We start from the raw sequence: 72089 nt of genomic DNA on the forward strand, positions 1-72089 counted from the left end.
TTTGTGGTATTTTCCGCGAGTCAGCGCATGGGTCTTACTGGTACTTAATTAGCATACGATAAGTTGCACAGTATACATTATGCCCTAGGGGCCTCACAAACCATATACTAAAATAGTGGTAAAAGAACCACGTGAAAGTTAGAAAGCAGACCTAGGTCCTGTAGAACCACTGGGGCTACCTAGAATCGCTAAAGGTTAGGATGCAGGACGCCCAAGGGGGACGCGTGCAGTGTGTAAACACAGCCGTGGATCACGATTGACTTTCTATGGAGAACAAACAAGTTACAATTTTAAAGATTAAGGGCACTTCTAGGTGAACTTCGATGGACCCCATTTAGACTAGGACACTTCAAGAGTCAAGACCGACGGGAGCACCAGAGTATTCATGTTTCCTCACCCAGGGAAGCCGAGTGCATAGGTGTCTTTTGGTGTCAGGTTTCGTCGTCGATTCCTATGGAGAGCTGCGAAGAAATGCTACAGGCGACCAGAGAAAAAGTGTCCGGGTGGATCCCAGGGTGGATCGGAGATGTTAAGAACTTGAAAGCAGAGGAGACAGAGTCTGGGTCACTAGCCAGTGACCAGGATGGGGATGGGAAGATGCCAGCCGATGTCGGGTGATTTCAGGTGAACGAGGTGAAGCTTATCTCTTCAGTCACGAGGACCAGGAGGTATCGACGACAACCAGGAGCTGGATTCGATCTGTTCCATAAAGTATCTAGTTGACTGCAGTGTTGGAATCCGGATTGGACCCAACAAGCCTTGGCAACAGCAATCCATGCAATATGTCAAGATTGGCTTTGGTGCAGACCAACAAGATCTGAGGGACTCCTCCTTCAGAGAGAAGTGGGAGCAAGTCTGAAGCAACCAGGAAAGCTCAGGAAATCAAAGATGGCCCTTCGTGGGGGCACGCTAGCCAATGGACTAAGAACTGCAAAGGGGCCTCAAGCGGACATGCACAAAGCAGGCCCACGGAACACTCGTGGAGTGTAGGCCTCTGAGCTTTGGTGCAAAAGGTGCATCGGGAAGGAGCTTTAAATACCCCAATGCACAATTTCAGGATACCTTGGGAAGTAGGTGCAGTTGCAAAAATGCAGGATGTCCAGGAGTTCCAGTCCCACGTCTCTCGTGTCCGCTACGGGTCTCAGCTTTCCTGGGAGCACAGGTCAGTGTCAGAGATGTCTAGAAGTCCATATCTTGTGTCGCAGATTCCTCGATATCTGGCGGGAGCTGCAAAAATACAGACTGGCAAAGATGCTGTTGGTGCCTGTTTGGACAGGGTGGTCACTCCTTGACCACAAGGGGGATTTCTTCTGTCTTCCAGTCACAATGTAATGTTGAAGGTCCAAAGTTTATGTATCAGAGTTTCGTCCAGGATAATCTAAAGTCCTAGGGACTGGGGTTCTATACTTATAGTAAGTTTAGGGGTTGTAACTTTAAGGTGCCTCCTATTGGTGGACCTGGGGAGGGGGTGGTTACACCCCTTCCCCTTTGTCCAGTTTTGTGCCAGAGTAACCGGTTTGAACTGGGAAATGCATGGAGCACCTTGTGTGCCTCAGGCAGTGTCTGAAAAGCATTAATAATGCTCATGAATTCATACATGTTTAGACATAAAAATACAATTGAGCCCATTATTAAACCAAAATTATAAACCATCAGTTTCCTTACTGGCATACCACTTATTGGGTTTCGATCCCAAGTGTAAATACAGTACGGGTGTCTGTTACATGGCCTATGTATTGCTGTAATACGGAGTGCATCAGTATAGTATTGTGTGTACTGGCATGGATATTTAGTGTCTAAGCGTGTATGGAACATACTGTCCTGCGGGGCCGATAATCCCTGTGTCACTAAAAAGTTTACTGGTCCCACAGTGGGTTTTGACAAACAACGGTTTAGCCTGAAAAACATGTGTTAACCGTGCATGGAAATCCAATTCAAAGGCTGTATTTGCACCAAAGTGGTGACAGCATGAGGCATAGGAGTGTAAATTATACATCATAATGTACGCACTACAGTGATTATAATGCGTGTATGTGCAATCTACTGACAACGTACCGGCAGCCGGCCTACCGCGGATGAACCATAGTGGTTTATATTATATATTCAATGCAAGAGAACCCACACCCAAAGGTTAGTTCAGCAAACATTAAGACATGAGCATTATAGAGCAAAAGACAGGAACTGAAGTGGTTCTTACTGTCAGCCTTGAGAATGTCAAGACAAACAGACCTCCTAAAAAAGAAGAAAGTGCCAAAAGTGAAAAAAATCATGACGATAGGATAAAAAAATTGATGTAAGTCTTATCTGAGATGGACCCACAGGACGGGAAAGAAAAGGGTAGGGAGGCCGGAACGGATGAGACAGTCCACAGATGGAACACCTTAATTTCCTCCTGTGCAAAAAGAAAAGAGAAAAGTTAAAATTTCAATTAGACATACTATTTGCTGAATAGTAGGTACTAATAATTAAAGTTATACTTTGACAGCATAGTACAGATATGCAAAAGAGTTTTAAATCAATATGAAACAGGTAAGGACAAATGTCAATCATTTTGTAAGTGTGAGCTCAATTCCTCGTCCAGGTTATGGCCCTTGGGGGGCTTGTTCTTGAGTTTGATTATCCACTTGGATTCACGTTTCCGATGTAGCAGAATTCTGTTGCCTCATCTTGGGCCAATGTAAACTTGCTCTAACACAAAATAACTCAGAAGTGAACTGTTGGACAAATAGAATAAATCAAAATGTCTGGCAATGAGGTAGTGATTGTCTTTTTTAATCATGGCACGCATGTGTTCTAGCACTCTCTTCTTTGCCATAAATGTGGTGCTACCCATATACCATAGTTTACATGGACATATCAGCACATATATGCAATAGGTTGTGCTGCAAGTCAAGAATTGATCAATGGTTTTAGTCACTCTATGACCCGGAATGGCAATAGACTTGGTCATGTAGCTGTTACGGCAGGCTTTACAATGGCCACAAGGATAGGAACCTTTGAGATTGGGTTTGCTCCTAGGTGATATGGAAGTTATATCATTATGAATAAGAATATTCCTAAGGCTATGGCCTTTCCTCTAAGTTATTCTAGGTCTATGCTGGAAAAGGAGGCCAATAATGGGGTCACTAGTAGGTATGTCCCATTTGTTAGCAAGTATTTTTTGTATCTGTCCAGAATTCCCACTGTAAGTAAGAATAACTCTGTTTTCTTCCTCTTGAGTGGTAGTATCCTCATTATTTTTTCGGGTTCAGAGTTGAGAGTTCGGGCATGGTCACTTTAGTTGACTCTGTTCATGGCCTTATGGCGGACCCACTGAGGATAGCCCCTGTCTAGGAATCTCTTGACCATGATATCTTGTTCATGTAGGAATTCTGAAGTGGTACTGCAATTCCTTCTCGCTCTCAATAGTTCCCCATAAGGGATACTCCATGTAAGGGTATCTGGGTGGCCGCTAAGAGCATGAAGGAGGGTATTTCTTGCTGTAGCTTTTCTGAACAGGCTAGTTTGCAGAGTATTACCATGTGGTATAATGAGCAGGTCAGGGAATTCAATGGAGTATCTGCTCATGTTGCTTGTGAGGGTGATGTTACAGTTATTGATATTGAGGTTCTCAATAAACTTGGTGGCCAGTTCCTCAGTGTCAGTCCAAATTATGAAAAGATCATCTATATAGCGAAGCCTAATCTTGACTTTGCTAAAAGATGAGGAGAGCGCCACATCAGTTCTTATATCCTCCTCTGATTTGCCTAGGAAAGGATTGGCAAAACTTGGGGCAAAACAAGTACCCATTGCAGTACCAAGGGTCTGTTTAAAGATGGAGCCATTAAACATTAGTGAGGCATAGACGCATCATCTCCAAAAGCATGTTAGTGTGTTTTAAGTACTCTATGGGTCTCTTTTTCAGTTAGTGATGACTTGCTGCGATGCCCTGCGTGTGATCTATAATCTTGTAAAGAGAGTTTACATCTAAGGTTATCATCAGGTCTGTTGTTTCCTATCTGATGCCCTCAAGTTTAGATAGGAAGTCTTTAATGTCTTTAACATGAGACAGGAGTGCTCTAACATATTCCTGAAGGAAATGGTCAACGTACTTGGAAACATTTTCTGAAGTGCTGCCAATGGAAGAAACTATAGGTCTACACGGAGGTATAATAAGGGTTTTATGAATCTTGGGCAAAAGGAACAATATAGATAGTTTTGGATAATCTTGTTTTAGGAAACAGTATTCCTCCCAGGTAATATAGCATTTCTGTTCCCACTCTTTTAATTTGTCCCAGGTATAAAAAATGCTAGCATTGTAGATATCCATGTTGGCTTTCATATAGAATGTATTATCACTCAATTGTCTCGATGCTTCAGTAATATACTTGTATCTGTCCCAAAGGACGATGTTTCCCTCTTTGTCTGCTGGGCGGATGATGATGCTTGTATCAGCTCGTAGTATTTTAAGTAGTTCTTTTTGTTTGATAGATAAATTAAACTGGACATTCTTATTGGTTTGATGTTTTTTAGGTTTGAGCAAGACTTGTGTAACAACATCTTGGAAGGTGTCAATGTTGTCATGGGGTAGGTTAGGGTAGAATACAGATCGGAGTTTGAGTTTGGTAGACGCTGTGGAATCAATAGGAATGTCGGGCTCCCATACTTCATTGAGTGTAGTCATCGTAGGTTCATACCCCATGGCCAGGTCATCCATATCACGTAATGTTTCTGCATCTTCAATGTTCAGGTTAGGAAAAGGTCGGTTGGTATGCTCATCTTTGGAGATTTGACTGCCTTTGTCTTGTTTATACAGAAAGTGCTATTTTTTGATTTAGCTTTCCTGACAAATTTGTACAAGTCAATGCGTGTGTCAGAATAATTAAAGATCTCCGTAGGACAAAAGGTGAGACCTAGACACAAAGTACTTTTCTCCAACAATGTCAGTTGCCTATTGCTAAGATTAACAATTATTTTGTTTACAGTGTCCGGATCCATTATTTCTTGCCTCTTGAGCCTCGTGACTTCTTTCCCATGGACTCCTTTATGCTGTTCTTTTGATTCCTTTTGTTGTCTTTGCTTGCGTCTCTGTTTACTCCTACCCTCCCTCTTCCTCTTCCACGACCTGTGCCTCATGATGCTCTCCCTCTTCCTAGGGGAGATTGCGGTGTTGCTTTTGGTATTTGTCGACCTTTCCTCAAGACCCGGAACTCATCTAAAAAAGTTGCTGTTCTTACTGGGGCTCCCCTTTCGGATATTGAGCTGCCAGTGGAAATTGAGATGTTGGTATCCGATCCACTTGCTTCTGTTGCAGGTTTGTCTGCCTCTGGTGTTGTGGTTCCTGCTGCATCTCTTGGTTGAGGTAGATCACCATATAAATAGTCATATTTATGACTATATGTAAGGATGTGACCAGACTCATAGTCCACACAATCCATGTGGAGTTTTCTTTGTTTCCGATTTTTTATATCTTCCTCATGTTGTTGTAGTTTAGGTTTGAACTCTGGTAAGAATTTATTGATCTGATCTTGTTCGCTGCTTTTAGTTAGTTCTGCTTCCAGGGTACTGATTTCTGATAAAATGTTTTCCCTGTCTTCCCATGCATACTTGATGAGTATGTTGAGCATGTTTCTTGAGCTGTCAGCTGATTTTTCCTACCAATCTTGTAACATGTGTGGATTTTGTGATGCATATGAAGGCATAATATAAATGCGAAGACCCCTGGGAACCATCTGATTATCAACGTAATCTTGTAATGAGATGGCTTCCCACCACTTGGCCGTCTCAGACTTTTTTAGCTTCTCTAAGCGCCGTAGTTTTGAGTTTAATGATATGTCCACTTGATGAGTAATTTTTGCACTGGTTCCTTTACCTGGTACACGTGCAAGCAGCGTTTGTGCCGCTGCGCGGCGTTCAGATTCTGTATCCATGCTGGCAATGAGAGAGTCTGTGAGTCAAGGTGCTCTTTCAGAGAAATGCACATGCGCAATAATTAAATCAAGAAAAATAAACTTTTCGTTCACGATAGTATGGTTTCCTTCCCCTTCACACAATTGGAGGTTCCTGTTGCCACACAGTATATGAAAAATGGTTGAAAAATGCACTTAGGTCCGTTTGATCACCGACATTCCTTTTCAACCACGTCGGAATGATTTTGGAAGTATATTACATGCGTTCTGTAAGGTGATTCAATATAGGTAATGATGCAAGAAAATAACGGAACATTTGTGTAGTTCGTAAATTCCTTGCGGTGTGCAAGCGCTGTCCAAAAGGACCATGTCTCCCCAAAGCTATGCGACGGGCCGGGATGGGGAGCGTCTGCTCCCAAACGACAACCTCCCCCCACACGTCCCACGCTCCCCGAAACCGGGTGGAGAAGACACCTACCACTAGGACATGCTGCATGATCTTCCGGTCCTTAGACGGTTGCAGTAATCTTTTCCAAAGTTTGGACGGCAGCCGCCGTTAGACTCCTCTATAAATATTTCCACAAGACGCCCCAGAGTCCAGGAGTCTGTGGCCCGTTGACAGGTGGTGAGTCATGCCGGGCATGTCTCCCGGCAATATTTAATCCACACAGACTTCTTCTTCAAAGAAGGACTCACACTTGGAAGGTAAACCAAAGGTTTATTCAGGCAGGTTACGCGTTTCGACAGACAAGCTGTCTTGATCACACAGTGTTACACAAAGTGAGGAGGCTTTACATAGATGCTGACACAAATGACGGACTCAAAATGAACAAGTGGTCGAAATAACCACGGCGGCCATTTCTTAGTATGCAAAAATTGATTTGTAAACATAATGCTCATGAATGCTAATACATGTTTAGACATAAAAATTTAAATTTGAGCGCATTATTAAACCAAAATTATAAACCATCAGTTTCCTTACTGGCATACCACATATTGGGTTTCAATCCCGAGTGTAAATACATTGCGGGTGTCTATTACATGGCCTATGTGTTGCTGTATAGTATCATGTGTACTGGCATGGATATTTAGTGTCCAAGCGTGTATGGAACATACTGTCCTGGGTAGCCGATAATCCCTGTTTCGCTAAAAAGTTTAATGGTCCCACAGTGGGTTTTGACAAACAACGGTTTAGCCCGGAAAATATGTGTTAACTGTGCATGGAAATCCAATTTAAACGCTGTATTCACACCAAAGTGGTGACAGCCTGAGGCATAGGAGTGTAAATTATACCTCATAATGTATGCACTACAGTGATTATAATGCATGTATGTGCAATCTACTGACAACGTACCGGCAGCCGGCCTCTTGACTGGGGTGAATGTTTGATTTGTTCTTCATTCCGTCCATCATTTTTGTGTCTATTGACTTATCTTGCAGGCACAGCTAGATGCATGTGGCAGGGCAGGATGCTGAATTTACATTTTGCCAGGAATGTATTTGTTAATGTTATGGGTGACATGATAAGTTTGCCTTCTTTGTTATGTGACTCACATGTTTTTTTCCTGTGCTCTGCTTAGAAGGCCGTCTGGGCACCCATATGTATGGATAATTCCTGCAATTTTTATAGTGCTTCAAAAATTATTTCAGCCACTGTGTGACTTTGTGAATGTTCCTGTTGTCATTGCATTGTAAATTGCTCTGCATTGCAGTATGTGCTGCTGAGTTATGGACTTTATTTTGGTGTTTTCCTGGCCCTTTACCACTGATTTTCACTTGGATGTTATTTCCTTTTTTTTAAATATCCAGATTGACCCTGTAAATCGGCTCCTTAGCCTGAGATCTCCTTCCTGCTTTGTCTCTCCATGCCCTGGCTGTAACAGTGTGGCAATCCTATTGAGTTGAAGCAATGCGCTACTGTAAGTACGCAGCTCACCACCTTACACTTACTACTGCATATACACAGTCTACCACTTATGTAGCAACACACCACATCTGGGTGGGCTGTACGCACCTACTACTTTCTATTGCCTAAAGTAGAGACAAAACACACCTGGGTGAGCGCCAGCCGCCTTTTACTGTAGATACATAGCCTATTCACTTGTCAGTGTAAAACCACACATGTGTTAGCCCCAGCCACCTACTCCTATAGGTATACAGCCTATGCTTTGAAAGTGACAAAATACACCTGAGTGACTGAGATTTCTCCTTATTCAGAGACTTATTTGTGTCATAAAGTGTCACACTTCACCTTCCACTACAGGATTTCCTGTCATCAAATGTACCACTAAGATTATAAGAAAGAACATGTCATATAGCAGGCCATATCACCATAGCCTGCGCCATGCTTTAAGAACACCAGGAACAGAAACCCTTCTCATCTCCCAAGAATCCCTCTGGCCACCTCCACCTATCAATGTGAGGAACAATCTTACCCTACTGCTACCCTTTTCCTAACAAATCTACCCATCCTCTTGCCCACATAACCTTCAAAAATTACCCCTCACCCTTTTTCACATCACTACTACCTAATCAAATTTGCCTTCCTATTAACAATTCTAACACTATATCACTACCTCGTTCCCCACTTTATCCCTCCTGCTAAAGATCCAAGACAAAGACAACCATGCCAGAAGTAAGTTGGCTCAATTCTGATTAAGAACCAGCAAAAATTAAAATCAGAATGCATGAATGGCATTGAAGAAAATCACTTAACCAGGGTGAAAAAAATTCAGCCTTGAAAAAACAAGTAACGTATTACTCCAAACGCACTGCAAATGTCAGTTCCACCACAGTATTATTAAAAATCATCTCTGAAGCCCAACAACCAAACTGCATAGTAGGCCACAACAATCATTCCCAAAACCTAAAACACATCAATTGCTAGGAACTTGACTAATCAAAGATTCAAAACTACTTTTTAATGAAAACAGATACAAACAACATCATATTTTAAACCAGGATAGGTCACAACGATAACTTTACCTAAAACTGTATACATTTAAACAACTACTCTCTTTAAATCTTTAATCGGTTTAATATATTAAAACCATAAAATCACAAGTTAAAATATAATACATACAATCCACACAGGGACATACCAGGTTTAACAGTAATATGTACAAGTAAAAATACAGAGATACCAAGGCTCCGATAACACAAAATGGTACCAGATTAACGAATCACTCAAAATACCGCAGAAAACCCCCACTCATGCTGCATGCAAAATTATCGAGGAACAAGCTAGTTAATCACAGCTAGCACTAGGCCTGATAGCAGAATAAAAAACTTAAGCATCTAAAAAACAGTGCTAACCAAGAGCATTTGCAAAAAAAAATAATATCGGGTCGCACTTGCCTGAAATTGGTCTTTTTCAGAATGGGGGTTAAAAAGGACTTTCTAGGGGAATCATAAAATGTGCAAAACTTCGTAAAATGAACCATGTCCTGTCGAGATATTCCACCTCAGCCACAGGAAGGCAGGGTTTGTCCCTTGTTCTGGCCACTAGGATGGGCAAGGAGGAGGTGGAAAAGATCAAACCGGTACCTGGTCAGTAAAAAACGTCATATGAGTTTATGAACCCCAGTAGGTACGGCTCCACCCTCTGGATGGTCCTTAGCATGATGAAGCGACATACTGTAGTGTGTTTATATAGGGACCTGTATCGATACTCCAATTTCTGACCCTTGTCCGGTTATAAATCACTAATATCCATACAACGGCACAGAAACCCGTTTCATAAATCAGTCATAGCGCATGCTGTCACATTAAGCAAGCACTATTCCTCCAGCCCCCTAGAAAGCACACCGAGTTCTCTAAACAAACCAAGCCTCCAGCAAACCTAGGAAATCCCCGCTGCTATTATTTTGATTTTGTTCGAGAACTCCTGCGAAGAATGTAAGAACGACCAGTTCTTAATTGACGTCTTATGTCCATCCTTACGTCAAACCCGGCACCTCTCAGGTATAAATATACCGACACTGCCTTAAGTAAAGACGCGGTGGTGATGAGCTTGGAGCAGCGACTACTTGCCGGAGAGCCCAGCTGATGCGAGAGCCCACGGACGCTGCCCCTCCCTTTTTTGACGCGCTGAGGAAGACGCTGCCTTTCCTCTTGCCGAGGAATCCAGCCTCCAGCGTTTCCAGCTTGCCCTCGCGGGTAACTGGGATACCGAGTCCTGAGAAAGAGATACCAGCCCTCCTGCCTTCTAAATCCCAGGTACTGAACTGACTAACCCCTTACAGAGAATTCTTGAGTCAGACTCTTGGCAAAACAAATTTAACTTAAACTGCTACTTACTTACTCCCTCCCATGTATTAGGCTTAGGTCAGGTACACCGGGGTAGGCATAGTTAGAAGCACCAGTTGAGTACGATAGTCAATGTATATATGTATGTATATCTTTTATCCATTTTAAAGTAACGTATGGCTAAGAAACCATATCAATGCTTTTACAGTATTATTTTATAATCCTGCTCTTACTGTATGCATTTTACTTAACCATCAGTATTACAATTGTAGCAATTCATTTCTCTTGTATGAGAAAAGAGACTGATCAATAAATAACACCTTTTATTGAAAACGCCTGTCTCTTCTTTTCTCTACAATCTGGTGAAACTAAGTATGCACGTATTGACTGAGTAAAATAGCTGTCTTTTGTTTTCACACGACTCTAGAGATATACTCTTGATCAGGGAGAGCAAAGTTGTCATGTTCTATGGTTGTCAGAAACTAAATCCCTTCTTGTCTATCCAGGGAGGTTAAACTCCTCCTCGCTTATTCGAGAAAGTTTCTAGTGAACTCTGAGCCAGCTGGCACATAAAACTTTAAGTCTAATATCGTCAGTAAAAGACCTAGTTAACCTCAGTCCTACGTCTACACTACTGAAGATATTATTCCAATGCGCAGAGCCTATTGGGAATATAGGAACTACACTACAATACGCTGGGCTTCAGAAGCTCCTTCTCCTCCCTTGACAAAGTCTGCTGCTCAAGGTTCAGATCCTTCTTAATCATCACGTCGGGATTAGTGAAAAGATCTCCTCTCCCCATGCTTGTTAAACTCTTTTCAACATATCTGAGCCATATCACCAGAGAGGCCTGGTCAAGAGCCAGACAATCTTTTAAGATCACTTTATTTAATGTGGTCCCTTTCTCAGCTCAGATTTTTAACCAGAGAGACACAGGACGAAATACTATCAAGTCGTGATATAGGTCATACCAAGCTCCTCATGAGCAGCGAAAGAGGGAGTAACCTGAGGAATGGATAAAAGCTGTCTCAAAAAATTATTTTCCACAATTTGAAGATCATCTGTGGGGATGTAGCCCCAGGTTTCACTGCCATAAAGGAACTTGGAGATACAATTGGCCCTGTAAAGCTTTAATAAACCCCCACTAGTCTTTTTCCCAGTCTGGCGGCAAAATTAAATATGGCTGCAGTCCCCCAGGTAAGGTCATTTTTCTTGCTGGTGTGTTGAGGCCCCTATTTCACTTTATCATCTAATGATACCCCCAGACCAAAAGAAGACATTCGGCTTTGGGATCGGGCTAAGCCCAAACTTAAAAGTGTATGGCCTGCTGGAGCGGTCCCTACTTGCATGATATAGAACTTAGAGTCGTTGACCTTCAAATCCTGGTCCCCCATACATTGGATAAAGGAGTTTATGAGCAATTGCAGGCCCCGTTCGGTTCTAGCCATCAGGACGGCATCATTTGCATATAGCAGAACTGGAAGGCTGCGCCGTTTCCGCCTGAGGGAAGTCTGCCTTGGGCTCCAGGAGAGTCTTCTCCATGTCTGTACCCTGCCTTGCCCCCCTCCCCCCGGCAATATGGGTTACGTTTCACCTGCTGTCGCTTGGGCCATGCCCAGAGGGGGCTAGGGAAGGGTCTGCCAGCACAGTTAAAGGAACACATGACATAATTATCAGTCAGCTTTGCCAGATCTCATTGTTAACCTTTCTGACCATAGATCATCAAAAATATTATGAAACTAGTTTTATGAAACTAGCTCTACTGCCAATCTGGCCAGAGCTCTCGTTAGAGAATGTTCATCTTCAGAATTCCCAAGCAAACCAAAACCATCCTATATAAAACCAATCTTGAAGAAGCTAGGACTGAACCTGGATCACCCAACAAACTACACACATATATTGAATGAATCTTTTCTGGGCATACCAATCGAAAAAGTAGTATTCATTCATATTACAAAAGTTGTCGAGAACAACAATCTACTCACTGACCAACAAATAACAGATGCTACCTTCTCAATGCTGAAGTGTGAATATTATTGAATACCAACCCACTGCCACAGATTCGCACCATTGCTCAATTCTCAGTTATGATAATTAAGGGAATAACTCTCAAACATTTAGGGTCTCATTTACAAGCCCCTTGTGAAGCCGGTGCGTCACTTTTTATGACGCTTTGGTGGCACACATTGCAGACCCACATCTACGAGGCCAAGCAAAGCCAATTTGTGTGGCCTTTCATGGCCTTGTAGATATGATGTAAGGCAACGCAGCGCAAGTCACTGCATTGCCTTACATTGTGCCAGGGAGGTGTTGCATGGGGGTTGCAATGGGTGTTCCCACGCAACACCCATGTGTTTTGACGCATTCCCAGATTTACAAGGACCTGTAAAACTGGGAATGTGTCAAAACTCTACGCCTCCCCAGGACAGGCGTAACAAGGAGAAATATGTTTATTTCTCTAAGATTTTCCTCTTACTATGTCACATGGAAAGAGGAAAACGCCTACATGGATTGTTTTAGTGCACATAGATATCCCTTCCTACACAAAAAAATGTAAATGTAAATGTAAATTGATACTTGTATAGCCCACTACTCACAAGCAAGGGTCTCAAGGCGCTTGTACGAATACCGTGTGGAACCCATCCTGGCTTTCCCTGTGAGGTGTCCACTCCTGGGCACCCCCCAGGTGGAGGCCAGGCATCCTTAGCGTTGTGGGGGCCGTTGTGGAGATTAAGCAAGCTATTGCCCAGAGTTGCAGAGTGGGACTCCATGATTGGAATAGGCACCGAGGTGAGAATTATCAGGTCCGTGGAATTTTTTGAGCCCAAGACCCGCCGAGGCTGGGAATTGAACCCTGGTCCCGGGCTAGACTTCTGCATCAGGGTCTGCCGCTCTAACCATTGAACCACACTTCTCCGCAATCCTGCCAACAACGCAGACACCCTGGCACCATGGTACACAGGTGCCTGCCTTGGTGCTAGGCACCATATTGTGCGCCGGAGCTGGCTGAAAGGACAGAAATGCATTCCTGCCCTTTAGATTTGGCATAGGGCAGCACAGCAAAAACGCTTGGGGCTCTGCCCTACGCCAAATCATTGTAAATTAGGCCCTTAATCTGCAAACGTTTTATTGGTTACCTTTTTTAATACACGGAGTCTGGCACGAAATTTAGATTACAGGCCTTTAAATTGTTTCGTTTCATGCTTCACAGATAAGATGTTACTTTATAAAAATCCGAAAACACGAATAGAAATATGTTAAAAGATGCTAGTTTTAATAAACTGACAACCAGTAAATGCTTTGGTGTTTTTTTCAGAAGTGGGTAAACGGGAGAAATCTAGATTAATCCGGTTATGGCATATGTTTCTGAAAGATGTTAAGTCCTGCATGTGGAATCCAGTGATATTGCTTCAGTGATGTTGTAAACTGTGAGTGGCACTGGCAACAAGACAAAGGTGTGTGGTAACGTTCTCATCACATTTTATTTGCAATCTATTTGCTCAAACCACAAATCTGCAGGTGCTCTCCGGCTTTAATCCTCAAATAATGCCTGAGGACGGCACCAAAATAACTACTATTAGAGAAGGAGATTGTCGGCTACATTTTCATTTAAAACAAACCGAAAGGCGACCTTGACGCCTCTTAAGACTTCACAACTAGTTTATTATACATCCAATGGATGTGGGACGTTCCCGATGGAGGACTATACATAAAAATTCACTTTTTGAAGCACAGAACAGGATTGTGAATGTGCTGAGGACGTTGTAAAGAGAGCACACACTGCTGCAATAGCTCTCTTGAGTATTCCTTTAGCAGACGTGCATTTATTATAAAAGTTTGGTTTTCAAATGTTAATTTTCTCATCAGGATCTCAAAATACGAACCATCTGAGTACCTAGGCATCAAGACAGTAGAAATCCCATCTTCAAGATGCATATTCTTGTAATACATACTCTCTATAAATTAGTTCTCTTCGTGAAATAGGTCAACTGAATGAATATATATGTATATTTCATGCATATTCATTTCTGCTTTTCTGCAAATCAGACTGAAATGTGTTTCAGGGGAATTGAAAATGGTACCCTTGCTTCAGGCTGTCCTTAATAACATCAAAATTAAGGATTTAAATAGCAGCCTGTAATGTTCTTGATGAAAACACAATGATTTTTTTGAACAGATGTAATTTGCATCTTCCTCTGGAATGACATCAAATGTGCATAGTGCTATATACATTCACGGAAAAAACTAAAGTTAAAACATTGCATTTAGTGCCAGTCCGAGTCAACATGCATGTAGTGCGAGTTAAGAACTGTAGATCTAGCCATTACTGATGGATTCCAGGGGGTTTCCGGTTTTAATACCGAGCCAAAACTGTAATATCACTGGTTTTTTTTACATTTTGAAGGTTTTTATAATTATACATTAAGGTTTTATTACCAAAGTCAACCATTACAAATTTGAACAGCTTTCGTTTTCTCCTTTGTGTTTTTTATTGACATACTACATCATAATTTCACCCAACCAAGCGTGACAAAGGGTTGCCAACCCTGGCTTTCTATCGCCAGGCCTAGCGCCTAACCAGTTACAGGTGCACATCCACTCTTGCAGTCAACCCCCCCCCCTCCCAGAGGCCCCCACCCCCTGCGGCAAAAGGCGATACACAGTGGGACCTGCCGCTGCCAAACCACCAGAAGCAATCAACCACTGCTGCATACAGACTTCAACAATGCCCAGAAAGTGTTGCTAGTCGTTCGCCCAACATGCTGCAAATGGTCCTGCAGAGCCTAGGATTAAATAGAGACAAGGGACTTTGGGGCCTATTATCAAGCAGGGCGTTAACAATTATTGCCGTTTTAGAGGCAGAAAACTGCCGCTAAAGCGGCGATAATGGGCTTGATAATATGGCCCTGTGAATTCCAATAGAAACCCATGTTCTGGTGTGAACATGGGCTTCCATGGGAATTCTCTAGGGCATATTATCAAGCCCATTATCGCCGTTTAGCGGCAGTTTTCTGCCGCTAAAACAGCAATAATTTTAACGCCCTGCTTGATAATATGCCCCCTTATTCGTAACTTGCAGAAATTCGTAAAGGTATTTCTGGCACGTGTATATGCATTTACACGTATGGACAGCAGCACCATGAGTGCAAAGATATCCACACTCTTTTTTTTTAAGTTTGATTTATTTGAGAAAAAGAAAAAAGGGGGGATGAGGGAGGGGGGGTGAAAGGAGAAGAGTTACAATAAGCGGATGAAAGAAGTAAACAATACAATGATAATAATAATTTCATAAAAAGTAAGCATTACAAGCATGAAGAATTATGAACACATCATAAGAGTACAGATACAGTAAATAGAACATAGTATATTGAGACTTAATAAGTGTAGTAATCAAATAATAAGGTAAAACAGGTAATAAGAAAATCACGGGGGTTTGCGAACTTCAAATGTTCCAGGATCAGGAGAGGGATGAGCAGGGGCAGAGTAAGAGAGGTATGTTACCAAAGGAAGCCAAATCAGGTCACGTTTGATAGTTAGGGAGATAGGAGACACATAATTGGTGTCTAAACGATGATTAAAACAGACTGCATTCCACCAAGACTGATATGAAATATTTGCAGCCTGTTTCCAGTTAGAAGTGACAATGTGAAAGGCTACAGCAATGAAAAGATCAAGTAAAGGGTAGTGATTGGGAGAGTGAGGGAGGTCTGATGAGAGGGAGCCAAGGAAAACTAGTGAGGGTGAAAAGGGAACCCGAAATTGGAAGATCTGTTGTATTTGCCGCCAGACCATCTGCCAGAACCGGGAAGTAGGAGGGCACTCAAACAACATATGTTTAAGATCAGCAGGAAGGCAGGGACAAGACCAACAGGTAGAGGGAGTGTCTGGTGAAAAACGGGATAAAGCAAGTGGAGTAAATAAAGTTCTGTGGTAGATAAAAAATAAAGTTTGGGTAGTGTTAGCAGCTCTAGAGGTCTTATGAAGTTTAGTCCAAATTGTATCCCAAAGAAGTACAGGCCAATTCTGAGAAAAATCCGACTCCCATGCAAGTTCAATGCGAGATTTCAATCTATCAGTAGTAAAACGGAAAGAATTGTAGAGAGCGGGTGCAGAAGGAGAAGTCTCCATCAAAAGGGAAGTGGATTTGCGATCTAAAGGAACATCATTGGAGGATGAAAGAGATTGGAGATAGGAGAGCAAGACTCGATAAAGGGAATTGTATTGCGAGCAGGCAGAAGCAGGCAAAGAGAAAAGAGATTGAAGATTCTGGAAAGAGAGAGGCGTACCCTGAGAGAGTAATTGAGAAATCCAACATATTCCTCGAGAGTGCCAAGTTTTTCAATAAATGGTACGATTGCGGATTTTGAGAAGGGAGTTATTCCAAATTGGTTGTTCATGAATGGAGAGGAGGGATGGATAGGATGAAGTTAAGTAAGGAAAAAGAAGATTACGAGAATGTGAAAGAATAGGCGAGCGAAGACGGGTGAGAGAAGATGTAAAGGATAAGAATTCACCGAAAGTAAAAGGAGAGATGAAAGAAGATTCCATGCTTAGCCAGACCGGAAGGTAATGAGATGGAGTAGATGAAAACCAGCGAATCGATTGCTTCAGGGAAAAAGCACGATGATACTGTTTGAAATCCGGAAAGCGTACTCCAGAGTGAGTTTTGTCTTGACGCAAAGAAGCAAGAGCTATTCGAGGACGTTTACCGTTCCATAGGAATTTCAGTAATAAAGAGTCAATCTTCTTAAAGAAAGAAAGAGGAATGTGAAAAGGAAGCATGGAAATAGTGTAGAGAAGCAGGGGGGATAGCATCATCTTTATAGAGTTGAGTCGACCCCACCAGGACAAAAAGAGCGGATGCTAACGAGTAATAGCCATGTCCGTTTTCTTGTAAATATAATCAAAGTTTAGTTTGAGAGTGTCAGATAATAAAGGAGCAAACCAGACCCCTAAATATTTGATTTTAGATGGTTGCCATGAGAAACTTGTAAAAGAAAAGAGATGCTTCTGACAAAGAGGGTTTAAAGGTAACATTTCACACTTGTCGGCATTCAAGCGATATCCGGAAACTGCAGAAAAAGAAGAGACCTGCTGAAGAAAAGAGGGAATGGAGGTGGCAGGATCGGAGCAATAAAAAAGAATATTATCGGCATAAACCGAAAGTTTGACTTGCTGGGAACCAAAAGGAAAACCAGAGATAGTGTCATCTAAGCGAATTTTAGTAAGAAAGGGTTCTAAGGCTAAAACAAAAAGTAAGGGAGATAGGGGGCAGCCCTGTCGAACCCCTCTATGTAAAGAAAAATAATCAGAGGACATCCCATTAACAAAAATAGAAGCTTGAGGATCAGAATAAAGTAAAGAAACAATAGAAATGAATTTAGGGGGAATACCAATCCAACGCAAAGCTTGAAACATGAAGTCCCACCCTATCCGATCAAAAGCCTTCTCCGCATCTAGAGAAATAGCTGCGAAAGGTAGAGTCAAGGAAGAAGATTTGCTAAGAATATTAAGAAAAACCCGGGAGTTATCAGAGGAGAGACGTCCCTTGACAAAGCCAGATTGCTCTGGACCAATTATGTCTGGTAAAAGGGGATCCATACGAAGTGCTAATATCTTGGCTAAAATTTTGTAATCAGTGTTAACCAAAGAAATTGGTCTATAATTTTTGCACAAGGAGTGATCCTTATCTTCTTTTGGAATTAAGAAAATTAAAGCTTGTTGAAAAGAACCGCTAGAGGAACCAGCATCAGAGAAAGATTGAAATAAGAGTGAGAGTTTAGGAAGAAGGAGAGAGGCAAAGTGACTGTAAAATTCAATAGTGAACTCATCAGGGCCTGGAGATTTACCATGACGAAGTTTAGATATAGCAAGAGAGATTTCAGAAAGCGAAATGTCCTGTTCCAGAGCATGAAAGTCAACATGTGAAACCGAGGGAGATGGAAGAGATTGGAAGTAGGAAAGGAGATCATCAGACGTTGGAACCCGTTCTGGGGTATAAAGAGTGTCGTAAAATTTGGAAAATTCAGTGAGAATATCTTTATCCTTAAATGTGGATTCACCGGAAGAAGTTTTGATAGATTGAATTTTTGTACGTTCCTTACGAATCCTTAAGTAATTGGCTAGAAGATTTCCCATCTTGTTCGTACCCCCATAATATCTAGAATTACATTTTAGCAAAATGTTAGAAGCAACGTCTGTTGTGAATTTGTTAAAAGAAATTTTTGCTTCAATAAGAGCTTTAAGGGAGGTACCAGATTTAGAAGCATAATAAGCAAGTTCTAGAGCTTTAATATCAGCCAAAATTTTCTCCGACTTGGCCTCTCGAAGTTTTTTCCGCCGAGACACAAAATTAATAATAAAACCCCTAGAGGCTGCATTGAATGAATCCCAAACCATAACAAAAGGGGAGTCAGGGGTTTGATTTAGAAGAAAAAATTCCTTGGCAAAGGCAGTGAATTCGGTACAAAAGGAAGGTTCCAAAAGTAAAGCATTATTAAATCGCCATCTGCCAGAGTTGGGAGAAAAAGGGAGTAGGTCAAGATCTACAAAAACTGGGGCATGATCAGAAAGTAAGATGAAACCAATTTCAGAACGAATAGCGTGTTGGGACAGGGATTTACTGAGAAAGATGTGGTCAATGCGGGATTGGGATTGATGAGGAGGGGAGAAAAAAGTATATTCTCTAACATCAGGATTGCACAGTCTCCAAATATCTACTAAGGCATTGTTTTGAAAGGAGTTCAGAAACTGCGTGTGCATTCTAGAGGGAACAAAAGTAACTTTCGAGCGTCGGTCAAGGAAGGGATCAACAACCTGGTTACAGTCTCCTGCGAGAAGTATGTAATCTCCGGAAAGGGAGGACAACTTGGAAGAAATAGCAGGCCAAAAGGATCTATCAATCCCAGTAGGAGCATACACATTAAAGAGGGTGAGTGGGATGTTATCGATGAGCAAATTAACAATGAGCCACCGACCATCAGCATCATATTCATGAGTAATCGATGAAACATTCAACTTTTTATGTAACAAAAGTACAACACCATTTTTCCTAGAACTCGTAGGAGAACAAAAAACATGACCCACCCATCAACGTTTAAGTTTCAAAGCCTCCAGTTCAACCAGATGAGTCTCTTGAAGGAGGGCAATGTCAGTTTTAAGTCTTGCTAAGTGGGAGAGAACCCTTTGTCGTTTAATGGGATTATTTAGTCCCTTAACATTCCATGTCGTTACACGGAATGGAACAATTTAGAATAACAACTAAGTGCAACATGCACAGTAATGCATAAGAAATACAATGGAGAAAAGATGAGAAGAATGGAAAGGAAATGAGAAAAAAGAAGGAGAAAGAGAGAAGATGAGAAAAGAAGAAAAAGGAGGAGAGAATTGTTACAAGGATAAGATTGAATACGAGAGTGAAAAAAAGAAGAACGAAGGAAAAACCATGATAAATGCAAGAGAGAGTTCAAGAGTGAAAGGGAGAGAAAAAGGACAGAGACAAAAATATACAAAGAGACAGTACAAGTCCAAAACGAACGACTGAGAGACATACTTACGAAACGGAAATCCGGAACAGGGGTGGGGACGGTGGTAGCGGGAGACAACGACGACAACAACCGGGGCCGGCATCGAACCTCTATTACCATAAATCCAATGGATAAGATAAGAAAAACAGTAGGTGACATCAGGATGAGGATGAGAAGGGACAAATCTGAAGAAATGAGAGAAAACATTAGGGACAATACGAGGATTTACAATAAAAGACAATCATTCTAACGGAAATGATAAGGAAACACAAGCAAAGAAGTGATGCACAAAATGTAAAAACAACAGAGTGGTAAATACATATTGAACAAAAACGTAAAAGGAATAGAACAAGCAACGTCAAAACAGAAAAGCTGAACCACAATGTTGGAAAATCAATAAGACAATTAAATAATAAAGGCTGTCATCCAGGTCTGAAAAATAAGGCAATGAACAGAAAAGGGAAAGCGCTTCATCCAGGTTTGGAGGTATCCATAACCTCAGAACTCTGCTGGCGAAGGAAAGCTTGCAAAGCCGCAGGATCTTCGTATGTAGTTGTTCTGTCTTTATAGGTGACCTTGAAAAGGCAAGGATGTAAGAGACCATATCTGGCATTGATGGCTCTTAGCTGCGGCCGTAGGTCTAAAAACTTTTTCCTCCGGTCAGCGGTGGCTTTGGAAACATCTTGCGAGAGATAAAGACGATGGCCTTCCCAAATGATCTGCTTCTTGAGCTTGGCGGCTGAAAGGACCTGCAAGAGGTCGGTGTACTGCAGGAACAGCATAATAACACCCCTAGGCTTGGAGACTACTTTAGTACCGAGTCTATGGGCTCGCTGGATGTTAATGGTGGATAAGGCCGGAGTGTCTAGGATCTTCGCAAGGAAAGATTGGAAAAAGATGGTAGGGTTGGACCCCTCTGTGAGCTCCGGAAGACCATATAAGCGTAGGTTGTTCCTGCAGTTTCTGTTTTCCAAATCCTCTGTTTGACGTCTGAGCAGAAGGATCTCAGCCTCGATTGAAGGAATCCGGGAACAAGTAGAATGTAAAGAATCCGAGGATTGCTCTAAGGTCGTGACACGCGACTCCAGAGAAGTCCTTTTCTCCTGCATGGCCTGCATATTTTTTGTGGTTGCTTCCATAAATGGCTTAAAGGCTCGCAGTTCTTCCAGGATAAGATCCATAGAGGAGGGTGAAGTATTACTCCCAGGGGAAGGCGGGTCCTTCTTTAGGTGCTTGGATGTAGTCAAGGAAGCCTGTACCTTACCCCCGCTTTGAGCCTTAGGGATAGCCCCATGAGGAGAGACCGACCTCTGGGATTTGCCGTCATCCATTTCCTGAGTAGGTGAGTCATAATCAGAGCCAACAGGTAACTTTGGTAAGTTGATGAGTTTCAAAGTGCGAAGCTTCCCCATGTAATGGCACCAGAATAATGGAAACGATGAGAAAAAGTCAATATAAGGTATGAAATCTTCCTGACAGGGAAAGGGCACAAAGAGCGATGAAGCAAAGTCTCAGTATGAAGACCTGGGCAGGAGATGGAGCCACACGCAGCACAATAGCAGGTGAAATGTCGGAAAGAAGACCATGTCTGGCAATGCAGTAGTAGGATTAAATGAGGCACACCCAGTACTACGAAAAAGTCATAGATAGCTCAGTGACAATATTCCAGGCAAGAAACATGCGCTAAATACGCAATGATACGCAATGAGCGTGGCTTGACTCTCCAAAGACCTCCCTTGAAGAGGAACCTCCTGGTGCAGCGCCTCAAATCACAGCAGAGCAAAAGGGTGAAGGCACATGTTGAAAAACGTTGCAAGAAAGCATTCCAATTCATTTCACAGCCATGGCAGAGAAGTGGAGTAGGCGAACAGTGAGGAGAAGCGCTGCAAGCGCGAAATGGCGCCAAAACCAACAGTGAGGAAAGTGCGAGAGAGAGAGCGCCTCAGAAGACAATACACAGCTGAAAAAGGCTCACCAGCATTGGGCTGTGTAATAAATAGTCCGATGTTGAGGAGGACATAACAAAGCTTCCATGTGAATAAGCCGGCCGCCTCCGAAAATTGCGGCCGGCGCTCAAAATGGCGGCTGCAGCCGCGAAAACGAAGCCTCCTCACAGACGTCGTGCAGGATCACAAAACCGGGAAACAATGAGGGCGCTAGGCTCTCCTCACGTTCCGGTTCGCGGGACACTGTGCATATCGGCCGGAGTCGCGGGCAAACTGTCCCAAGTTTGCTGAAGATGAGGAAAGATGCCGGAGCTCCCGGTCTACGCCGCCATCTTGGCCGGCGTCCAAGCCACGCCCCAGAAATCCACACTCTTAAATCGCACTCAAGTTGCGGGAAGGGGTTGCACGAATTGACTTGCCATGGACTTTGAGTAATGCCCACGAACATGTACTTGTGGGAGATTTCCCAAACTTCTATATTTCCCCTTTTCACTATTCACCTGTTCATTTCCATCGGTTATGGATACCAACACACTAGGACTCTCAACTTTCTTCTGAATTTGAAAATTTCATATTGCATTTGAAAAAATGTTGCATGATTTGTTAGGACAAGTGAACTTTATTTCTGTAATGCCAGTAATACTAATTTCATAAAAACGTCTTAATGAAATATGGTGGCCAAGTCAGTCCGAGATCCCAGATGACCACAGAGTAAGGAGTCACCTCCCTAAATCTATAATTTGCCACATTCCTGCCACTTGTAACTTGCTTCCCTCTGTCAGACAGCCCAGCTGTACTGACATCCATCAGAATTGTCAACGTGAAGAGTTTCTGGCACCAGACTGGAGCCCTTGCAAGGGGAGGAATAACCCCAGCGGCAGCCGGTAATTTTACCAAGGAGGGGGGGCGTGGGGGCACACACACATACACCTCACTCACCCATTCATTCACACTCACACACACACATGCCCATTGACAACACACATGGACAAATATACATACATTCATACATGGATGAGCACACACACCAAAAAGAACACATAGACTTACTTCAACAGCGGCTCTTCAACAAGGAAGCCTCGGAGGTCCCATGATGGTTGGGACTGCTGACTTCGCTCATTGGCTAAATTAGGTAATCAGCCAGTGAGGGAAAGGCAGCAGTCCCAAGCCTCATAGGTCCCAGGAGAGTTGGGACTGCTGACTTTCCTCATTGGCTGACCTAACGTCTGCCAATGAGGGACCTAAGGTCAGCCAAGGAAGGACCTAAGGTCAGCCAATGCGGGAAGGCAGCAGTCTCAATCTCATCACAGAGTGGGATGTGGTTAGTGAGACTGCTGAGCCCACCCCACTCTGTAACGAGGTGCCACTGATTGACACTCTGCCCTAGGCACTTCAGGGATCAAAAATTAAGCGCCTAGGTCCGAGTTAATCAGTGACGCATCCCCTCGGCATGAGGGGTAGGGCCTCAAGGCACATTTGCCAGGCTGAGGAGGTCACACCCACAGAGCTGTGAAATCCTCAGCCTGGCAAAGTTCAGATCAGGCAGATAGGAGCCTGCACATTTAGAGCATGTCTAGCATCTGGCTGATTGACCTGAACCAGAAGAGGGTCTGTCAAGCTGATCTTTGTTCAGCCTGACAGACACTCTTCTTGCCTGGAAAAAGGTGGGGGTGTGGCACCTCAGCCCACACAGATGGGCCGCTGCTGCATGCAGCTGAAGCAACAGAGTCCGCTTTTCAGGCTGCTGCATTTGGAATCACTTCTTTGACCGGGAAGATGAACTGCTGTGAAGTGTCCTCAGGGCCTTTCCTCGGGAAAGAGAGCTGACAGCCCCTCTGAGTCTACAGTCCAGTCACACCGATACGGGACCGAAGCTGCCTTTGGGCCACAGAGTGCAGTGTCCATCTAGAGGAGACATGCGGCCTAAGTGAGACACAGAGAAGATGCAAACCCTGAGGGGCCCATCTGGACCTGCAGGAAATGGCACAGTAGGAATTGATACAAAAATTGCAATAGAGTTGGGAATGGGCAAACTGTCCCTAATTTAATTGGACAAAGTTCAAATCACCATCATCTGGGCTGCACATATCCCGCTTATGGTTGCTTTGCGATTTAATGCACAGAAGACCAAGCACATGTGGTGACGCTACACAGTCAATCCTGAGAGCTATGCAAATGAATATGTAGGGAAAGTCTTGGTGCGCTGGGCAACTGGAGACACTGTTCTAAATAGAATTGACATTGGCCAAAAGACAATGGGATCTACTCACAAAGATGTACTTAAACATCAGTAAATCTACATGTGCAAATATTCTCTTGCATTCTTGAATAACTTTACGACTTTTAGCTATTCACCATTTACAAGTGTAAGCTATCTCAAAGGTGTAGACTTACATGTATTCTCCCCTGAAACAAGGGGTGGAGCTAAATTAACGATTCTATATTATTGCAGCCGAAGAAGAAAAAGTAGTTATTGCAGTAGCACACAATGCCAACGAACAACCTACATGGAAAATAATGGAGGCAGGGAGACTTAAAATAGAGCCCCGTAGGAGATAATGTTCAATTAAAATTATTATTATTATTTTTTTTAAATATACACGAATTAAACTAAACAGCAATTAAAGTATTTATATTTAAAATAAATGCTATTTAATGATAAAATGGTTTCATTACTTTTTTAGAATAAAAAATATGACGTTCATTTTTAAGGAATACATTTAAATAAATTCGATACATAAATTATCATAAAATTTTTTCATAATAAGTAAATGCAAATATTTTTTATTTAAGTGCGATTTATTTGGCTAAATGTTAAAAAACGAAGTTTTATTTAATTTATTACATTTAAGTTAATTAAATATTTATCTAAAAAAGAAGTTAATAGTTTAAAGGTCCTGATAGTAACTTTTCACATGTAGAGGGAGATCTCCACCACCATGGCCGAGATCTCTACATGGTAAAGTATAGCGAAAAAATACCTTAATGTAAAATAATTATGTTAAATAATTTGATATGTACATTATTTTTATTGAGCAGACATAGCAGAAAAATCACAAATCTTGAATTATAAATAGTACAATTAAGATAAACCATAAAAAAAATAGCATCACGCTTTGATATAAATAAATCATCTAAAGCACACAGTAAAAATTCTAGAAATAATTCCATTAAGCATGTTAATTTTACATGTTTATTTCTGCCGTATATTGTTTCAGTACTTAGGATAGCTAAAGAAGTGCAGAGCGATAAAATGAGACTAATTCTAAAATCTACTTATCCACTTCGCCACTGCCTCTGCTCTAATCCATGTAATCAATCCTAATCTCACATTTGTAAAGAGCAAGTGCAAGAGTACTATTATAGTGACATCAACATTTTGCCTTTTTATCATTCTGTCCATTCATCAATTCATTAAAAGAAAACAAGTGCTTTGGTTTAAAAAAAATCCAGATCATAAGTAAATCTAAACAAGCATTTGCAATGCAATAGGTCTCGCAGCATTAAAGTTTGAGTTATTGCCATTGTATATGACAATGTGTTGTATTACATTTTTAGCAAAGTCTGTATTGGTGTATAAAGATGATTTGCAAGATGATAGCTGTTGCAAAATGTTAAGCAATGTTGGCAATAATATTATATTATAATAATATTGCAAGTTACTGTTGTACTTATAAGCAGTTTGGTAGCGCATAGTGATGTTGTGGTGCCCCTGAGTGATGCTGTGGTGGTGCTGAGTGATGCTGTGGTGGTGCCGAGTGATGCTGTGGTGATAGGATAGATAGTGAGGGCGATAGATAGATAGAGAGAGGAAGGGCGAAAGATATATAGAGGGAGGGCGAAAGATAGATAGAGGGAGGGCGAAAGAGAGATAGAGGGAGGGCGAGAGAGAGATAGAGGGAGGGCGAGAGAGAGATAGAGGGAGGGCGAGAGAGAGCTAGAGGGAGGGCGAGAGAGATAGAGGGAGGGGGAGAGAGAGAGGGAGGGCGAAAGATAGATAGAGGGGGGGCGAAAGATAGACAGAGGGAGGGCGAGAGAGAGATAGAGGGAGGGCGAGAGAGTGATAGAGGGAGGGCGAGAGAGAGATAGAGGGTGTGTGAGGGATGGAGTGTGGGGCAAGGGATGGAGTGTGGGGCAAGGGATGGAGTGTGGAGCAAGGGATGGAGTGTGGAGCGAGGGATGGAGTGTGGGACGAGGGATGGAGTGTGGGGCAAGACTGTCTGTGAGATTTTTAAACATCGCCAGCTTGTGTGAAAAACCTGTCTCTACCTATCCTATAGATTAAAGTTTTTTTTGTACGTGTTAAACACGGGTGCAAAATTAAAATTGCACTCTTGTTAATTTAAACTAATGTATTAGTTTGTTCAGTGCAGCTTTAAAGGTACCCTACCTGCCCCAAAGGGCATGACTTGATCCACTGGCACCTTGTGACGTCGAGTCACGACGCGCACTGGCTGGCTTAAGAGAGGGGTGTCCACTTTGGAGGCGATGAGAGTCTGGTAATGTATTGGTGCAGGTAAGTACCGTAGAGATTATGCCCCGGGCTCTGGTGCAAACATGGAAAACGGGCCCTGCGACTGCTGGGGCGGGAGTAAAATGAGCGATTGTCAGGGTTTAATGCGCCGCTTGGGACCCGGTGCCACTGCACCTGCTGCACCAGTGGTCGCTGCACCTCTGAGTGCTGCCGAGAGGATGAGGCGCAAGAGCCGTTGGCTGGGAAGCAGGGCTGCACCATCCCGAGGGGGGTGGGTGTCAGGTCAGCAGAGGTGAGGTGCCGTTTGTAAGCAGGGCAGGTGAGAGATGGTGGTTGCAAGCAGGGTAGGGCAGAGGGGCTTTTGTAAGCAGGGCAAGTAAGAGATGGTGGCTGTAAGCAGGGTAGGGCAGAGGTGCCGTTTGTAAGCAGGGCAAGTGAGAGGTGGTGGTTGTAAGCAGGGTAGCGAAGAGAGGTCCATTGTTGAAGGCAGGGGAGAGGAGGTGGTTGGAAGCAGGGGAGATGAGGTGGTTGGAAGCAGAGGAGAGGGGCCGGTTGTTGTACACAGGGAAGGGGGGGGTGGATGTAAGCAGGGCAGAGGAGAGGGGCCGATTATAAGCAGAGCAGGCAAGATAAGGTGGTTAGAAGTAGGGCTGGCGAGAGGGGTTGATTGTTGTAAGCAGGACAGGTGAGAGGATGTGGTTCAAAGCAGGGCAGTGGAGAGGGGCCGATTGTTGTAGGCAGGGGAGAGGAGGTGGTTATAAGCATGGCAGGTGAAAGGGTCAACGTGTAAGCGGTGCAGGTGAGAGGGGAGATTGCTGTAAGCAGGGCAGGTGAGAGGGGCGGGATGCAGGAGGAACTGGTAATAAGGCCGGCTATAAGCAGGGCAGTGGGGCCATTAGGGTCGGCGGTAGGTGACCGCTGGGTGGCAGAATAGGTGAACATAGGTGCCGGTAGCGGGGCAGGTGACACCTGGGAAGTACCCCCAATCCTTCCCTCCTCCCTGTGAGACACGCCGCGCTGCACCTCACCCAGAACAGGACGCTGAGGATCTTAAGCAGGGAGAGGCAGCCGCCCCCTGGCCGGTCCGCCATGGCTGGGCCCCCTCCGGACGGTCGTTCTGTCCGAGCCCCGCAGATGCTTCGATGGCCCTCCCTCCGGTGGGACTTCCCTCCCAGATTCCCAGCGCACTCCTTGCTCCCTCCCCATCCTCCTCGCACTGTTACGCACCTGCAAAGTAATGTTTAAAATGCAGAGTTTAGCCTACCAAGTGGACGATTGGGTAATATTCATTTAGGGAGTCTACAGAGAAAATGCAATTAGGCATTCGCTGGATGAATTTGAATTCGATGACGCATCGACGTAAGGAAGTCCCTCTGTGTTAGAAAAGTATGACTGCCATTTATTAAGGACGCTATTTTGATTGCCTGTTTCGCACTGCTGGAAGTGTAACATTCCTATAATAAAATGTAAAACAAACTTTATTCACAAGCTTACAGAACATTGTGAAAATAGATGTCATTTTTTTTTATTGAATGGTGAGGAACATGTAAAATAATAAATATATGTCCCGTCAGTCATTTGGGGGTTTCATATTTTTCACACGTCTTTAAGAATTTATCGGACAAACTTTGTGTATTTTTCCATGGGGATGAAGCCAATGCGTGTATTCTTCTGCAAACACTGAAACATATAATGTACCCTAAGCCTCTGTTGCTTACAAGGTCAGATATAATCAAACATAAACACTTAAAGAAATCCAAAACACCCACCTGAATAAACTTGCTGCCATTACAAGACAAGCAAATGTGAAAGAAACAGAGGGACTTCAGCTAATTACTCCTTCTTTGAGGCCTCTTCAACGGTGTGCTGTCAACAGAACAACATTCACTCCCCCAACCCCTCCTAACCTCTCAGAATCCATCCGTGTTAATCCCTGTTCGCACTAACCCCCACCTGCTTTGCACTCACTCCCCCAACTACTCTAACCTCTCAGAATCCATCCGTGTTAATCCCTGTTCGCACTAACCCCCACCTGCTTCGCACTCACTCCCCGAACCCCTCTAACCTCTCAGAATCCATCCGTGTTAATCCCTGTTCGCACTGACCCCCACCTGCTTCGCACTCACTCCCCAACCCCTCTAACCTCTCAGAATCCATCTGTGTTAATCCCTGTTCGCACTAACCCCCACCTGCTTCGCACACTGCTCTGCTGACGTCACTCGTATGCCTCAGACTCAGAGCCGCCGGAGGGGCTGGGGCCACCATAATGTCCCGTTCAAAGTACGGCAAAGTTCTCTTGCCAAGAAAAGAGATGTCCCCCCCTTCGGCTGTGGGTGACCTGAAGCCACTCCAAGCCCAGCCTGCCTCGAAGCTCCTCCGACCATCAGGAGGTCACCATCCAGGGTACGGGTGAAGGCTTTGGACAAGAAATGTAGATTTCTGCGGAGAAGACGGCGCCGCCATTAAAAAACAGGAACTTGCATGGGCGTCGGAGAGGGGGTGTGATGGAGCCAGCGACTGACAGCAGAAAGGGGAACCGTGAACATATGAGAAGCTGTGACTAACAGAGCGGCATCTCAGGGAAATGCAACATTCATAAAATTAAGAACAAGCGCAATTGCTAGATGCCCTCATGGCATGTGTGACAACTTCAACCAGTTCTGTATCTTCAGCTAAAGGCATGTTGCATTCTGGGGCTTGTAGTTTCACTTTTGAAAATTATAAGTATGGGGTTCAGTATTTCACAGCATGCAAAGTGACACACATGACATTGGGCTCCTTGTCTGCCGTGAGAGCATGTCTGAATGCATGGATCAGACAAAATGGTGCCATTGTAAAGGATACCTTGTTGGAAATAATACAACTGCATGTGTCTCGAAATTGGAAAATGAGAAGCCTCAACAAAACAACATTTCTTCACAAATGCAGATGTTAATTCAGAGACCAAGCTGCCTCTGGCAATGAGTTAATTACTGCAACATTTATGACCTCTCCTCCTACTTGCGCCGGCCCAAAGCGAAACCGAGGACAGCACAGTTAGTGTACACACATCACATCAATAGAGTTGAGATTAACTAAGCAGCGTCACTTGCATGAGGCACAATTTTGTTTCTTATGATACTGCTGTCTCATAAAAGGCACGCGCCCTATGTGAACTGCTGCAGCGTGTCACATGCAGTAAGTGGTAGGCAGACTCCTGCTCGAAGAACAAGCACTGTCCGTTTGTATTGCAGGCAGAACGATGTTGGGGTAGAGAGCTGCAGACTTTGGAACTAGAGGCCCAGGTTTGTGTCGGCATCTGCTCATCACCTGGTGATTTGGAGCAAATCACGTAAACACACTGTACGTTAAACGAAATTCTGACCTTGTGTAATGTAATTTGGGGCTCATGTAAATCGCTCCAGTAGTTCACTTTATATAAAACTGCATAATAACGTTGTGGGAGTAGGAATCCAGAGAGGCAGACAGCAGATCAGTCTTCGTATGCACCCTTCAGTTTTAAGAATAAAGCGATGACATCACTCACCTACGAAACCAAAAGCAGCCCGGGCTGAGGGCGTGAGGGCGGGGGCAGCCCGCGCATGCACGCTCCGAGCCCCGGCGGCAAAGCAAAGTGCGGCATCTGAAGTCCCGGGTCCCAGGAGGGGGCCCGGGTGAAGACCAGCGCTGCGGAGGCAGATCGAGGCAGACGAGGGACAGAGACACGGAACACGCTGAAAGAGCCCGGTGAGTGGGGGGGCGGGGGGGTGCGAGTGTGTGTGCGCGCGTGTGTTTGTGCGTCTGTGTGTGTGTGTGCGTGCGTGCGTCTGTCTGTGTGTGTGTTGTGTGTGCGTGCATCTGTCTGTGTGTGTGTTGTGTGTGCCTGCCTGTGTGCCTGCCTGCCTGTGCATGTGTTGTGAACAGCCTGCCGGAATCGGAGCGCGTGTTCACGCGTGCGACCTGATCCGATTCCGGCAGGCTGAGTGCGCGTGACAGTCTCTTGTCTCCTCTGGGTAGTCCTTGAAAGCTGAAAGGACTGAAACGATTACAATAGACTCGCATTGCGACAGCAGGGGCTTTCGCCCCTGCAATCGCAGGCGCGAGACCTAAAAAGGCAGTGTTCTCCTGTTTAAATATATATATTTCTTTTTGGAAAAAAAACGGCAATACATCTAGCAATGGAAAACCAATACATTGTTACTTCAGCGCCCTACTTCCAAAATTGCCAAGGGGCCTTATATCTTTTAAGTCCCTCTACTCTCTTTGCATATGCCTCTTCAAACTTCATAGCGCGAGTCATTTTATCCTTCCAGTGCATCTTTGTAGGAGGCCTAATGGTTCACTAATTCTGAAGGATCAAGGAGCGTGCAATCAACAGTACTACTAAAATAAAATATTGTTGAACCTTTGTTAATTGTTGCCTCTTTTTAGAGACCCCAAATAAAGCCAGTGTAGGATCTGGTAGAACTGTACATCCTATGGCTTAACATATCCTGACACACTTGCTGCCAGAAATTGGTAAGGTGTGGACATGTAAAAAACGTATGGAGCCACCCCCCTTCGCCTAATAGCTGAGACCGAAAGCAGTTATTGGAAACTGCTGGATACATTTTGTGGAGAATTGCCTGGGTATAATACGACAGCCATCCTGACAGGAATGCTATTAAGTTATAGTTGGCTGCCACAAAGATTTATAGCCTAACTCTGCAATTAGTTTCCTCTCGCTCACTGATAGCTCGCATTGTGTTTTTTCTAGCACCCTTAAAAAAAAAGTCTGCTAGATTTAACTTGCGGGAGACCTCCTTTAATGTTCTATACCAATTTCCAACTCCTAGTAATTTGCCCATGTCGAGAATACTGCTAATCAATTGAGGCTCTTGTGTCTGATTTTTGTAGTGAATCTGCAAGAAATACTTAATCTTATTAAAACTTTTAAAATGTTGCTCACACTGAGAGCCCACCGTAGCAATTACATCTCCCCATGAGAAAAATTTCCCTTGACCAATAAAGTCACCAAAAGTTTTGAAACCTAAAGAGTTTCAGAATCTAATCTTCTGAGCTGTAATGGAGAGGCCCAAGTAACTGCCCTCCTCTAGCTTTAGTGAGAAAACATCGAAAGAGGACTTACAAACTTTACTCCCATCCAACTATTTGTATCGCTCAAAAACGTATATATATTTTTTTTTTTAAGCTTTGCTATTTTTAAAAACACTGCCACACGTATATCTGGTTCCTGAATCATCTTTGTGATAAAAAATGGATCTAATCCCCCAGCTCTGTTTAAACACCTAGAGAGAACATCTAATAAAGCTGCCTGGTAGTAAACACGTATATTAGGACATGCCAAACCTCCTTCTTCTTTCTCCAATTGACGCACCTCTAACTTCATCCTCGCCGTTTTTTTCTTCCAAATAAAACTCCTAAAAACTGAATCAGATTCCTGAAAAAAACTATTAGGAATTTTTATTGGTACGTTGGAAAATAAAAATATTAACAGAGGGAGGATAGACATTTTGATCATGGAAACATGACCTATGATGGTCAAGGGGAACCTGCACCAGCTGTCTAATAATCCCTTATTTTAAATAGCATTTTTTTGTAATTCAAATGAAAAAGACTGGAAAAATTATTTGTGACCCAAATACCCAGATCTAATTGGAGACGCTATCTCAGTTTGCAACTGTAAATAAGAAGGAATGTCATCTACTGTCATGTTAAAAAGCAACAATTCTGTTTTACTTTGATGTATCCTCCAGTCTTAGTAACATACTTTATCACCCATGTAGTTAATTTTAAATTGTCCTCATCTGGCTGAAGATATAATATCATATCTTCCACGAACAATTTAAGCTTAGCCATGCCTCCCATGGGTGCCCTAATGTAAATATCATTGCGAAGTTAAATTGCCAGTGGTTCGATGAAAAATGTAAACAGAATGGGTGAAATTGGACACCCTTGATGAGTGCCTCTTTTAGTCACAACCAATCCTGCCATCTTGGAATTTACCAACACCTTAGCTTGAGAGCCATATTATAAATTGGATAACATCGACAAGCACTAGGAGGGAAACCAAACCTTCGAAGACAATAAAATATAAGGTATCCCAAATGACCAGATCGAATGCCTTTTTGGCATCAACCATCATGACTAGGGTTTGGCTAGGATTTGCTGAAAAATAATCCATGGCCTGAATTAGAAACTGGGTGTTTGACATCATTGACCGCCCTGCTTTAAAGCCACTTTGATCTATATGTATTAGCTGTTGTGCAGCAGGCATTATATGAAAGGCCCAGATCGTCTCTACCAATTTGTAGTCCGAATTAAGCAGACTAATCTGCCCATAGGAATGAACAGATATTGGATTTTTATCCTTTTAAAGGAACAAACTTTTGTTGTTTCTTGAAATGTGGGTGGGATCTCACCCCCTTCCTTGATAAAAAATAAAATGATCCACTAAAAATGCCACCAGCTTTCAAAAAAATATGTTATACATTTCTGTGGGAAACCACCATTTCCACATGCTTTAGCAGTAGTTATTTGCTTTAAAGTCGGTTCAATCTCGGTATGTGTTATGGGCTCCAAAGTTAGCTAGTAGAGCTATTCGGATAAATGAGGAAGAAGCATATTCTCATAGTACTGCTGAATCTAACGTGTTGGCACCGTATATTGAGTCTGATAAATATCTGAAGAGTGTCAGGTATCTCATTCTCTGTATGAGGAACTCCTCAGAATCCAGGTGCAATAATAAATGGTCCACCTCCCGACATCCCCAACACTGGATATAACTACAGAGTATTAGGGCGATCAGGCGAGGGAAAGGATAGGGAAGGGAACAACGGGGAAAAAGAACCAGTAACAACAAAATAACAAGAGCATAAATCACTATTCATAAATACAACTACACTCATATATTCTCGCTAAAACTCTAATATACCTTGCTTGATGGACAGAGATTCATTACTCCATATGTAACTGGGAAACTCCCGTAGGTCCGGAGTGCCATCTATAACACAAAATATTTATAGGTTAATGCATTGTGGAATAACACATTTCTGATATAATAGCAGTTCTCCAATTATCCCACATACATACCAGCAGTTTGCACTTTCTGCAATGTGTGAGAATGAAATTCTATATGATGTACTGGTGAGTGCTGTAAGCTATGTACAAGCACTAAGAGTGCTATCCCGTATAAAGTCTCAGGAAGAACTTCACGCACACAGTACCTTGAAGCCAACACCAGATATAGGATGAAGGAAAACTGAAAACCAATCCAGACACGGTAAGGCATGGTAGCTAACCACTGTGTTCCACTCTGGTAATTATAAAAGTTCCTGCACTGTACTGGATGAAAATAAATAAAAAAACACAACCTCAGAAATGATAATGTGTGGTTGCTTCACCACTGCATTCCGCTCTAGTTCTCCAAACCAATGATTCTAAGATAGTTCAGGCAAATGTCACTCCGGTGACCTGTGAAACGATAATCCGTGGTTGCTTCACGACTGCATTCCGCTCTAATGCCTAACTTAGTAGCCCCGATAATGACGTGACCACTGGAACTCTTCACCGTGACATGCCAAGATTACTCACTGTTCCAGATGACCCGGCTTTGGACTGGTGAAAAGACGAGCACCTTCTGTTCACCCGATAACCCCAGGGAAGACTCCTCTGCGCTCAGGAAATTCACGCACCAGTTTCCCAGCCGCTACTAAGATCCATGCCTCTCGGGTCAAAGTTCAACGATGTGAAAACTCTCTCCGCCGAGTAAGAGACCGTAAACAGTATTACGCACACCATCAGGAGTGCGGTCCAGATTGATATAGCCCCTCCTCCACCAAGCATCATGGGAGATGTAGTTCCGTCCTAGCGATGGGGTAGGCGCCACACTTTTAGTTCCTGATAGTAGGCCCTCCCACCAGGCACCTCTTAGGACCAGGCCAGTCTGGAAACCTCCTATGAAAAGAGCGAACAGCAACAGGGGCATGCACATGATGCCAAGGTTCCCAGGAGTCATCCTCTACCGAATAAGCTTTCCAATAGATCAGATACCACAGAACGCCCCTTCTCCATTTGGAGTCGTGAATGCACCGAACCACATATTCAAGCCCTCCATCACAGGACACGGGTAGAGGTGCATGCCGCCTCGCCGCAGCAGCAGGTTCCAGGAAACTGCAGTGAAAGACAAGGTGGATCCGAAGACTATCAGGTAACTTCAACTTGTAAACAACTGGAATGATCCGTTTTACCACTGCATATGGGCCGATGTACCTTGGGTGGAACACACTGCGTAATTTAAACAGGATGTTCTTCGTGGACAACCATACCCGGTCTCCCACTTGATACACTGGACCTTCCTTTCGAAGAAGGTCTTCCCATTTCTTATAGACCTGTTTGGCTTGCATCAAATGCCATCGAACCTTCTGGTGCATTGTTCATAAGATCTTCATTTGTTCCTGTACATTGGGTTGATTCACAATGTCCTCTGGAAGGTTGACAGGCAGTGTTTTAACATTATAACCAAAAGTGGCACGGAAAGGGGATACCCCTACTGCGCAATGCCAAGCACTGTTGTGAGCCAGATTGACCATCTACAAGAGTGACACCCATGAGTCTTGAGTCTCCCTAGCATAGCACCGGAGATACTTCTTCAGAGTCTGGTTAAGTCTCTCCGTCTGTCCATCGGTTTGCAGATGGAAACTCGTAGATAGCGTAGAATCAATATGCGAGGCCTTGCACCACATTTTCGAGAACCGGGCTATGAATTGGGGCCCCCTGTTGGACACTATCACTTCGGGTAATCCATGTATTCGGATGACATTACTCATGAGTAGCTGAGCTGTCTGTCCCACCATAGGCAGGTTTTTACAAGGGATAAAATGTCCCAACTTCGTGAGGCTGTCGATTCCCACCAGAATGGCTGACAATTCCTGATCAAGGGGTAACCCCATTGTGAAATCCAAACTAAAGCTTTGCCAAGGTAGTTGAGGAGTAAGAAATGGCAAACGTTTACCCTTCGTTTTGGTGCTTTCACTTTTGGCTCTGGCACATTCCTCACATTGGGCCTCCCAAGACGAGACATCTTTGCTTACATCCTTCCACCAAAAATGACGTTGCACCAGCCAAACAGTTTTGAGTATTCAAGGATGTCCTGCCAACGGGGATACATGGCACCAGGTGAAGGCTTTCTTTTTCAATTTCTGTGTGGGTGGGTATAGTTTGTCTCAATAGAATGGCAAGCATTGCTTCACAGTGCTGTTGGTGTCTTGTCATGCGCATGTCTCCCACATCGTGCTCTTCTTCTGACGTCGAACGTCTTCCAGAAAGTTTTCCACACTAACCACGCATAGCACCTTTGAGGGTGCAATATTAGCTTCGGAAACCTTTTCCTTATGGGCTTCCACCGATTCCTGTCTGGTCAAATAGTCTGCCTTGCGATTGTCTGTTCCAGGCAGAAAAGTGACCAAGAGATCATATTCCGCAAAAAAACTGCATCCATCTCATTTATCGCAGAGAGAGTTGCCGAGAAGTCTTGATGTACTGCAGATTTCTATGGTCCGAGTATACTGTAATGGGATGGTGAGCCCCCACAAACACTGTCTCCAATCCTGGAAGGCTTCCTTAATGGCCAGGAGTTCTTTTTCAGTGATTGTGTAGTTTCTTTCAGCCGGGCTCAAATTTTGGGACAAGTAAGCCATGGGATGAAGTTGACCAGTAATCTGATCTCTTTGTGAAAGAATGGCGCCAACTGCCTCATCTGAAGCATCTGCTTCTACCACTAAAGGATGCTCCAGCTTGGGATGTGAGAGGACGGGAGCTGTCATAAAAGCTGTCTTCAGAAAAGTAACAGCATCTTCTGCCTCTCGAGACCAGTGGAAAGGAACTCCTTTCCTGAGTAATCGTGAGATAGGGACTGCAATTTGGGAGAAATGCAAAATTAATCTGTGATAGTAGTTTGCAAATCCCAGAAAACACTGTACATGTCTCACATTTTTGGGGGTTGGCCATTCCTGTACCTCCTGCACTTTACGTTCTGCCATGTGCACCCCTTCTGGACAAAGCATAACCCCTAGGAATTCAACCTCACAAACACTGAATTCACACTTGCTCAATTTACAGTACAGGGGATGTTCTCTCAACCTTTCTAACACCAGGATGACCTGTTCCCTGTGAACCTGTCTGTTGTTGGAATAGATCAGAATGTCGTCAATGTAGACCACTACAAAGTGATCCACATAATCCTTAAGGACGTCATTAAGGAAGTCCATAACGGGTCTTAAAGGTGCTCTTCCATTCATCCCCTCCCGGATTCGCACCAGGTGATAAGCACCTCTTAGGTCTAGTCTGGTGTCGATTTTTGCCTACCTCACCCGATCCAGCAAAACCAAAATATGTGGTCAAGGGCATTGGTTGCGTACAGTGTTTTTGTTCAGCATGCGGTAGTCAATACAGGCCCTCAGATCACCATTTGCTTTGGTTATAAAGAAAAGTGGAGAGGCTGCCGGGGAACGGGAAGGCCTAATAAATCCAATCTCCAGATTATGATTAATGTATTCCCTCAACTGTTATGTTTCGGGTACCGACATAGCATACACTCTACAAGCAGGGATGTTTGCCCCCTCCACCAAATCAATACGACAATCATACTCCCTGTGAGGCGGGACCTGTTCTGCTTGAGTCTCACTGAAAACATCCATAAAGCTGTCATATTCCAAAGGCAGCACCATCGCCTCCTCGGCTGCAGTCGCTACAACAAAAGGATAGATCAAGGCAGAAGCCTGGGACGGTATGTTCTGTGTACGATGGTCATGACAAATTTCTGAAAGAAAACTAACCTTTTTGTTCCTCCAATCAATGGTGGGGTTATGGTGGCACAACCAAGGCATCCATAAAATCACCTCATACTGTGGAGCCTCAATAATATTTAACTTCAGTTCCTCCACATGTTTCCCTTCCACATTCTCAACAGACAGTCGAACAGCCTCTGTCTGCTCAGTAAGGAGACCAGTTTTCAGTGGCTTTCCATCCACAGCCAATACTTCCTCAGGGTTCTCCCTAGGCACTCTACATAGGGCCAGACGTGTAACCAAACCACTGTCTATGAAGTGCCCAGTTGCACCTGAGTCCACCATTACTAACACCTGATGAAATCGGTAATTACATTCCAAACACATAGGGAGCATAATGTGAAATTCAGTGTCTTGATAAGCAACAGTAGATAACGAAGGGATTCTGCACTCTTTACCTGCCTCTCCTTCTACTCCCGACTCCCCAAGGTTCCCCATCGCTGGAAGCAAGACGGGTACGGCCACCTTTTTATTTTGAGACCAGGTGTCTGAGGTTTTGGGTTTAGAGGGACAACTTCTTACATAATGACCCTTTCTCTCACAGTACATACACAATCCTTGTACTCTTCTACTCTCCCTTTCTTCTTGAGTTATTGGGGCTCTGAAGATGCCTAGTTCCATAGGCTCAGCCCCTGCCTCAGTACTTGACACTGACCTGCTAGGAGCCCTGTCAGACCGATAATACCATCTGTCTGATTCCCTCCTGTCACCATCTCTCTCAGATATCCGACTAATCAATCTTAATGTCAAATTGATCACATCCATACAATTAGTAGGTTGGGGGTCGATTTGAGCCAGTACATGTTACATCTCATCCATCAACCCTTGATAAAAAAGGTACATCTGTTTCCTTTCGGGTCAGGCTGTTTCTGCCACCAAACGGTTAAACTTAGTAAGATAGGTTATCAAATCATTCCTCCCTTATTTTATATCCAACAATTCACGGTCAGCACTAAAGGTAGTGGCCCTTCTATCAAACACCCTCTCAAATTCGGCTCTAAAAGCTGACCAATTCGATAATACAGCATCATTATTTCTAACCAAAGGGACAGCTCAATTGGCCGCATCACCTATCAATCAATCAATCAATCAAGACATTTGTATAGCGCGCTACTCACCCTGAGGGTCTCAAGGCGCTTGTGGGGGGGTCCGCTACTGCTCGAACAGCCAGGTCTTGAGTTGCTTCCTGAAAGAGAGGTGGTCGTGGGTAAGATGGAGGTGGATGGGGAGTGAGTTCCAAGTCTTGGCTGCCAGGTAGGAGAAGGATCTTCCTCCCATGGTGGCTCTTCGGATGCGTGGAACGGCGGCGAGGGCGTGGTTGGTCGATCGTAGTTGGCCGGTGGTAGTGTATAAGGTTAGGCGGTCGTTGAGGTACCTGGGGCCTAGGTCGTGGAGGGCTTTGTGTGCGTGGGTGAGGAGGCGGAACGTTATTCTTTTGCTGACGGGGAGCCAGTGCAGGTCCTTCAGGTGTCCGGAGATGTGGCTGTGGCGTGGGATGTCCAGGATGAGTCGTGCGGAGGAGTTCTGGATGCGTTGGAGTCTTTTTTGCAGTTTGGCTGTGGTTCCGGAGTAGAGGGTGTTTCCGTAGTCTAGTCGGCTGGTGACAAGTGCCTGGGTGACCGTCTTCCTGGTTCCGGTGGGGATCCAGCGGAAGATCTTTCGGAGCATGCGTAGGATGTTGAAGCATGAAGACGAGACAGTGCTGACTTGTCTGGTCATCGACAGGGAGGAGTCTAGGATGAAGCCCAGGTTGCGGGCGTGATCCATTGGTTTGGGTGCGCTGCCTAGGGCCGGGGGCCACCAGGAGTCGTCCCAGGCAGACGGTGATGATCCAAGGATGAGGACTTCCGTTTTGTCTGAGTTCAGTTTCAAGCGGCTGTTCTTCATCCATTCGGCTACTTCTTTCCTCCCTTCGTGTAGGTTGGATCTGGCAGTGGCGGGGTCTTGGTGAGGGAGAGAACCAGCTGGGTGTCGTCAGCGTAGGAGATGATGTTGAGGCTGTGTTGGCGTGCGATGGCTGCGAGGGGGCTAATGTACACGTTGAAGAGGGTGGGGCTGAGTGATGATCCTTGTGGCACGCCGCAGATGACTTCGGAGGCCTCAGATCTGAACGGGGGAGGCGTACACTCTGGGTTCTTCCGGCGAGGAACGAGATGATCCACTCCAGTGCCTTCCCTTGGATACCGGCGTTGCTGAGGCGTTGTACTAGGGGGCGGTGGCAAACAGTATCGAACGCTGCGGAGAGGTCCAGGAGGATGAGGGACGCTGTTTCCCCGTTGTCAAGAAGGGCTCGGATGTCGTCAGTGGCTGCGATGAGGGCAGTCTCGGTGCTGTGATTGGCTCGGAAGCCGGACTGTGAGTGGTCGAGGGATCCGTTCGTCTCGAGGAGGGCGGCCAGCTGTCTGTTGACGGGGTGCGATGACGGAGTCGGCTTTGTTGAAGACGTGGTGGGGGTATGGGTCGGTTGGTGAGCCGGAGTTGATGGTGTTCATCGTCCTGATGGTGTCTTCGATGTTGACTTGGGTCCAGTCGCGGAGGGAGGTGGTGGGGGGCGTCGGTTCTGTGGTTGGGTGCGTGGACTGTTCGCCGAAGCTGATGTGTATGTCTGCGATCTTGCTGTGGAAGAATGTGGCGAGTGAGTCGCAGAGGTCCTGTGAGGGAGTGATGTCGTTGTTACCGGCGCTGGGTTTGGATAGCTCTTTGACGATGTTGAAGAGCTCCTTGCTGTTGTGTGCGTTGTTGTCTAATCGTTCCTTGAAAGCTGTCTTCTTGGTGGTGTGGATTAGCTGGTGGTGTTTGCGGGTGGCGTGCTTGAGGGCGGTCATGTTGTCTGTGGTCGTGTTCTTTCGCCAGGCTTTCTCGAGGTTGTGGCAGTTATTCTTGGAGTTCTTGAGGTCGTCGTTGAACCACGGGGCTTTCTTGCTTCCGGGCCTAATGGGATGGAGTTTCAGGGGTGCGAGGTCGTCGGCGCAGTTGGTGATCCACTGTGCCAGGTTGTGGGCTGCTTGGTTGGGGTCCATTGATCTGGCGGGAGGGTTCTGGTTCAGTGATGCGATGAGCTGGTCGGTCGTATTCTTGTTCCAGTTCCTGCGGGGAACTTGTTGCGGGAGGTGGTGAGTTGTGGTCTTTCTGAAGCTGAAGTGGATGCAGCTGTGGTCTGTCCAGTGGAGTCCCGTGGAGTGGCTGAAGGAGATGTGCTTGCTGGAGGAGAAGATCGGGTCAAGCGTGTGTCCGGCGTAGTGGGTGGGGGTGTTCACCAGTTGCTTGAGTCCGAGGTTAGCGAGGTTGTCCAGTAGGGTGATGGTGTTGTTGTCGTTGTTGTTCTCCAGGTGGAAGTTGAGGTCTCCTAGGAGGATGGGTTGGCTGATGAGGTCTGCGATGTCTTCGCTGAATTGAGTGCGGGGTCCTGGGGGTCTGTATATGAGGGTGCCTCTGAGTGTGGTCTTGGGGTCAGTGTGAATCTGGAAGTGAAGATGTTCGGCGGTTGTGAGGGTGTCGTCGGAGTTGGTCGTGATGCGGATGGTGTTCTTGTGGACGATGGCGATGCCTCCTCCGGTTTGGTTGATGGGTCCCTCCGGGTGATTTTTTATCCGTCCGGGATGGCGATGGCGATGTCGGGCGCTGAGGAGGCGTTCATCCAGGTTTCCGTGAGGAAGGCGACGTCTGGGATTGTGGTGTCGAGCAGGTTCCATAGTTCCACCCCGTGTCTGTGGACGGAGCGGGTGTTGAGCAGGACCACCAAATACAAGATTGCAAAAGCCACTTAGAATGATTATTTGGGAAATAAGCAGGTTTGCAAGAGAAATGTAACATGATCTTTGACAGAAACACCTGAATTTTTTGAGGGTCCCCCGCATATCTCTCATGACTAGCCCATGGTATGGGAGGTGGTACTGTAACCTGAATTTGAGAGGCAGCTGCTGTTGCATTGAAAGGGTTTCTGGTTAATTTGTCTACTTTGTCCCTTAATGCAGCAGTTTCCGGTTTGGAAAAAGCCAGTTACTGTTGAACCAATACTATAGCCGGAAGGACATCTTCCATGGATGCCATTTTATCATTACACCTGGACTGGGAAGAGTGTGATTTCTTGCGATGCGTAATTCTGTCAAGTTTCTCATCCTCTGTATGTGGAACTCCTCAAAATCCAGGTGCAGTAATAAATGGTCCACCTCCTGACATCCCCAACTCTGGATATAACTACAGAGTATTAGGGCAATCAGGCAAGAGAAAGGATAGGTAAGGGAACAGTGGGGAAAGAACCTGTAACAGCAAAATAACAAGAGCATAAATCACTACACATCAATACAACTACCCTCGTATATTCTCGCTAAAACCTCTAATATACCTTGCTTTATGGACAGAGATTAATTACTCTGTATTTAACTGGGGAAACTCCCGTAGCTCCGGAGTTACATAAATGAATGCATTGTGGAATAACACATTTCTGATATAATAGCAGTTCTCCAATCATCCCACATACATACCAGCAGTTTGCACTTTCTGCAATGTGTGAGAATAAAACTCTATATGATGTACTGGTGAGTTCAGTAAGCTATATACAAGCACTAAGAATGCTGTCCCGTATAAAGTCTCAGTAAGAACTTCACACACACAGTACTGTGAAGCCAACACCAGATATAGGATAAAGGAAAACTGAAACCCAATCCAGACACGGTAAGGCGTGGTAGCTAACCACCGCGTTCCGCTCTGGTAATTATAAAAGTTCCTCCGCTGTACTAGATGAAAAGAAATAAAGAAACACAACCTCAGAAACGGTAATATGTGGTTGCTTCACCACCGCATTTGCTCTGATTCTCCAAACCAATGATTCCAATATAGCTCAGGCAAACATCACTCCGGTGACCTGTGAAACGGTAATGCGTGATTGCTTCACCACCGCATTGAGCTCTAATGCCTAATTTGGTAGCCCCAATAATGACGTGACCAGGGGAACTCCTCACCGTGACATGCCAAGATTACTCACAGTTCCAGATGACCCAGGGAAGACTCCTCTGTGCTCAGGAAATCCGTACACCAGTTTCCCAGCCGCTACTAAGATCCATGCCTCTCTCCCTGCTGAGAAAGAGACTGGAAACAGTATTACGCACACCGTGAGGCGTGCAGTCCAGATTGATATAGCCCCTCCTACGCCAAGCATCATGGGAGCTGTAGTTCCGTCCTAGCCATGGGGTAGGCGCCACACGTTTAGTTCCTGACAAATAGTGCTGTACCAAGAGTTTCACTATCTCTTCCTAAACATTTACTAATCTTCCTGTTAAATGACACTCTAAACACTTAATTATTGCCTTTTCGTTTATAACTCTTGTGGACCAAGCCAGGAACTTGCCAATGTGCTGATTTTTCTCATATATTTTCTGTTGGTAGCTATTGGAATTATGTATTTCTTCCAAAATAAATACATCTCTGAGATTTTGTTTTGCCATTTCTACTTGGCAGACCTTGGGCTTGATTCCTCCACTTTGCTCCCTGGCACCAATGGAGTTATCTAGTGCTATCTGGGGACTTGCTATCTGCTGAGAGTGTTCTTGTTTTTATTTACTTTATATGCTATCACTCGCCCTCCTAAAGTTGCTTTAAAATCTTCCCAAGTTGAAAAATAAGAGGCTGTATTCCCGTTGATAGTAAACAACTCAGCAATGAACTGTTTAGTTTCAGATGCCCACTGTGAATTTGAGAGCAACGATCTATCCAGTTGTCATCTGGGTCTGTCCCTATGCTTTATGCTTATCACTATGTCTAGGGCGACTATGGAGTGATCTGAAAAAGCATTGGCCCTAATTTCAGACTGCTCTCTACTTAAAGATTTAGAAACTGAGAATGAATCAATTTGAGAGGCAATTCTAAAATATAAGAAAAACATGTATATTGTTTGGTTTGAGGATGGTTCTCTCTCCAGGGGTCCACTAGCTGAAAGCTTGACTTAAAGGCTTGTAGTATGTTTTTGTTTCTGGGTTTAAGCTGTTGTTTATTATTATTTAAGGTGTCTTTCACCAGGTTCTGGAAATAATTAAAATTCTCACCCCAGATCAGAGGCTCAGATGCCTCCAAGGTAGTGTCAAAAATCTTTGAAAGGGAGTCTGTCTCATCAGTTGTAGGGCCACAATAATTGATGAAATTTAGATCTTGACCACTGGTTGTTACTTTGACCCAAATCCACCTCCTGGATGGATACCAAAACACTTCCCTAACATCACAATCAATGCTATTTCCTAAAAAGATTGCTATTCCCCCTACTGCCGCCTGTGCGGACGCGAAAAAAGTGTGAGAAAATCTTCAGGGGTTTAAAATCTTTGGGATATTCAACCCCTGAGTACCCCCTCTTGTGCCCCAGGTAGAAACCTACCCCTGATGGGAGGGTAAGAGTCCACTGTACCCCTTCCAGTGAAAACCTATCTAAGAATGGTGCCATGACATTTCATCCTTGCTCCCTTTTACCCTCTACCCCCCTCAGCCCGACTATGATCTAGACAATATCAATCATTCATAAAAACCTTATTGTGGCCATTTATAGCCATAAAAGCACATTTAAAATTACAAGCTGGATGGTGGTTGATTGGTCAAATCATACATTAACATCTAGGCATGCAATAAAGAGTAATACATTTAATTGAAAGTACAATATCAATATCTATTACCTAAGGGGAAAAAACTATGCTTTGGAAATCTGATGAAAAAACTCCTGAGCTTCTGAAATCTTAGAAAACAGATGGTACTGCCTTTTCAAGAGAACCTTTATTTTGATTGCTGGGTAATATTAGCCTGTACCCCTTGCATGAAGCATATTAACAAAGTTCTTCAGTGTTTGGCTGCAGCAGCAGATAGATCAGAAAAAATCAGGCACAGGGGCACTTCTGGTGAAGAACGCTGTCTCTGCTGTATTGCCTTTGTCAGAACCAGCTCTTTAATTCGAAAATCCCCCAAATTGCGAACTGTAGAAATTTAGATGTGGCAGAGCGCTGTGCTGAAACTCGATGAGCTCTCATTAAAGTCAGATGGCCATAAAAACTTGGATGAACATGGGATTTAATAATGACTCCACCCATTGTATAACTCGTACTCTTTCGACACACAGGATATCATTGTACAGATGACTCTTAGAATGATTCAATTTATGTTTCTGTATATACCAGTCAACATTGTCCTTTTAACTGTTGCAAATTTTTTATAATGAACTTTTATGATTGTAAATTCAATCGAAATAAAGTTTGATTTGATTTGATTTGATTTGATTTGATTTGATTTGATTTGACTCCACCCATGGAAGTGTTTGTTTGCCCTCACAGCCCTCTGGAACTCCAACAATATGAAGATTGGAGGAACGTGAGTGATTTTCTAGTTTTTAAAGCTTGTTTTCTAATAGGAACTGCTGCTTGTGAAATTGGCCAATTTCTTTCTGGGTCGTGGTGAGCTGGTCTTCTAGCTCCGAAATTCTAGCTTCAGCCTCCTTTACTCTCTCAGGAAGCTGCGCTATTGCATCCTCAATTTTATTTACTAGACATTGAGGGCAGCAGTTTCTACTGCTTCAGTGACCTTCAATTACCTTATCTCCTCAAGAATAAGATTAAGCAAATCCTTAACTTCCAGTTGGAGTGAGGGGACTTCAGTAGGCTACTGAGAGGCTTGTTGCTGTGTTCTAGCTCCTGCTGTACCCGCTATTTGCACGTCTAGGTCTTTTGGCTGCAGAAATTTTAAAGCCTCCTCCGGAGGACCTTGCGAAGATATTTGGAAGTTTTCCTGTTCACCTGGTAAAACAGAAGCAGGTAGCAATGGTAGATTTAGTGAACTTTCTGTCTGAGAATTGTCTAAAATATCTGCAGCAACAGTAGACTTAACTTTCAGAAACACAGTATATCCCTTAAGTAGGGCTGTGTGCTGTTCTAAATCTGTCTCATGAATTAGCAGTGATGCAGTTGTGTCTTCATCAGTCCCTTGCTTAGATTTGAAAGCCTCTGTATCTGCCAAATCTTTGCAATCTGTCTGCTCTATAGATTCTGGAGAATCAGGATCTGAATATTCGGCAGCATCTGGTGATGTCAGATTATCCTTGTTATCTCCTGTGCCTGGGCCTGTATTTGTAGACATCATTAATTCCTTGCATACCAGGGAGGTATGATTGGCGAGCTGCTGCCTGACCTCTGCATTTTTTAGCTCTTCGTGCCAACACTGCAGCCTCAGGTTTGGCCGAGGCACCTGACGCCTTAGAGTGATTCCTCATAATTGTTTCGGTGACTTTGTAAACCCACCCAGTGACCCCAGCCGGGCGGTAAATTTAGTGCTTCACAGAAAACACATTCAGATAAAAAAACGCACTTACAATCCCAATTGGAAACCTGGTGGTACGGTGCTATCGGTGATGCAGTGCGTTTGTAGCCAAATTACGTTTTTTTGTCACTTTCAGATCCTTTAATGCAGAGCTAAAATTTCGGTAATGTGGTTGTTCGACAGGTCTCCGGCCCAGTAAAATTTCAAGGCAGACTCCCTCTATTGTTGTGCCGTCTCCAGTCACACCCCCAGCACATACCAAGGTGCCTGAAGGAAATGGAAATAGTCCCAAACAGCCACACAAAAGCCAGCTTCAAAAACTCCCACACTCATGATCTCCACAACGCCCCCTGAATTCCATGGTGGCAGGGGAGCAGACCTCGGAGCCAGAGGCAGCCACAAACGGCTGGCCACATGAACCGCGCCTCCATCTGGTACAAAATCTCCATTCGTGCTCGGTGTGCAGCTCGACGTCTCTATCAGCGAGTGAGCTTCGGACGCGGGAGCAGGGGAAAGGCTGTGGTGCTGGGCTGTGGAGCATATGGGATCCACCTACAGCCCAGCCTCATCTTATATTTTAATTTTAATTGTAGAACAATATTAAAAAGTTACAACAGTAATACTTTAATTATACTGAATATATTTAATTGAATGAAAATTATTAATCAGAGTATTAAATTATAAAACTAACCACCTAAATTAATATATATATGTATATATATATTTTACTATATATATAAAATGATTAAAAGTGAATCATAGAAAACATTAAAAGTAATGCAATTATGTTTTAATAATGAGTAATGATACATTGATTTTAAGGTTATTTAACTGTATACAATTTAGATATAAATATGCTTTAGTGTTATATATTTTTACCATTCAAATACATGTATTTATATTTTAAGTAGCATATGACATTTTTATTTGATTTAATGTTCGATATAAGGTTTTCATTTTAAGGCCCTACCTCCTTAGTTTTCTAGTGGAGGATGCACTATCAGAGGTTGGCTATGTGGGGTGCCAGACTTAGTCAAGCTCTGAGCTGAGTACGTTTACAACTGTTTTTGCTTTACAACTGTTTTGAGTCCTTTTTGGCTAATGTAACTAGAAATGCAGGGTCAGATTCATCAAACTTTGACACGGTGCAACTCAGCAAGACAACTTGCTGTCTGCACTTTATCAAGTGGAAGGGGCAGGAATGTGCTATATCTATGAGGATATGGTGCATTCCTACTGTCTTCTTGTGCTGGTGCTCTCAGTGCATCCTAGTGCCACCACAGGCACCCTTGCATCATGGTACAATGGTGCCTGTGTTGCAGGCAGGATTGTTTTTGTGCATGAACAGACTCCTTCCTGCACAAAAACAATCCTTAGAGTCTATTTCCTCTTTCTAAGTGTGATGCAAAATGCAACATGAGAGCAACAAGAGAACGATGAATGGCATGTTCAAATTGTGTACATCCACACAAATCAATTCAATCAATGGAGAATTCCACAACACAAACATACTGTTGCACTTTTACCCCCCCCAAAAAACTCCAACTACCACAAACTACTGAAATAAAATCCAAAACGAACAATTACTAGCCACAAAAAATAACCATTGTCTATGAACAACAGCAGTTTTAATAATGTATCAAATATATCTATATACAGCTCTTCAGGGGTGTTATTATCACTTTAACTAAAGTATATGAACACATTTAAAAAAATCCATACATAGTGGTCGATTACAATGCTGTTCGGACATGCTCCGAACCAGATTCGGGTTTGCCAAATCGGATTTGGAAGGCTTCTTTCTGACCAAATTGCAAACCTTTCTGAACGAGCAATTAAGATGAATGGACTTTTCACCCGATTCTGAATACGAACTGACCAGCATTCCAAAAATTTGAGTTGTTCGGAGCCAAAATATGTGTGTCTATTAGGCTGCATCTCCAAACATCTCTGAAGATTTCCGAACGAGCTATTACGATGGCAGATTCAGAAAGCCTTTCGAATCGGTTATTCTGACTTGGATCGGCTGTCGGAAGCTGAATTTGGGGGCCCATAGCAGGCCCCTCTTCACCCGGGGCATTCCTAGTCACACCAATGGGGGTACCCAAGGGATGCCTCTTCCCAACCATGCACAGTGTGACAGGCACCAATGGGTGACCGCCACAGGGTGCACAATCTTCCCCTTGCTGCCCATTCTTCCATGGGAGCCTTTGTATTTGTTCGCAACACATGCTCCCATTGAATTCAATGGGATTCCGATCGTATGGCATCCGGAAGCATTTGGATGCATCGTAATTAGTAGTTCTGACTTCCTGGATCCGAGTCGGTCAGAAAGCATTCCGAGACCGATTCGGTTGGAATGCTTTCCGAACGAGATTGTAATCAACCCAATAGTGTTGAATATATAAGTACCTCCAAATTCGCCCATGAATTAAAAAAAAGGTATTGCCCGTGCATACGTCCCAGTAACTGGACACTCTAACATTTCATTGAATCATCCTACCACCAAGTATATGATCACAAATTCAGAGACGCCAATCCAAGATTCTTATACCATAGTATATGACGACACAACAAGCACAAACAAACAATGCAGTGGAAGGGTAACTCATTTCCTTCAAAGAATCATTAGGACGACACCTCCATACACTCTAACACTTTTTAGAAATATCAAAGAAAGAGCAACATTATCAACAACTATAGACCAACTAAAACCTAAGGTATCAAAACAAACAAAACAAAAGCACAGATTCCTTTTATTTGCTATCAATCAGGGGGCTACCATACCTAGAGTCGATAGCAAAAAAAATTATTCTAAAAAATCTAAACTAACAAACTAAATACAAAATATAATCTTAAACAACATGAACATATTTTAAAAATGTATTTATTTATAAATATTAGTAAAACAATTCTTACAAGTCAGTCTCCAATATATACCTAATCTTAAACAAATGCATTTAGGCTGAAAAGTAAAAATGTTTGAATAAATACTAATAAACAAATAAACACTAAAAAGCACAAATAATGTTTATGAAGCATGTGATGCAGAAATCCAGTAGATAAATACAACATGTAACGTATTATCAAACAAAATAAACAACTTTAAGATTCATAAACATTCCCCAACCATTAAAAAATAGGAATGAAATATAATTTACATTTCTATAGCTAAAGTCAATCAAATTCAAAACACAAAAAACAATGTGCTAGATGTAGGTAACTTGGAAATATCGATTCCTAAATACCGAATTTTACAGATTCGGTATTTAGGAATCAGTATTTCAGATGTAGGTAAGAATTCAGTAAAAAATACCAAATTCCTAATATTCGTTATTACCAAATCGGTAATTGAGATTCGGTAATAACGAATACCTACCCATTCATTCATATGGGCTTGGAGGCCCATAGAAATGAATGTGAAGACATTCACTATTAGCGATTCGGTATTACCGAATCGGTAATACCGGGAGGTATTTCAAGGGTGCCAGGGTGTCCAAAGGACACCCTTTTGCACCCCTGAAATGTGCATGTGTGCACATGTGGCACACATGCATGCCCTAAAAAGGTGCTTTTTGAAAGGAAATCGCTATTTAACACCAACTTGGAGTTGGTGGTAAATAGCGATTCCTTAAGGCTGAGGTGCACTGTTTTGAGTCAATCAATCAATCAATCAAGACATTTATAGAGCGCACTACTCACCCGTAGGGTCTCAAGGCGCTAGGAGGGGGGGGGGGTGCCGTTACTGCTCGAACAGCCAGGTCTTGAGCTTCTTCCTGAAGGCGAGGTGGTCTTGGGTCAGGCGCAGGTCGGTCGGGAGGGAGTTCCAGGTCTTGGCGGCCAGGTAGGAGAAGGACCTTCTTCCTGTTGTCGCTCTTCGGATGCGGGGGACGGCGGCGAGGGCGTGGCTGGTTGATCTGAGGTGGCGCTTGGGAGCGTAGAAGTTGATTCGGTTGTTGAGGTAGCTCGGGCCTTGGTCGTGTAGGGCTTTGTGTGCGTGGGTGAGGAGACGGAAGGTGATTCTTTTGTTGACGGGGAGCCAGTGCAGGTCTCTCAGATGTCCGGAGATGTGGCTGTTTCGTGGGATGTCGAGGATGAGTCTGGCTGAGGCGTTCTGGATCCGCTGGAGTCTCTTCTGGAGCTTGGCGGTGGTTCCGGCGTAGAGGGCGTTGCCGTAGTCCAGTCGGCTAGTGACGAGGGCCTGGGTGACAGTCTTCCTGGTCTCGGTGGGGATCCACCAGAAGATCTTCCGTAGCATGCGTAGGATGTTGAAGCATGACGAGGAGACGGCGTTGACTTGTCTGGTCATGGAGAGGGAGGAGTCCAGGATGAAGCCCAGGTTGCGTGCGTGGTCCGTCGGTTTGGGTGCGGTGCCCAGGGCGGGGGGCCACCAGGAGTCGTCCCAGGCGGAGGGCGAGGAGCCCAGGATGAGGACCTCCGTCTTGTCTGAGTTCAGTTTCAGGCGGCTGGTCGTCATCCACTCGGCTACATCTCTCATCCCTTCGTGCAGGTTGGCTCTGGCGGCGGCGGGGTCGTTGGTCAGGGAGAGGATCAGCTGGGTGTCGTCGGCGTAGGAGATTATGTTGAGGTTGTGTTGGCGTGCGATGGCCGCGTGGGGGCTCATGTAGACGTTGAAGAGGGTGGGACTCAACGAGGATCCTTGAGGGACGCCGCAGATGACTTCGGTGGCCTCTGACTTGTACGGTGGCAGGCGGACTCTCTGTGTTCTTCCGTCGAGGAAGGAGGTGATCCATTCCAGTGCCTTCTCCTGGATTCCGATGTTGCCAAGGCGCTGCACTAGGGTGCGGTGGCAGACAGTGTCGAAAGCCGCGGAGAGGTCCAGGAGGATGAGGGCCGCTGTTTCTCCGTTGTCCATCAGGGTTCGGATGTCATCGGTGGCCGCGATGAGGGCGGTCTCGGTGCTGTGGTTGGCTCGGAAGCCAGACTGTGAGGGGTCGAGGGATCCATTCGTCTCGAGGAAGGCGGCCAGCTGTTTGTTGACGGTCTTTTCGATGACTTTGGCCGGGAACGGGAGGAGCGAGATGGGACGGTAATTCTTGAGTTCGGTGGGGTCCGCTGTAGGTTTCTTGAGAAGAGCGCTGAGTTCTGCGTGCTTCCAGCTCTCCGGGAAGGTGGCGGTGTCGAAGGAGGTGTTGATAATGTCCCGCAGGTGGGGTGCGATGACAGCGTCGGCCTTGTTGAAGATGTGGTGAGGGCAGGGGTCAGTCGGAGATCCGGAGTGGACGGAGTTCATTGTGCGGATGGTGTCTTCGGTGCTGATCGGAGTCCAGGCGCGGAGGGTGGTGGTGGGTGGAGTTGCTGCGGTTGTGGCGTGCGTTGGTTGGGTGCTGAAGCTGTTGTGTATGTCCGCGATCTTGTTGTGGAAGTAGGACGCAAGGGAGTTGCAGAGGTCTTGCGACGGGGTGATGTCGTTGTTTCCGGCGTTGGGGTTGGAGAGCTCTTTCACGATGTTGAAGAGTTCCTTGCAGTTGTGTGCGTTGTTGTCCAGCCGGTCCTTGTATGTGTTTTTCTTGGTGGCGCGGATCAGTTGGTGGTGTTTCCGGGTGGCGAGCTTGAGGGTGGTCATGTTGTCCGTTGTTGGTTCCCTTCTCCATACTTTCTCGAGGGCTCGGCAGTTCTTCTTGGAGCTCTTGAGTTCGTCGGTGAACCATGGGGTTTTTCTGCTGCCGGGTCTGCTGGGCGGGGTCCTCAGAGGGGCGAGTTCGTCCGCGCAGTTGCTGATCCACTTCGTGAGGTTGTCGGCGGCCTGGCTGGGGTTCGCTGAGCCGGCCGGAGGGTGCTGGCTCAGGGAGGCGGTGAGCTGGTCGGCTGTGATCTTGTTCCAGCTTCTTCGGGCAACCTGTTGCTGGTGGTGGTGGATCGTCGTTCTTTTGAAGGTGAAGTGGACGCAGCTGTGGTCCATCCAGTGGAGTCCTGTTGCGTGGCTGAAGGCGATGTCTTTGCTGGATGAGAAGACGGCGTCGAGTGTGTGTCCGGCGAGGTGGGTGGGGGTGGACACCAGCTGCTTGAGTCCGAGGTTGGCGAGGTTGTCGAGCAGGGTGATGGTGTTGCGGTCGCTGTTGTTCTCCAGGTGGATGTTGAGGTCCCCCAGGAGGATGTAGTCGGCGGAGGGGAGGGCATGCGGGCTGATGAAGTCGGCGATGTCCTCGCTGAATCGTGTGCGTGGTCCCGGGGGTCGGTAGATCAGGGTGCCTCTGAGGGTGGTCTTCGGGTCGGTGTGGATCTGGAAGTGCAGGTGTTCGGCGGTGGTTAGGGTGTCGTCGGTGTTGGTCGTGATGCGGATGGTGTCTCTGTGGATGATGGCGATGCCTCCTCCCGTCTGGTTGGCGGTGCGGTCCCTCCGGGTGATCTTGTAGCCCTCTGGGATGGCGATGGCGATGTCGGGCGCTGAGGAGGCGTTCATCCAGGTCTCCGTGAGGAAGGCGATGTCAGGGGCTGTGGTGTCGAGGAGGTTCCAGAGTTCGATGGCGTGTCTGTGGACGGAGCGGGTGTTGAGCAGGATGCACTTGAGGTGGTTGCTGCTGGTGTTAGGCTTGGCGGGTGTTGGTGCGGGGTTGGTCCGGATGCAGGTGAACTTGCAGGCGTGGCAGCTGAAGGGTCCGTGGGTGTGCTTCGGGGTGGCTCGGTGACATCCCGGGATGGCGCCGGTGTTGAGTGCGATGAGTTCGGCGGCGTTGTAGGTTCGTCGGGTCGGCTTCCGTCGGTGGGGGCCAGGGGTCCTGGCACTGGGCGCGGTCCAGGCGCGGACGGGCGCAGACGGGCTTACCTTTGGCGCGCCTTCGGCGCACAATCGGCGCGCCCGCTGCGCGTCAACGCTGCGCGTTCGCACGGTCGCCATATATGGCGAAGTGCGCGGGGGCGGAGCAGCTGGGAGGCGGGAGCGGGGAGGGTACAGAAGGCAAAAGGGGTGGGGTTTCGCAGCGGTGGCGGGAAGCGGGGAGGGAGGGTGAACGGCGGCAAAAACAGCGGCAAACAGGAAGGAAATCCACAATACAGAAAAAACAGCCAATACAATTTACAAAAGCAGATTGACAAGGTACAACAGCAGGGGCAGGTTAGGAGAGCAGGGACCACGCCGCTCGGGGGCCGGGGGCGTGGTCACGCGCCGGTAGCGAGGCAGTCAGGCAGGGAGGGAGAGCACACGCAGCAGCTGGTGGCCGTGCGGCGCGGGGGTGTCCTAGAGCTAGGTCACACTCACCTGCGTCGCACGGTCGCCATATATGGCCAAGTGCGCGGGGGGGCGGAGCAGCTGGGAGGCGGGAGCGGGGAGGGTACAGAAGGCAAAAGGGGCGGGGTTTTGCGGCGGTGGCGGGAAGCGGGGAGGGAGGGTGAACGGCGGCAAAAACAGCGGCAAACAGGAAGGAAATCCACAATACAGAAAAAACAGGCAATACAATTTACAAAAGCAGATTGACAAGGTACAACAGCAGGGGCAGGTTAGGAGAGCAGGGACCACGCCGCTCGGGGGCCGGGGGCGTGGTCACGCGCCGGTAGCGAGGCAGTCAGGTAGGGAGGGAGAGCACACGCAGCAGCTGGTGGCCGTGCGGCGCGGGGGTGTCCTAGAGCTAGGTCACCCTGAGTGAGTGCTACCTACATTGCATTTAAGGAATCGGTATTACCGATTCCTTAAATGCAAGGCCATAAGGAATCGGTATTAAGGAATCAGTATTTACCGATTCCTTAATACCGAATTCTCCCTACATCTCAAATGCCTAAATACTGGTCGGTAACGGTGAACTTTAACGAATTTCACCGTAACCCACCGGTATTGGGCCACCTACATATGGCCCAATATCCTCAAGAATGTAGGAAAATACATCTCCCAAAAATTTTTTAAAAAATCACGCAAAGATATAAAATATACAATGAGAAAATAATAATCATTGTCACCATCCAAAGCCCAAAAAATAATTGTAAAAAAAACTCCAGGAAAATCAAAAACTAAGGAAATTAAAAATAATATTGGTTGATACATAACCAAATGTTTACTTTATCAAAAAAAGGATCCAAACACAGGGAAAAGTCCAAGACCCAGATGAAACTTCTGTAAAAGAAATTCAATGACCCCATAAACATCACAATATTATCGTTATTAACTCAAAAACACACATTTGTGTCAAATATTACAAACATAACTAAGCATACAGAGTACAATGAGGTCTACCACATTCGACCAACAAAACTAAAACAGCTCTATAAAATGTACTTAATAGACTACTAACAAACACTAACTTACACTAACTAACCTAATCCTAAACACATCCCCCAAAATACTATTGGGCTGATTCCTGATTCTGAGTCCGGCGGTCTGAATGCCGGACCACCGTTGTGGCAATTGGGAGACCACCGTCAACTCGGCGGCATCACAACCACCGCATTATGAGTTAAAAAACGGCGACTCTGAGGCGGCGGCATGCTTCAGCTCACAGAGTGAGCTTGAAGCCAATACTGCCTCACTGCAGGGCCTGCACTGTCGTGCGTGCATTGTTGTAAGTCACTGTGTTGTGCATAGCACACAGTGAGCACACAATAGTGTAGGCATAGGGGCCATAATATGCGCCTCCAGCCACAATGCCCAATAAGTAAAAGTACCAGGGGGCCCGGTTTGGGGCCCATACCATGGCTATCTGCTAACCTTTTCATTGTGGGGTCCCTGCCAAGAAAAGGTCAGTGGAAATTCAACTTGTAATTGGCACAGCAGTGCTGGCATCAGCACCGCCTCCAATACCTGCTCCTTCCTCACCACCGCCACTGCGGGATCCAGGATACTAGAGGTGACTGTGGTCTTGTGGGGGTCCAACAGCCATGTTCGTAATCATATGGTCAGACTGCCTACTGCCACTGATGCCAAGGTGATCCCTGGACTGCTGGACTCCGAATCAGTCCCTAAATCCCAAAAAGCAACTGAAAATGAGTCTTATCTGACCTGGAGAGTAGGAGCAAGGAATTGCGAACTACATGGAGGCTTGAACAATCAAAGGGGAAAAAAAAGAAGTATTTGTATTTACTTTAGATATTAACTAGAAATATGAAGGACACCTTTAAAAGGTTTTTTTCTATTTCTAAAAATTAACATATTAAAAAAATATATATATTGAAAAGTACTATAAAAATATATGTATTATTTCATAGTTCCAACAAATATATAGGAAGGAAATATGTTACTATAGAACACATTGTAAACTTGTATGTTAAAAATGGGAATGTTTTATAAGAAAACAAGTATATGAATATAATATATTGCAATATGTGAAAAATGAAATAATATATCATGAAATGTATGAACAATTTATAATGGAAAAATATTAATGTGTAACAAACATTTTAAATATGTGAAGAATATTTTTTTGATGAAAAGTGATTATGAAAATGTATTAACATATCTGAAATAAAACACAGATATATTACCTACAGGCAGTCACAAGTAGGGAGTTATAGGTAGGACCTAGTTTCCATAAGAAATTTTTTTTTTTACTCGGATATATCCCTGGTGCCGTTTGGCAAATCTTCATTAAACTTTCAAAATTAGGGTGCCCATGATGTTTATTGTGTATGGAAAGTTTCAGGATAATCCTTTAACTGGCGGTCAAGAAAAGGGGGGCACAAAGTGCATTTCCCATATTAATTCCTATAGGGATTTTGAACACAACTGTAACTTCAATCGCTGAATGGAATTACAACAAATTTGCCAGAAAGGTAGTTCTTGGTCCTGAAAGTATGCTTTTTGTTATTTAGTTTAAATCTGTTTAGTAGTTTTCAAGATATTAAAGAGAATCCAAATTTGTATATCCAGGGTCGTGACTAATTCCCAACAAATTGTGAAAGCATGTGCCAATAGGCATGCTGTGTTTGGCTGGTCGCAGAACAAAGAGATATAAGGGGTCAGGGTAGAGGTAAACCAAGCCCATAGCTGTAATAAAGGAATGTTTGTGTGCCGCTTTATGCGTTCAAAACATTGAACTGTTTTTTTCCCACATTCAATATTCGCTAGTCTGTCTCAATGCCCAGCGCAGCCCCCGTGTAACATCTCAATACATATTCAAATATTGCTGATGTTTAAAATAAAGAAATGCATCATACTCACACTCACAAACCCTCTCAAACACTCATGCAACCACTCATATATACATGCAGAGACTCATGCCCCCACTCGCAGAGCCACTCATTCACTCACACACCCACTCAAACAGTCACACACCCACTAAAAGACCCACTCAGGCACTCATGAAACTACTCACAGACCCAATCGGACACTCACCCACCCACTCACAGACCCACTCAGACTCATGCAGACACACTCACTGACCCACTAAGACCAATTCTTAATTTGAGCTGATGGTTTCCAGTGCTTGGCACGCCACTTAATTGTTAACAACAGCACTTATAGCAAAAACTCAGCACAAAGGTATTGGAATGCATTTCATGAGCATCATTTAGGGACATATTCATTTTTGAAGGTACGGGGAGATTAAGTTGAGCCCACCCTGAGACTCAAACCTTGTTCCCCAACTCGAAAGTCGGCAGCTCTGGCAGTTATACCACATCCTCTCCCAACTTGTAGGGCTTCATGGTTAGTAGTTTATTCTGTTATAGGCGGCATTCATAAGAGCAATGAGCTGGTGCAAACTGCCTCCTGACTGGTGCCCAGGCACTTATTTTTTTACAAATTAACCACTGACTCAGACAATCATGCACCCACTCATAAACCCACTCAGGCATTCACTCACTCGCTCACTCACAGACACAATCAAATACTCAAAGACCCAGTCAAACACCTACACATTCAATCACAGACCTACAGAGACACTCAGACACTCACTTACAGACTCAGGCACTCACTTACAGACCCCCTACTCAGATACTCACCCATCCACTCACAGACCCAATCAGACACTCATGCACCCACTCACAGACCCACTCACAGACCATGCACACACTCACTCACCCAGAGACTCGTCCATCCACTCATGGACCACCTCAGACGATTAGTCACCCACTCACAGAACCACTAAGACATTATTGCACCCACTCACAGACCCACTTAGATACTCACAGCTACTCACAAACCTACTCAGAGAGTGATGCACCCACTCACAGACCCACTCAGACACTCATTCAGAGACCCACTCAGAAATGCACAGAAACACAGACCCACTCAGATACTCATGCACCGACTCACAGACTCACTCAGACACATATAAACCCATTCATGGACCCACTCAGACACTCAAACACCCTCTCAGACATTCACATACCCAGTCAAAGACCCACTCAGACACTAACACACCCACCAACAGACCCAGACAGACACTCACACACTCACCAATCTATATAGCCACTCACACACCGAGTCTCAAAGGTTAAAAGTTCGAGTTAGGAAATACAATTAAAAATTCAGTAAAACATTCAAAGGTTATAAGGTTCCTTATAATTAGGAAATAACTTTAAAAAGCTATGTAGAGTAACTGAAAAAAGGTTACAGGGATATTATGGTTAGGCTGACATTTCACTTGGACAAACCCAGAGAAATTCAGCTGTTATAGCTGGCTAAGCTAACTATAACTCACACCCCTCAATGTACTGCTTAAGCCCTCACAAATTATATCACTCATGACATGGTCAGTGACATCACTCCTGACATAGCTGATGACATCTCAAATGACATCACTGATTACATCATCCACAGAATATCTGATACACCCACTCCCTCTCCCATATAACCTTTCATATACCCACCCCAACTACCACATTACATGTCAAACCAATTCACACATACATACCAGTACTTACAAAGCCACTCACTGATTTATAGATCAACACGCACATCTACTCACTCACCCATGCAGTCACACATACACCCACTTGCTCACTAATACAGCCACTGACATATCCATGTATACACCCGGACAGCCTCTCACACACTGAATCAGTCAGCCATAGAGCTATTCACACACCTATTCACTCACCCATACAGTCAATCACACAGCCATTTACTCACCCATAGTTACACACACACTCCCTCACTTACTCATACAGATACTAACACATATTCACTCAACTATACAGTCACTGACACAATCACACACTCACCCATACAGCCACTATTACATTCACTCACTCACCCATACAATGAATCATATACCCATCCTTCAGCTATGCTGCCTTTCACCTACCCAGTTACTCACCCATATACCACGGACACATGCATCCACTCAGGCATACACACACTCAATCACCAATACGGCCCCACACACATGTGTACTCATTAACCCTTACATCCACTGACACACCTACTCACTCATTACCCACCCATACAGACACTTAGTCACCCAGAGAGGTACTCAGACAACCAATCACTCACCCATACAGAAACTCACATATCCACTCATATACCCATACAACCACTTAGACATCAACTGACAGACAGATCCAGACATTCACACCGCCAGTCACTCACCCATACATTCACCAAGACACATCATCACTCACTTATACAATTAGTCCCACGCCCACTGAATCATCCTATTAGGCACTCATACATCCACTAATTCACCAATACACCTTGGTATATGTATTTAACACTTATAAACTTTTAAAAACACTCACAGTCACTGGATAATGTCATGAGTGATGTAATTTGAGATGTCATCAGTGATGTCACTGACCATGTCATGAGTGACATAATATGTGAGGTGATAAGCAGTGCATTGCTAGGCGTGAATTATAGTTAGCTCAATTTCTCTGGTTTTGTACGAGTTAAATGTCAGCTTAACTATAACGTCCCTGTAACTTTTTATATATATATATATATATATATATATATTCACTGGAAAAACCATAGGTTTTACAGACGTTATAGTTAGGAATTAGCATTTAAAAAACCTTGGAAATTCACTGAAAAAACAATAAGTTTAAGGGACGTTATAGTTAGTTGGACATTTGACTCATATAAAACCAGAGAAATTCACCAGTTATAGTTAGTTGAGCTAACTATAACTCACTCTCCCGCAATGAACTGCTGATGACATCACATATTACATCACTCATGACATGGTCAGTGACATCACTGATGACATCACTGATGACATCTCAAATGACATCGCCGATGACATCACTAATGACATCATCCAGCGAATGTGTGCTTCTGTAACCATTACATATTTTTCATATATATCTTTGCCAAGGTGTATTGAAGAATGAGTGGATTTACAAGTGCCTGAATGGATTATTAAGTAGGTGTGTGACTGACTGTATAAGTGAGTGATTGAACGTGTCTTACATAATCCATGGGTTAGTGACTACACTGTGTTGAAGTCTGTATTAGTCTCTCGGTTGGTGTGTAAGCGTCTGCATATGTTGGTGAGTAGCTACATGAGTGTCTATATAGATTATTGATTTGTTGTCTGAGTATCTGTATGGGTGCCTGAGTGTCGGGTGGGTGGGGGGGTGTGACTCAGTGTATAGATGTCTGAATGGGTGATTCACTAGTTGTATGGATTCAAAAGTGCATCTGTAAAGGGCTGTATGGATCAGTTAGTGTGTGTATGGGTGTGTTGGTGAATGAATTAGTGTCTCGGTGGAATATGTGTAAGTAACTACATATGTTTTAAGCCACTATATATGTCACTATTGGAGTATTTAAATAAGTATACATGAAGGTAAACTATTTGAAGAGTGGGTGTATAAATGACTGTCTGGTTGTATCGGTGATTGTATAAGACACTAAGTATAAGTTAGTATCTGCATAAAGTAAGTGATGTGGTGTGTGTGTATAAATAACTCAGTTGATATATATAACTGTATACATGAGTAAATTAGTATGTAATTCATTCTTTGCATGACAGACTAGGTGTGTGAGTAGCTCTATGGATGAGTGGTAGACAGTGACTGTATGTATAGGTGTATGAGTACATATTATAGATCTGTATTGATGAGTAACTGTATGTATAAGACACTGCATGTGTGTATAGAGCTAGGAAATAGTCTGTTGTCTGCAGTATCTGGCATTGTTGTGTGTATGGTTTCAAAATTGTTAGTGTGTGTTTTATAGTGTGTTGTATGGCGTTTTAGATTCTGAATAAATTTTCCCTGATTCATGCCCTTATATAGGTACAATCCATGTTGCCCTTATATAAGCATAGAAATCAAGCCCTTATTTACGCATAGCGCATGCTGCCCAAATACAGGCATGGCTACTTCCATCCGTTCATCAAACGTCACAACGATTTCTTGGAAAACCAGACTCTTAAGCAGAAGGGACTTCCCCTAGCCTGGATATTGATTTCTCTAAGAAACTCATTATGTATGAACAACTATTCCTTAGGGGTTCATACATGACGTTCATATGCCCAGCTTTACATCAAAGTTGGCATTCCTAAACACCTTCAAGGTATAAATATACCTTCACTTGCTATAGCAAAGCACGGTGTGGTTCGGTGCAGTTCGACGACCTACTTGCCCGACGCAGCTCACTACAGCAAGTGCCGAAGGAAGCCGACTCTCCAGCTGACGCACTGACAAGAAGCTGTCCTCCTCTGCCGAGAATCCAGCTCCAGTATTTCTGACTCACCTTGCGGGGTGTTGGGAAATCAAGTCCGAGACAGAGATACCAACCTCCTTCATTCTAAGGTATGGAGCTGATTAGAACCTAGAGAAACCTTCGGCAATTCTTGGCAGAACTAAAATTTATGCTAAACAATACTTACTACCTCCTTGGTACTAAAGCTAGGTTAGATACATTTGGGTAGGCATATTTTAGAAGCACCAGTTGAGTATTTTAGCATGTGTTGTTTATGTATGTATTTTTATATGGGTTAGAAACCGTACAATGCTATTACAGTATTGTTTTATAATACTATTCTTGCTGTACGCATTATACTTTGCATTCTGTCTAACGATTGTAGCAGTTCACCTCTCTTGCATGAGAAAGAAGACTGTTCAATAAACCTTTTATTGAAAACGCCCGTCTCACTATTTCTCTGCAACTCTTTAGAAACAAAGCATGCACAATTGACTGAGTAAAATAGTTATCTATTGTTTCTACGACGCTAAAGATATTTTTGAATCCTAGGGAAACAAAGTTGTCATGTTTAGGCGGTTGTCAGAAACTAATCCCTTCTTGTGTTTTCGAAAATGTTTCTAGTGACCTCTGAGCTAGCTCGCACTCACAATTAAGTTTAGCATATTCGATAGAGACCTACTGACCTAAGTCCTACTTCAAATCTATAGGATATATTATTCCAATGTGCAGAGCCTATTGGGAATATAGGAACTACACTAGAAGTGGCTGTATCAAAGTTTATATTAGAGCATCAGTATGTGCATTAGATTATCACTTGGATGATGTCATCAGTGATGTCATTTGAGATGTCATCTGTGATGTCATCACTGATGTCACTGACCATGTCATGAGCGATGTAATATGTGACGTCATCAGCATTGTGCATTGTGGTTGCGCGAGTTATATTTAGCTCAACTAACTATAACTGGCGAATTTCTCTGGTTTTATATGAGTCAAATGTCCAACTAACTATAACGTCCCTTAAACCTATGGCTTTTTTCAGTGAATTTCTAAGGTTTTTAAAATGCTAATTCCTAACTATAACGTCTGTAAAACCTATGGTTTTTTCAGTGAATTTCAAAGGTTTTTTAAATGTTATTTTCATATTTTAATGTTTATAAAACCTATATTTTTTCTAATTCTTTTTAAATATTTTGCAACTTTATTATCCTTTTTTTAAACTTTAGAAATTATGTAATCTTTTATATTTCCCCCAAAAATATGTATGTCATTTTTTTTTATTTTTTTGAGAAAACTACAGTCCCGTACTGGTAGTCTACCAAGCTCGATCAGCACGCGAATCCTATCCACCACATTTAAATGATGCGCATTTCGTTTCCGACGGGTTTGTGGCACCGGGACCCCATAACAACATATACGTATGAGTTTGCGCCAGCTGCTACTTTGGTATGCGACCGGAACGCACTACCAAGCGGCGCGTTACATCATGTACGTAATGGGTGACGCCCGCTGCGCGTTGCGAATGCGACGAATGCATGCTGCCACGCCCTGTGTTATGTCATAGACGTACGGTGTTGCACCGCATATGCCATTTCCTCACTTTTTTTGTCTCAAAACTATATCTAAATAACTTTAAAGTGTATATACAAGCAAGCGATAATTAAAAATATTTTAAACATTTATATATTTCTAATTGTATTAAACTAATATTATAGTAAATATATTTTCTCAAAATCACATCGGGTGCGGTATCATTGCGCACTGAGTGCGCGGTTGCCATGTGACCATGAAAAAAAGGATTTCATTAGCTCATACCCTTTCCCATTGTAACTGTTCGAAAACGCCACCTATTTTAGTCAATATCTGTACTGCATTTCAAGAGACACACCTCTTCTGCTTAGAGAGCTTTTTTCTAAACTTTTTACAATATACACATATCTTAGACCACACACATCATGCAACCAACATCTTCATCAATATTCATAATCTGTGAAGTAGCCTTCCACCTGTGATAGCCATACACCTAAAAGTTACATAACCAAAATTTTCCCCAATACCAGAGGTAACACGGTTGCATACGCTGTCAACAGCACAACGTAATATAGTACGCCCAGAGACAGTATCATGCATAGATAATGAACACACGGACACAGATAGATAGTGCAAGTGGGTACAGGCACGTGCGCTCGACTTCTTTTTATTACCAGGGTCACAAATCCAGTGACGTCTGTGCTGGATGCCTGTGGGGTGAGTGTAAACAAGCCCTCAGGAAATGGTTGCTGCTAGCATCAACTACAACAGCAATCACTGGATCACAGACATAGATTCAATATTTACAGAATTAATATTTTGTGCTGCAGTAAGATAGGGACAGTAGATGTGTAATAATACAGAAATAATTATATCGTAAAAGAACCACAACTTGTGGTATACTGAGACACAATCAATAGATCTGAAATAATACACAAAAATATTATATCTTAAATGCTCCATCAGTTCTAGTGCACTCACATAGCTACATCAAAAGCATTCAGCATGCGCACAGCCAGCGATGATGGTTGCTGCAGGCAGGCCGTACTAGGAGCAATATCTGTTGCCATCAACACTGCATCATCTGCAATAGCGACTCAATCTGAATTGTGAACACTTCTGTCTGCAGTGTGGGCCACAGAGAGTGGTCAGCAAGCACCTGCAGCTACGTAAGCTGACTTGACCTGCCCAGTTTGTCATAAGCGAAGCAACAAAAAAGCGTGTGCGGAGCCTGCAATAATACGTATGCATGTGCAGACAGTACGCACTGGAGCAATGTCTTTTCCTACAGGATTACCTCATCTACAATAGCAACTCAATCTCAATTGTGAACATTGCTTTAGTCTTTAGTGTAGGCCAAGGAGAGCGGTCAGCAAGGGCCCACAGCTACGTGGCATTGACTTGAGCTCTACAGTTTTCAATACACAAAGCAAAAAAAACATGTGTAGAGCCTGCAATGATGCGTATAAGTGGTGCAGACAGAGCGCACTAGAGCAATTTCTTTTCCTACAGAACTGCGTCATCTGCAATACCAATTCACTTTCAAATGTGAACACTGAGGTCTGCAGTGTAGGCCAGAGAGAGCGTTCAGCAAGGGACCTCAGCCACATGGCATTGACTTGAGCTGCCCAGTTTGGCATACGCAAAGCAAAAAAAAAAACGTGTGTGCAGATCCTGCAATGATGCGCATGCGTGGTGTGGACACAGCGCACTGGAGAAATGTATTTTCCTACAGCACTGCGTGATCTACAATATCGACTCAATCTCAAGTGTGAACACTGCTGTCTGCAGTATAGGCCAGAGAGAGCATTCAGCAAGCGCCCACAGCCACGTAGCATTGACTTGAGCTGCCCAGTTTGTCATACGCAAAGAAAATAAAAAGCATGTGCGGATCCTGCAATAATGCGTATGCATCGTGCAGACAGAGCACACTGGAGCAATGTCTTTTCCTACAGGACTGCATCATCTACAATACTGACTCAATCTCAAATGTGAACACTGCTTTCTGCATTGACCTGGCATTGACTTGAGCTCCACAGTTTTCAATGTGTGAAGCCACAAAGACCATGTGCGGAGCCTGCAATATTGCGTATGAGTGGTGCAGACAGATCGCACTACAGCAATGTCTCTTCATACAGGACTGCGTCATCTACAATAGCGAGTCGATCTGAGTTGTGAACACTACTGTCTGCATTGTTATTTCAAGGCAGTACTCACACATACAACCATGAATACTTTTTCTCACTACATCTCTTCACAAAATACAACAACATGAATTACAGAAAACTCTACAATAAATAAATCAAAACAATTCAAATTGGGATTTCATCTGTCCACAGTCTATACTATTCACTGTTCCTTTGGACTTGCAAGATGATTTTGTTCATTTTACTAAACCTATCACTCATCTAAAAAAAGTTCTTCAAGCAAGTATACTATAGGCGTATACCCCACCATAGCAGGCTATACCAGCTATTAAAACCCCTCTCCAGTGTTTAACAAGGGAGAGGGACTTTAAGAGCCGGTACAGCCCAGCTATGAAGGGCTATAAGGCTATTAGAACATTCTGCCACTAGATGGTACAATGTTCTAACAAATAAAACAAAGCCTTATGGGTGCACAAAGGGATTGGAATCCCTTCAGGCTCCCTGAAGCCTTTGTTCACAGCCAGAGCAGTGAACAAAGAAACATTAGAATGTTGGAACTCCAGGCTTATACCAGCCATTATAAGACCGGAGCTACTCCATTGTTTTCAATGGACCTCCCAACATTCCAATGTTCTAATAAAACAGTATTGTGTATATTGTGGGATCAAGACACCGTTCCACTGTTGGGACCTAGAGTTGGTTGCACCTGGTCGAAGGGAGTACCTCCATCTCCATCTCCACTCTCAGACACAGTTCTAACATCGTTCATTGTGGGATCAAGACACCATTCCACTGTTGGGACCTAGAGTTGCTTGCACCTCATCGGAGGGGGTACACAGAAATCATCACAAACTTTAACTTCTGACATCCTCAATCATAGAATCAAGAGCCCATTTCTCTATTCGGACCTGCTGTACCAGGGTGTATTCCAGCGATGGCAGTCAACTAGGCCCAATAAGTATGTGCAGCAGTTAACTACAAAAGCACAGAGCCTAATGCACCTCAACAGAGGCAGTTCTGTGAAAAACCAGCAACAGTTAATATCGGACATCGTCCATTGAGGGATCAAGACACCGTTCCACTGTTGGTACCTAGAGTTGGTTGCGCCTCATCACTCACTTTACCTTCTGACATCCGCAATCATAGAATTAACATCTCGATTCACTGTTCGGACCTGCTGTAGCTCTGTGAAGTCCAGCGACTGCAGTAAACCATGCCTACCAATAATGTGCAGCAGTTACCTATGGAAGCACAGAGTCTAATGCACCTCAATGGAGGGAGTTCTGTGAAAACCAAGTAGAACGTAATATCGGACATCTTCCATTGTGGGATCAAGACACCATCCCACTGTTGGAGCCTAGAGTTGGTTCCACCTGGTCAAAGGGATTACCTTCATCTTCACTCTCAGATGCAGTTCTAACATCATCCATTGTGGGCTCAAGACACTGTTCCACTGTTAGGACCCAGAGTTGGGTGCAGCTGGTTGAAGGGAGTACATCCATCTCCACTCTCAGATGCAGTTCTAACATCGTCCACTGTGGGATCAAGACACTGTTCCACTGTTGGGACGTAGAGTTGGTTGCAACTGATAGGAGGGGATACACACAAATCATCACAGACTTTAACTTCTGATATCTTCATTCATATAATTAAGACCCCGTTTCACTGTTCGGACCTGCTGTACCACGATGTAGTCCAGGGGCTGCAGTCAACCAAGCCCAATAATCATATGCAACAGGTAACTACCGAATTACAGAGTCTGATGCACCTCAATGGAGGGAGCTCTGTGAAAAGCAAGCACCAGGTAATATTGGACATCGTTCATTGTGGGATCAAGACACCATTCCACTGTTGGGACGTAGAGTTGGTTGCACCTGGTCAAAGGGAGTATCTTTATCTCCACTCTCAGATACAGTTCTAACATTGCCCCTATGGTATCAAAAGCTCTGTTCCACCGTTGGTACCTGTCGGACTACTGTGTTAGCAGTATGCAGAGCACTCCACGGTGCTGGGGCTTAGGCTAGGCGCTGTGTGCCTGTGTCGCGGTAGCCAGCGTTAATCTCAGAAGCCTTCTGAGCTCGCAGACCTCGGGCCAGGAGCTTCAGCCGGCACGTGGTGGGCCCTCTTTCACATACGGCGGTGTCGAAAGCTGAACTGTGGGGAATATATGCGTTGCAGCGGCCATGACAGTTTCTAAGATACCAGCACGCTGAAAGCATCATTCACACAGCCACCTTCGCTCACGGCATTAGCCTCATGGCGGTGTAAGCTGCGCAGACCTGGCAGACACGTTCGCTAATCTGGAAGAGAACCACACCCAGAGAAACATGCCTCTTTTTCATACCCCTATGCTAGCCTTGCATACGCCGAGCCAGCCCACTACCCTAAACATTGGGGAGAGGCACGCACGCGCTACCATTCCGTAATCTTCCCTACTGACGGTACTATCATGGATGCGTCCACTATCCACTTTACTCAATAGACCATCATTGTATGTTGGCATGTACATGTCTGTGTTCTGCATACTCAACTCTATCCGGCACATCCTCTCAAGACTTTGCATAATATACTTTTATAATCAATAATTACTTGCCACCTTTGCACATACTTTACTCCCATCTTTCCCCACATTCTGCATTGTGAGGCAGAGGTGCCATGCCATGTTTGCTTTGTGTACATGGCTAGCCACATTTCCCACAATATGAGCGACCATATGAGCGACCGCTGAGCCTGTAACCCGGCGAGGTCGCCCCCCACACACCACTGCTCCTCCTTGCCTGCCGCTGCCTTGCCTCGTGTTTCTTCATTTTTCCTGCTTTTTGCCCGGACGACCCAGCCGCCGCTGGGCCGCCCTTCTGACCATTTTCCCGCCGCTGCCTCCCTGCGGCCCCTCCCCCCTCCTGCCCATTCGCCGCCCCGTTCCCGCCACCCAGCTGCTCCTCCCTCCCGGCTCCCTACTTATGACGCCCACTCCCACGCGCAGCGTTGATGCGCAGCGGGCGCACTGATTGTGCGCCTTTGGCGCGCCAAAGGCAAGCCCGTCCGCGCCTGGACCGCGCCCAGCGCCAGGACCTCTGGCCCTTCCCGCCGATGCAAGACGACCCGACTGACCTACGACGCCGCCACTCTCAACGCACTCAATGCCGGCAGGACCCACGCCTGCTGCCGAGCCAACCCGAGACGCACCCACGGACCCTTCACCTGCGGTACCTGCAAGTTCACCTGCCTCCGAACCCACCCCGCACCCGCCAAGACAAACACCAGCAGTCACCACCTCAAGTGCATCCTGCTCAACACCCGCTTCGTCCACAGACACGCCGTGGAACTCTGGAACCTCCTCGACGCTACATCACCGGACGTCGCCTTCCTCACGGAAACCTGGATGAACGCCTCCTCTGCACCCGACATCGCCATTGCCATCCCGGACGGGCACAAGATCATCAGGAGGGACAGCATCAACCAGACCGGAGGAGGCATCGCCATCGTCCACAGGAACACCATCCGCATCACGACCGACGCCAACGACTCCTTCGCCGCAGCCGAACATCTCCACTTCCAGATTCACACCGACCCTAAGACGACCCTCAGAGGCACCCTCGTCTACAGACCCCCGGGACCACGCACACAATTCAGCGAAGACATCACAGACTTCATCAGCCCACACGCCTTCCCCTCCGCTGACTACATCTTCCTAGGGGACCTCAACTTCCACCTGGAGAACGACAAGGACCGCAACACCACCGCCCTGCTGGAAAACCTCGCCAACCTCGGACTCAAGCAACTGGTCAACACCCCCACCCACTACGCCGGCCACACGCTTGATCTCGTCTTCTCTACCAGCAAGTACATCACCTTCAGCCACGCCACCGGACTCCACTGGACCGACCACAGCTGCGTCCACTTCAGCTTCAAAAGATCCACGACCCACCACCACCCGCAACAGGTACCCCACAGGAATTGGAGCAAGATCACCGCGGACCAGCTCACCACCTCCCTCAGCCAGAGCCCACCCGCCAACACAACGGACCCCAACGAAGCAGCCTGCAACTTCACACAGTGGCTGACCGCCTGCGCCGACGACCTCGCGCCACTCAAGAACCCTCCCAGCAGACCCAGAAGCAAGAAGGCATCCTGGTTCACCGACGAACTCAAGGACTCCAAGAAGACCTGCCGCACCCTCGAGAAAGCCTGGCTCCTCGACCGGACCACCGACAACATGACCGCCCTCAAACACGCTACCCGCAAGCACCACCAGCTCATCCGCACCACCAAGAAGAAATCCCTGAAGGAACGACTGGACAACAATGCCCACGACAGCAAGGAACTCTTCACCATCGTCAAGGAGTTCTCCAACCCCAGCACCGGCACCAACGACATCACTCCGTCACAAGACCTCTGCGACTCCCTCGCCTCGTTCTTCCACCGCAAGATCGCCGACATCCACAACAGCTTCGGCGCACCACCCATGCACCCAACCGTCGAACCAACGCCCCCCACTGCCACCCTTCGCACCTGGACCACGGTGACCACCGAAGACACAGCCCGCACGATAAACACCATCCACTCCGGATCACCGACCGACCCCTGCCCACACCACGTAATCAACAAGGCCGACTCCACCATCGCACCCCAACTCCGGAACATCATCAACACCTCGTTCAACACCGCCACCTTCCCGGAGAGCTGGAAGCACGCCGAGCTCAGTGCCCTCCTGAAGAAACCTACAGCGGACCCCACCGACCTCAAAAACTTCCGCCCCATCTTGCTCCTCCCTTTTCCTGCTAAAGTCATCGGGAAGATCGTCAACAGACAGCTGACCGCCTTCCTCGAGACGAACGGATCCCTCGACCCCTCGCAGTCCGGCTTCAGAGCCAACCACAGCACCGAGACCGCCCTCATCGCAGCCACCGACGACATCCGGACCCTGCTTGACAAGGGGGAAACAGTGGCCCTCATCCTCCTGGACCTCTCTGCTGCGTTCGACACTGTCTGCCACCGCACTCTAGTCCAGGGCCTCAGCAACATCGGTATCCAAGAGAAGGCACTGGAGTGGATCATCTCGTTCCTCGCCGGAAGAACACAAAGAGTCCGCCTCCCCCCGTTTTGCTCCGAGGCCACCGAAGTCATCTGCGGCATCCCACAAGGATCTTCACTCAGCCCCACCCTCTTCAACGTCTACATGAGACCTCTTGCAGCCATCGCACGCCAGCCCAACCTCAACATCATCTCTTACGCCGACGACACCCAGCTGATCCTCTCCCTCATCAGAGACCCCGACACCGCCAGAACCTGCCTACCCGAAGGGATGAAAGACGTCGCCGAGTGGATGAAGGACAGCCGCCTGAAACTGAACTCGGACAAGACGGAAGTCCTCACCCTGGGATCTTCGCCCTCCGCCTGGGACGACTCCTGGTGGCCCCCATCCCTGGGCACCGCACCCAAGCCAACCGACCACGCACGCAACCTGGGCTTCATCCTGGACTCCTCCCTCTCGATGACCAGACAAGTCAACGCCGTCTCCTCATCGTGCTTCAACACCCTACGTATGCTTCGCAAGATCTTCCGCTGGATCCCGACCGAGACCAGGAAGACTGTCACCCAGGCACTCGTCACCAGCCGACTGGACTACGGAAACGCCCTCTACGCTGGAACTACAGCCAAGCTACAGAAAAGACTCCAGCGCATCCAGAACGCCTCCGCCCGACTCATCCTGGATGTCCCCCGACGCAGCCACATCTCCAGCCACCTGAGGAACCTGCACTGGCTCCCCGTCGACAAGAGGATCACGTTCCGGCTCCTCACCCACGCACACAAGTCTCTCCACGACCTGGGCCCCAAGTACCTCAATGACCGCCTGACCTTCTACACGCCCACCCGCCAGCTACGGTCCACCAGCCTCGCCCTCGCAGCCGTACCACAAATCCGAAGAGCCACCGCAGGAGGAAGATCCTTCTCTTACCTGGCTGCCAAGACACGGAACTCCCTCCCCATCCACCTTCGGCTGACCCAGGACCATCTCGCCTTCAGGAAACAACTCAAGACCTGGCTGTTCGAGCAGTAGCATACCCCTTCCCCCAAGCGCCTTGAGACCCTCCCGGGTGAGTAGTGCGCTATACAAATGGTATGATTGATTGATTGATTGATTATGTAGTGTCATTGTGTCTGCTAGGTATAAATGTTGTTTGTCATGTTGAATGAGATTATATAAGGTAGCGTGTTTATTCACAAGCAGTGGTTTCTCCCATTTACATATCGCTATCTTAAAGAGCATACAGAAATGTTTCTCACAGGTGAATAGTGCGACCACAATGGCAGTCATTCATTACTGTCCAAGACATGTATTGGTGATGAAGGTGCATTATGGGACATTGAGGCCCTGCCATTCTGTTCTCCTTGTCAAATGTGGGATGTGCCGTTCCGGGTTGGTTGAAGCCCCACCAATGGAGTGCAGTATCTTGTAAAATGACTGGAAGCTGAGCAAAACATTCTTGTATGGTTTCGGCACTGAAGAAGTTTATGACATCGAAATGCATTTGCTTAGTGCTCCGTGTGTTTGAAGGAGTTGCTGAGAGGCAAGACGGTTTCACCTACCGTTACGGATGCACCCGCTGCAGTGTTCGGCTGCCTGGTGAAGTGGCATGTTGAAATATATATATATATAAAAATATATTTCACCACATAGGTTCCATTTCACCGGGGCTTGCAGGGCTCACAAGGGGTGCGGCTCCCTGCGGCAGAACCACGCCGCTCAAATATTTCTCCATAATTCCTCCAGTTGGAAAAAAAACGGGATGCACTCCCATAGTCTTTTAAGCATAAGTTGGTTTAATCTTTACCACTCTTTCATTTACAGTGAAAGCGAGATGACCGACACATTTCGGTATTCCAGATCGTGAGCAAGGTATCTGGAGTGCGTCCCATTTTTCTTCCAACTGGAGGAATTGTGGAGAAATATATAAATATATATATTCATTATTATGTTTGTGTATTTAACTTTATTAATTTATTAAAATGTTTATTAAATGAAATTAATTTTGTTAAAATGTATTTTATTATTTGATATATTTAAAATGTATTATTTTGTTTAGTGTATATATATATATATATATACATATATAAATCGATAGTTTGTACAACTATAGTTTTTATATCGATATGTTTTAGTCGATATCTTTGTACTTACCTGTTAAGTATTGGGGGGGTCGATATTTTTGTGGTTTAAATTTTTTCATCTATATTTTTTACATTGATATTTGTGACCGATGTGTCAGTGACTTATTTAACTGAGAAACATGCACTCATACCTTGATCGCTGTTGCATTTTAGCAAATTCAGCAGCCAAATAAAGCTAAACACTACACCCAGAGGTACATTTTAGCAATATACTACAAATATATTTTAACTTATGCCTTTATTTAAGGAAACCTTAACCTGTTTTTTAACTCTCCATGTTGTCTATCTGCTAAGCTGCTGTCCTGGAATTCATGAGAGGCAGCATGGAGAGTCACTCAGAAGAAGCATGAGTTTCAGTATTTTTCCCTTTTTACAAATGAATACAGATAGGAAACACATTGTTTTCCGTTTGCACTTATCTGTAAAAATCAGTTGAAACAGAAAGCTAGGAGCCTTTATTATACGGAATAAAATGTCCTCTATCATTTACTAAAAAGATATTTAAAGGAGTTCCTTGACTGTTTAAAGGGAAGTTGCCTTCTAAACTATTCCTCTATATGTTTACAGGAGTATTTAATCCCTTATATATTACCCAGGATTTTGCAATCCCTGTATACAAATCTGTTTCAAATTTCTTTATAATAAGCGATATGTGATGCAAACAGTCGCTTATTATAAAGAAATGACGTCAGGACTCAACTCTAATAACTGAGTTCTGACTTCTTAATGCCTGCGGCCAGAGCCAGCAGCCAAGGGGAAAGACAACTCAGGTCATGGAGCATAATTAAAAAAGCTGTTTAAGGAACAAAACAAAATTTTGCATCTCTTTCTTCTGCTACAGTAATCTAACTGTACAGTGCAATAGCCTTATAATGTACAGAAGGGGGTATTTTATTCCACATATAATGCTTTATACCTCTGATGAGAGCAGCAAGGGCAATTGCAGGTAGGTAGCTGTTATTATATAGGTAGTGATTTGATGCTATACGCAAGGACCAAAGTTGTGCTCTTATCAGGTTTGTAGCTGCACCTAGGTATGAGACTGAGGAGAAACATTAAGAGATATGATACATAATCTTAAAAGCTAATGAATGTATGTGTAGTGAGTGTGTGTGGGCATTGTGGACCATGTGGGCGGTGTGTCATGTGGTGCATATATGACAGAGAACGCACATGCACGATGAAGCCCTGACATGAGTACATTGCATGCTAATTTGAATGTAAATGATGAACAACTTCTCTAATATGAGCAGCCATTATATATGGACCTAGTATTACCGACTATATCTCCCATAGAAATTTAGAAAAGCAGAGGCATGGGAGAGTACTAACATGATTATGGACAAAATGATAGATTTTAAAACAAGAATGTTCAGTGGTTGTTGGGAACCCTGAAAACAGATGAAACTGATATGACTCTTTGGGTCGAAAATGCTGCCATCTTAGAGATGCAAAAAGAACGATTTGATGGACAGAATGCAGAACAATGTTATACATTCACCCCA

This window comes from Lissotriton helveticus, chromosome 6, assembly GCF_964261635.1.
Source record: "Lissotriton helveticus chromosome 6, aLisHel1.1, whole genome shotgun sequence".
Taxonomy (NCBI): Eukaryota; Metazoa; Chordata; class Amphibia; order Caudata; family Salamandridae; genus Lissotriton; species Lissotriton helveticus.